Genomic DNA, 72,089 nt, shown 5'->3' with positions numbered 1-72,089 from the left:
GGAAGGCTTTAACTTTAACATAGTAAAATTACATATAACAAAACAGTTATCAGGCAAGAATCACAGTTACAATATTTATATCTATTTTATCTTTTATCATAACAATGGAAAACTATAACTCGCTATCCATTCTTCAACTCCATCAAAGACTCCAGAAGGATATAATATTACCTAAGTAAACAAGAACTAAGAAACTTTAAATGGTAGAAATGACAAAGACATCTCGCTGCCTGGACAGTCACCCAAAGTTCTTTTGTACCGTTGGGGCATCCATCTTCAGCCTTCAGGCCCATAGTATCCAGCAGACATTTTCACCAAGCAGGAAATTCCAAATACAGTTTAATCACTTTATGCTGTATCCTGCAGAATGTCTCCCAGACTCTTTCATGAATCAGGAACCACAAAAGATCATCTCATCTTTAGGCAAGTTCATCAGTCCTCTCTGTGGGTTCTTTGTGTCCAGTTTATGCATCAGTCCAGGCAAGAGCAGTTTTTTGCCCAAATGGCGATCAAGCTCCATAACGAGCCTCTTCAATGTCCATCTTCCTCTTGAAGTAGATTGGTGCCACCAGGAGCAGACATGTCTCATTGTCATGAAAAGTCCTAAGTTATTAAAATATTTTAAATGCCATATTCTGTAGCCTCTGAGTGATATGAAGAATGCTTATCTGAAATATATCTCTATATATCTAGAAAATCTAACTAACATGACTACAAACTTGACTATTATTTATGACTATCCATCAACAACCTATATTTCCTAATTATACATTACATTTTAAAAATGAACTACACAATCACAACACCTTATTCAAGATCAGAAATACATATACATATAACAAAATTGACCTTAAAATCCACACCAATGCAAATTCTTCATACCTATATCATTTCCCCCCTTTAAATGTAAAAGAACATTTATAAACAATATTTTGGGAACATGGGCGCAGTTTTTTCTCTCCAAACTGCTTCCTGCTGAATGGGGGCGTCGTTAATTAGGTCTTTCATGGTATAACCTGTGTGCTAGTTTCATCTCAGTTGGCAGTTGAGCGAAGCAATTTTCTGAAGATGTTCACAACAACCTTTCAGGAGGGCATGGTCTATCATACCAAATTGGAATAGAAGAAATCCACAGGGTCTGGTCCTCTGTGAAAACAAAAGAAGACCCTCTCCAAAACATCATATTCTTAGACCCAAATTTTGAAACCGTAATACCCTTATATCCATTCTGGTTCAGCTTGGCAGCCCATATAATGAAATGTCTCTCTGTACTTAGCTCCTTCACAGTCAAAAATTTTAAAGAAAACACAATGTACATAATCCAGACTCTCTGTGAATTTCCTGTTATTACGTGGCTTGTTTTTCTTTATTTCTTTTAATCTCTTAACTATCTGTAGTCTGTCTCTTTAAAGACTTTACCTTTTTTTTTAAAAAACTATTAACTTTATTCTCTATATTCTTTTTCTTCTCTCTCTCAAGTCTACGTACATTCATCCAACAGTGTGGTCTTTTATGTCTGAATCTGTTTTTTTTTTTTTTTTTTTTTTTTTTTTGATTTTTCGAGACAGGGTTTCTCTGTAGCTTTTGGTTCCTGTCCTGGAACTAGCTCTTGTAGACCAGGCTGGCCTCGAACTCCCAGAGATCCGCCTGCCTCTGCCTCCCGAGTGCTGGGATTAAAGGCGTGCGCCACCACCGCCCGGCCTGAGTCTGTTTTATTGTGAATCTGTAACATTTTTTTACTATCCAGGAGCATTTTTTAGAATGTTAAGCAGTTCTTAAAACTTAAGTTGCACCAAGTAGGGGTAATACAGTACTGCCTGTTTACTGCCAAGCCTAAACCTTAACTGCGCTATTATTATGGTAATTACGGCAGTTCCTGCCTGAGGTCAGCACAGTTCAGCTTGGAGCAGCCACTCCTGCCTCAGATCCATTTGGTGCCCCTGAGCTGAGCACAGTTCCAGGCACACAGCAAGTCCACATTGGCACCACAGTCAGCAGTTTAACTCTGAGACTGAGCGTGCAGCACAGAAACTCTTTTCATCCAAGTTACAGCCAAATCTGACATGCAGAACACTGTGCAGTCTGAAAACATCTCTCTATATGTTGGCAGGAATCCGCCATGTTCTCCCGCCTGCCTAAGCCTGATTCTGCCATCTGCCCTGGTGCAAGCGGGGAGTACTGAGAGCCATCGGCATGGTCTCAGAGCACTCTCATTCCGATCCCAAGAGGGAACAGAAACATCCAGTCCCATAAAATCCATTGAAATGCTTTAAAGCCAGAGTTCACGCTTGCAGCACAGCCCCAGGAAGCCGCTCTTTAAAATGATGCAGCGTTTTTTCTGCTGTTGATGCCAAATCAGGATATCTCTCTACAGCACGCCACCAACAAACAGCAAAAATCTGTGTTAAACTCTCTCTCCCTTATTTTTAAGCCTTCTCAGGTTTTACGTGGAGTTCATTAGCACGTTGGGTGCCACTCTGTTGAAATAGGAGCAGCAGGCTGTGTCCCCGGCACCTGGCTGCCCCCACTGCTAGCTTTACCCGAAATAATTACATGGAAACTGTATTCTTTTAAACACCTTGCTTGGCCCATTATATATCTGCCTGGAGTGGGAGAACCATGGCGACTCTCTGACTCAGCTTCTTTCTCCCAGCCTTCCTTTCTGCTTACTCCACCCACCTAAGGGTGGGCCTATCAAAGGGGCCTGGCAGTTTCTTTATTGCTTAACCAATGAAATCAACAGATTGATATATGACACTCCCACATCACCACTGTGTCTTATTGAATCACCAAGGACTAAAGTTAAAATTCAACAACAGTACTACTTCCAGAAAGCCTACAAACTCATGGAAATTGAACAATCAACTAATGAACCACCCTTGGGTCAAGGAAGAAATAAAGAAATTGTATTCTTCCTTGAATTCAATTAAAACGACAGCACAACATATCCAAACCTATGGAACACTATGAAAGCAGTGCTAAGAGGAAAGTTCATAGCACTAAGTGCCCATATAAAAAAATTGGAGCAGGTTCACATTAGCAACCTAACAGCACACCTGAAAGCTCTAGAAAAAAAGAATCAGACTCACCTAGGAGGCATAGAAGATAGGAAATAATCAAAGTGAGGGCTGAAATCAACAAAATAGAAACATAGAAAACCATACAAAGAATCAACGGAAGAAAGAGCTGGTTCTTTGAGAAAATCAATAAAATTGACAAACGCTTATCCAAAATAATCAAAAGGCAGAGAGAGAACATCCAAATTAACAAAATCAGAAATGAAAAGGGGAACATAACAACAGACACCGAGGAAATACAAAAAACCATTAGCTCTTACTACAAAAACCTTTACTCTACAAAATTGGAAAATGTAAAAGAAATGGACAATTTTTAAGATAGATACCATATACCAAAATTAAATCAAGAACAGGTGAGCAATTTAAATAGTCTTATAAACCACAAGGAGATAGAAGCTGTTATCAAAAACCTCCCAACCAAAAAAAGCCAGAGCCAGATGATTTTAGTGCTGGATTCTACCAGAACTTTCAAGAAGAGCTAATACCTATACTCCTCAAAGTGTTCCACATAATAGAAACAGAGGGTCATTACCAAACTCTTTTTATGAGGCTACAGTTACTCTGATACGAAACCTGCACAAAGACTCAACCAAGAAAGAGAATTACATATCAGTCTCACTCATGAACATCGAAGCAAAAATTCTCAATAAAATACTGGCAAATCGAATCCAAGAACACATCAATAAAAATCTTCTGTCATGATCAAGTAGGCTTTATTCCAGAGATGCAGGGCTGGTTCAACATATGAAAATCTATCAATGTAATCCATCATATAAACAAACTAAAAGAAAAAAAGACATATGATCATTTCTTTAGATGCTGAAAAAGGATTTGATAAAATTCAACACCCCTACATAATAAAGGTCTTGGAGAGATTAGGGATACAAGGATCATATCTAAATATAATAAAAGCAATATACAGCAAGCTGACAGCTAACATAAAATTAAATAGAGAGAAACTCAAAGGCATTCCACTAAAATCAGGAACAAGACAAGGCTATCCACTCTCTCCGTATCTCTTCAACATAATTCTTGAAGTTTCCGATAGCAATAAGATCACAGAAGGAGATCAAGGGGATTCAAATTGGAGAGGAAGAAGTCAAACTTTTGTTATTTGCAGATGATATGATAGTGTACATAAGTGACCTCAAAAACTCTACCAGCGAACTCCTACAGCTGATAAATACCTTCACTGATGTGGCAGGATACGTGATCAGCTTAAATAAATCAGTAGCCCTCCTATACACAAAGGATAAAGAATCAGAGAGGGAAATCAGAGCTTGAAGTATTGAAATACAGAGCCACAGTATTAAAAACAGCTTGGTATTGGCATAAAAACAGAGACATTGAACAATGGAATTGAATTGAAGTCCTGGATATTAATCCACACACATATGGAACACCTGATTTATGACAAAGATGCTAAAATTATACTATGAAAAAAAAGCATCTTTAACAAAAGGTTCTGGCATAACTGGATGTCAACATGTAGAAGAATGAAAATAGATCCATATCTATCACCATGTACAAAACTCAAGTCCAAATGAATTAAGGACCTCAATTTAAATATGACCACACTGAACCTGATAGAGGAGAAAGTGGGAAGTAGCCTTCATTGCATGGGCACAGGAGATCACTTCCTAAATATAACCGCAGTAGCACAGATAATAAGATCAACAATAAATAAATGGGACCTCCTGAAACTGAGAAGCCTCTGTAAAGGAAAATACACAGGCAATCAGACAAAAAGACAGCCTACTAAATGGGAAAAATATTCACCAACTCCACATCAGACAAAGGACTGGTCTCCAAAATATATAAAGAACTCAAGAAATTAGGCATTAAAATTCTAAATAACCCAATTAAAAATGGTGTATTGAACTAAACAGAGAATTCTCAACAGAAGAATTTCAAATAATCAGAAGATACTTAAAGACATGTTCAACTTCCTTAGCTATCAGGGAAATGCAAATCAAAACAACTCTGAGATACCATCTTATATCTGTCAGAATGGCTAAGATCAAAACCACTAATGATAGCTTATGCTGTAGAGGATGTGGAGCAAGGGGAACACTCATCCATTGCTGGTGGGAATGCAAACTTGTGCAACCATTTTGGAAAACAGTGTGCCGGTCTCTCAGAAAGCTGAAAATCAACCTACCTCAGGATCCAGCAATACCACTCTTGGGAATATACCCAAGAGATGCCCAATCACACTACAAATCATTTGTTCAACTATGTTCATAGCAGCATAATTTGTAATAGCCAGAACCTGGAAACAATCTAGATGCCCTTCAACTGAAAAATAGATAAAGAAAGTGTGGCACATCTACACATTAGGGTACTACTCAGCAGTAAAAAACAATGACATCTTGAATTTTCATGCAAATGGATGGAATTAGAAAACACTCTTCTGAGTGAGGTAACCTAGACCCCCCAAAATGAGTAAGGTATGTACTCACTCATAAGTGGCTCCTAGCCATAAACAAAGGATATTGAGCCTATAGTTCACGATTCTAGAGAAGCTAAGTAATAACGTGAACCCAAAGAAACACACACACACACACACACACACACACACACACACACACACACACACACACACACATATATCCCCCTGGAAATTGGAAAGAGACTAGATCATCTGACATAATTTGGGAGCATGGGGCAGAGGATAGAAGGAGGGGAGAATGGGAGGGTTGAGGAGAACTTGAGGGAATGGGATAGTCGAGATGGAGGAAGGACAGATATGAGAGCAAGGAAAGAGATATCTTTATTGAGGAAGCCCTTATGGCGTTAGCAATAAACCTGGATCTAGAAAAATACACATGAATCCACAAGGTTGACCCCAGCTAAGACCCTAAGCAATAGTGGAGAGGGTGACTGAACTGGCCTTGCCCTGTAGTCTGACTGATGATTATTTTAAATATCACCATAGAAACTTCGTTCAACAACAAATGGAAACAAGGAAAGACCCACATTGGAGCACTGGACTGAGCTCCTGAGATCCAGTTGAAGAGTGGAAAGGGTGAGAATATAAACAAGGAAGTCAAGACCATGAGGGGTTCATCCACTGAGACAGTTTGTCTGAGCTAAAGGGAGCTCACCAACTCCAATTGGACTAGGAGTGAACGGGCATGGGAAAAAACTAGTCCCTCTGAATGTGGTTGAAAGTTGGGGAAGACTGTGGGGTCACTGATAGTGACACTGGGATTTGTCTCTACTGAATGTACTGGCATTTTGGGATCCTATTCTCTTTGGATGTATACCTTGCTCAACCTAGATGTAGTAGGGAGGGCCTTGAAGTTTCCCCATTGTGGGGTGCATTGCCCTCTCTTTGGATTAGAGGAAGTGGGGTAGGATGGTGAGTGGAGAGACTGGGAGGAGGGGGGAGTGGGAATTTGGATTGGTATTTTTTAAAGTAATAAAATAAAATAATAAAAAAAATTGTTCCCACCATCAGTGCAGAAGTGTTCCCTTTCCCCCACAACCTCCTTCTGCATTGCTTGTGGGAATGAAAGCTGGTACAACCCCTTTGGATGTCAGTGTGGTGGTTTGTCATAAAATTAGGAAACATCCTTCCTCAAGACCCAGTAATACCACTTTTGAGTATCTATCCAAAGGATGCTCAATCATGCCACAAGGACATGTGCTCAACTATGTTCATAGCAGCTTTGTTTGCCATAGCCAGAACTTGGAAAAAAACAAAATGCCCCTGGACTGAAGAATGGATAAGGAAAATGTGGTACATTTACACAATGGAGTACTACACAGCAGAGAAAAATAATGACCTTGAATTTTGCAGGAAAATGGATGGAGCTAGAAAACACTATTTTGAGTGAGGTAACCCAGTCACAGAAAGACCATTATCATATGTACTCATTCATAGGTGGTTTTAAAACATAAAACAAAGAAAGCCAGCCTACAAACCACAATCTCAGATAACTTAGAAAAATGATGACTTAGACTAAGAGAGACTTACACATATCTAATCTACATGGGAAGTAGAAAACAGAAACAGACAAGATCTCCTGGGTAAATTGGGAGCTGGACCTTGGGGGAGGATTGAAGCAGGGAGGGGAAAGGGAGGGAAGGGAGGAGAGAAAAATGTAGAGCTCAATAAATATTAATAAAAAAGAAAACAAAGAATTGTTGGTTAGAAAAGTGAAATCCTTAATCATTACTGTTGAGGTGATAGGTGGAGCCACTATGGAAATCAGTGTGGAGGCATCTAAAATATACTGACTAATATTCATAGCACTGAACGGTACTATGAACATTACTGGAGGAGAAAAGTATTAATCAATTTCACCCAGCCACAAACCCTGTAAGTTACAATAGAAACATATCTGCATGATACATGCATTCGTGCAATAGTGACACAAATGCCATGGAACTAACAAACTGTTGTTTGATTGGATTCAAGACATATACAATGATATGAACGCCATATTTGAGACTGCTAATTATGTCAAGAACATGAGACTACATAGGCAAGAGACACTATATAAAATATACTACAATTATTCTGCTAACAAAATGACTCTAAATAACATTACTATACCCATAGATTAGGCAGTTACTCAGTTCTCATCAATGAAAATTCTTGCAGTAGAGGGTAGTTAACACAGAGGCCCACAACTTGTCACCAGGAATAGGATGAGAGACTTCAGACCACTTATCTTTAAATGTGATGACTGTATTACTGCTCCTCCCTCAAGGTTCAGAAATCTATATGGAAGAATAGATAGAAAGATCATAAGAGCCAAAGGTGGTGGATCTTAAACTTTAAGGAAACAACATGGATGTTGGGCAAATGAACTGTCAGAGACTATAATTGCATGCACAATATCCAGCAAGTCCAAAACAGAAAATACCCTATCATGAAGAAAGGGAAATAGGCATAAGTTTCTACTCCAAGAAGCTATTTACAATTGAATGATGTTGGCAAAGTGAAAGTCAGTTTCTTTCAGTGGAGTGACACTGGGTATATGACCCCAGAGAAAGCTATATGCTCAAGAAATACTTGATCAACACAAAACAGACTCTATGATTTTGTTTTTGTTTGTTTGGGTGTTTATTAAAGCTTTTATTTGTTTTTGTGGTTTTTTTTCAGAGAGGGTAAGAATATGAATTTGGAAGAGTAGGGATGTGTTGTGGGGAGGAGTTGAATTTAGGGGAAGGAATATAATCAAATTACATTGTATTAAATTTTTTTCTTTTTATTTTTTATTGAAAAAAAAATCCTGCCTCCTCCCAGCCTTCCATTTCCCTCCCCCTCCTCCCACTCCTCTTCCCCTCCCCCCATTTCTCTTTCCCCCCTCTCCAGTCCAAAGAGCAGTCAGGGTTCCCTGCCCTGTGGAAAGTCCAAGGTCCTCACCCCTCCATCCTGGTCTAGGAAGGTAAACATCCAAACTGGCTAGGCTCCCACAAATCCAGTACATGAAGTAGGATCAAAACCCAGTGCCATTGTCCTTGGCTTCTCATCAGCCCTCATTGTCCGCCATGTTCAGAGATTCCGGTTTTATCTCATGCTTTTTCAGTCCCAGTCCAGCTGGCCTTGGTGAGCTCCCAATAGATTAGCTCCACTGTCTCAGTGGGTGTGGGCACCCCTCACAGTCCTGCCTTCCTTGTATGAAAATATTCAAAAAATTAAGAGAAGAAAAATTTAAAATAGAACTATCATATTACCAGCTATACCAACCATGGTCACATAATAAAGGACCCTGTCTTACTTAATTTTCCATTTATATGAGATAAAACACCATGACCAAAGCAACTGCAAGAAGGAAGAGATTATTTAGATTTATAGTTACATAGACCTAAGCATCTATGATTTCAGAGCAGGAGCATGGTGACAGGAACCAAGAACTTATATACTTGTTATAAACACAAAACAGACTGCACTGGGAGTGCTGCGAGGCTTTGAACCCTCAGAGCCCATCACAGTCACCTACTTCTACCAGGTACTGTGTAGCTCCTAAACCTACCCAAACAGTGCCACCAGCTGGGGACCAAATATTCAAACATTTGAGCATATGGGATATATTCTTATTTGAATGACCACAGGAAATATTCTACTGCAAAGATATTTTTATATTCATGTTTTTGCTTTTCTATTTACAATAGCTAGAGAAAGGAATAAGTCACAGATAATACACACAAAGAAATTTTATTGAGCACAAAACAATGAGTTATGATGTTTAAAATTTTTATAATAAGTATTAGTTTTGTAAAGAAAGATTGTATGGAGTTTGAGTCATCTGTGAGGGGTCAGTTCTCTTCTTCCACATGTTAGCTCCAGAGATTGCACTCAGGTCCTCAAGCATGATAGTAAGTGCCTTTACTCATTGAGCCAACACATTGGTCCAGTATATTTGTAATCCTTTGATTATTTATGTTTAACATTGAGAAAATATTTACCTTGAAGAACGAAGTAATTGCAATAAATAATTAACAGTTATTGGATCTAGGTAGCTTAATGAGACCAAAACAATTCCACTTTCTCTCTATATCTGAGTTTCAGAGTTCTTTGGACACACTGACCAAAACAAATAATTCTCTGGAGAAAAGTTCTGTAACCATGAGCTCCTTCAAAGCTGTCATGCTTTTCCATTGTCCTTGGTCAGAGACTCACAAGGTGTATATAATTAGCTTCATATATTCCTAATGGAGGATTCTATGTGGCACTTTATCTGAGAGGACACAGGGAAACCTGGCTCTACAAGATGTTGTTATCATTCAGGTAAAATGGAGAGATGGAAATAAACTTATCAGTGTATAAGTGGATTATTCACAGATTTTAGTTTGTGATTAGTGTTGCTGTGGATCTGAGTTGCATCCTAAAGTACTTGAGGAAGTCTAGGGCAAAGTAGAGTACAGGGAAGAAAAGGAATTGAACAACACAGAAGGATGATTGTAACAGTATTCACTGTGTGAAAAGGCTTTAAATTTGATTGGAAAGAGATCAAGGAGGGGTAAATGAAGTGATTTGGAGGGAGAAAAGTGGAGGGAGAAATGATGTAATGAGATTACAGCATAATCACAAAAATAAGAGAAAAATGTCTAGAAAATGTTAGAAAAAGCAAAACAATTGACTGCATTTGAGCTAGAATCACATTATATATAGGGGAATATAAATAGGACTAGAAAATGCCAAAAACATTGTAATGTTTTGTGTGAAACTTCTGCATTAATCTGTTATTCTATGCTCAGAAATGATAAAATGATATAATCTCCTACTGAATGACAAATAGCTTGTTAACACATACAAATAAAATGGAAGGATTTGTTGCCTTTTCTTTCAGTTTTTTCCAAAAAGAGGAAAATAAGCATACCATTTTTTATAATATAGTAGCAAATTTTATTAGTAAGTTTGCAAGATGAAAGTGCCTCATGTATTCCTGAATAGGAAATAGTGCTTACCATGTAGAAAATAAGACCCAGTGCTGAAATCATACTATCCCATATAATTTTATTTTTTTCATCATGATAGGTGCAATTTCAGAACACAGTGATTCCTGAGGTGCCAGGAGCTATATTTATTTCTTGCTTCATTTTAAAGAACGTAAATTATACTGATAATTTTGTTTCTAAACTATAAGTATAGTGGAGAAGGTTTAAAAATTTTGCCAAACAGATTCAGTAGAATGTGAAAAAAAATCATTAATACAAAGGCATTGCAAAAGCTATTTAGACAAGTGTAATCATTGTAGTTTTGGACTTTCTGTTTATTATCATTTATTTATCCAGCATTCTCTATTCAGTTTTAATAATATCATTTTTCTTCAGTTTTCTCTGTTGCTTCAGAACTCTGCCTACACTATCTCAATAAACTATACACCTACATATAGAGTTGTTAATTGATAAATAACATCTTTTCGCATTCTACAGTAAAATATAATGACATTTTGAAATTTTCAGGCAAATGGATGGATCTAGAAAAACCATACTGAATTAGGTAACCCAGACTCAGAAAGACAAGTATAATACACTCACTCATAGTGACTTTCAAACATAAAGAAAAAAATCAGCCTACAGTTCACAATGTCATAGATGCTAGTCAACAAAGAAAATCCTACGAGAGCTTTACGAGGCTTTACTTAGGAGAAAAAATCAAGATCTCCTGAGTAAATTGGGAGCATGGGAGTCACAGAGAGGATAGAAAGGGAGAGAAGAGGAAGGAAGGGGAGTGAAGAATATGTGTATCTCAGTAAAAGGAATAAAAAAGAACATCTTTTAGCAAATATTTGCTTCTTTATTTTTACAGTTTTTCTGATTTTAAGGTTTGGGACGAGAAGACAGGTAAAAAGATGTAAGACTAAGCCTCATAGGCTGGTGTCTAATGGAGGAGGGTTTAATGAATTATATTTTTGATGAGTAGTAAATACAGACCAACTGTTCTTTGAGAGCAAGTGAACTAAGAATACATTCATTTATTTGCCAGACTATAAACACGAACATTAAAGTATTGTTAAATAAGTGTGCTACTATGTTTTCAATCTGTATTTTTGGTGCTTACTGCTAATGAACATTCACTTTTTAAATTGGTTTATCTGACGTGTTGGGTCCTATTATTGACAAGTGATAGTAACAAAATGATAACATTTATTGAAGACTCACATTTGTATACTTACTTATGGAGTATATGGTTAGGATATTCATTTTAGGCTGGAAGTTAAATATAAATCAATATTTTTATTTGTTCAGTAGATAAGTAAAACCAATTCACAGATTTTTATACAATTAGCATGGTATTAAACTACCAGTAAAGTATGGCATTAATCTTGGTTTTTGAACCAAACCCTTATCTTAACTAGTATCTATGTTAATTCTTTAAATAGAACAAAACCCTAAATTATAATGTGACAACCCATTTTACAGAGATATGAACATATAGTTACTATTACATTATGTCATCTTGCCAAGGATTCAGTTCATTTGGAATTACTTCAGGGCAGTGACTTCTGTTATTCCCAGTACTTCAAAAACTGATTGTCTCCATGAATGTAGTTTGGATGCTTATCTTGTCACAATGTCAATTGCTAGAAAAATTTCTTGTTTCAAAGAATAAAATTATGTATCAATCTAACTCTGTTTGGTGAGTTAGTCTCATGTCCAGTTAGCTCAATTAAAGTATAGTATTTTAATGTTAATTTGTAAGCAAGACATGGCAAAGGGACACATTTCATAATCTTGATGTTAACTATTTTGCAGTGAAGTTAGAAGTTAGGGAATATATGTCAGAATAAGGTCTGTAGCCTTTGCTATAGATATCAATATGGGTAGTTAAAAATGATGAGTAGCTTTTTATTCTGTAATTGAACTGATAACATATTAGTCTTCAAATGAAAGTGTAAAGACCTTGGGGATGAATTTTGATTTTAGTATTTACTAATCTTCCACCTCACGTGGAATAGCTGTGAACTCACTCTAGTTTGCAAGTAGAGGGATATTGAATTTATAAATAGCTCAACATAACCGCATGACTGGCAGCAGCTTCTCTGCATGACTACAAATTCATATTATATGAGCATAATAGGAAACCTTTCTTCCTCTAGTTTTATGAAGGCACAATTAACAAATAGATTTTGTAATATTTATATTGAATAGCGAGATGTTTTATATATGTGAATATATAAAATACAAAAATATATAAAAACCTTAAAATACATGTGCATGTTGTGAGCTAACCAGCTTAGTTGCCACCCATACTGATTAGAAAATGAATGGCGAAGTTCTGCACTTACCAATTTTCATGTAAGTACTACTGTTAGTGACAGTCACCTCACTGTGCCATGAATCTCCAGAAGCTACCCATCCTGTCTAATTATGCATTTCCCTTTTTACAAATATCTCCATTTTCCCCTTTCTATCCCATCCCATTTGCTCATGATCTGTTGTTATATTTTCTGCTTCTATGAGTTTAGAGTCCCTAGAGTCCATGCCGTCTGATACATTTCAGCATTAGACTCTCCATGTTTCTTTAATTCAGTTAGCCCATTGGCCTCTAGTCTTATTGTGGTAAAAGAAAAATAGGATTTCTTTGTTTGAAGGAGAACAAAGAATAGTCCATGTGTGTTAGAGTGTCTTTTCATGTGTGTGTTATCCACTCGTCTATTATTTATCACATCTTATTTACACATATTGCTTCTAATTTGTGAATGTTACATTTTCTGGATGTATATTCTTCACATTAGAATTGTTATATCATATAATATATCTATATTTATTTTAAAAATTAAATTTACTATTATTATTATTACTATTATATTGTATTGTGATTTTATATATATGAGTATGGTCAGTGTATACTGGATGTGTGTGTGTGTACATGTACGTGCATATAAAATAATACAGACTCGTGTACATTGGAGGTCAGAAGACAATGTTCTGGGTCCTGCTTTCTCATTCTCTACCTGATTCCTTTGAAACGGTGTCTCATGCTGAGCCTGGATCTAGTCTGGCAGTCCCCAAGCTCAAGTGATCATTTATTTCCAGCTTTCACAACACTGTAGGTACAGACACACACAGTCACAATTAGCTTCTTGTTTGGATGCTGGGATCTGAACACAGGTTATCACAATTACACAGTGAATGCCCTTACCAGTCAAGGTATCTCTCTAGCTTAATATTTCCAGTTTTTAGTCTTCTCCATTGCTCTTCAACTGTTTTATTCTGGGCCTACACCTCTTTATCATTTACGGTGTTGAGAAGCTAATATAGGTCCTTATTCATCTGTAATTTTATTTCATTGGGCTACAAACGCAGTCTATATTTTTAATTTTTTGAAGGACCTCCACAAATTATTTTTCTTCCTAAATAAATAGACTAATTCATATTCACATCAAATTTTTAAAAAACAACCAATATTTGTTTTCTTTAAAAAATTAAAGCTTTTGAAATATAAATACAATTACCTCATTTCCATTTCCTTTCCTCCCCCAGCACTTCCCAAGCACCTTCTTTTGTTATCTTTGAAAACTGTGAGATGATATTTTATTATGGTTTGAAGTCATGATCTCCTGATGACTAATGATGCCCAGCACTGGTTTATATATAAATGCAGGATTTTACCTTAATACAATTATAATTTATCATTTCTCCTGTTTCTTCTCTCAGGTAGCGCTGACAAAAAGGTCAGTGGAAGGAGTGAATCAGTCCGTGGTATCAGAGTTTGTGTTTCTGGGACTCACCAATTCTTGGAGTATTCAACTATTGCTCTTTGTGTTCTCCTCCATGTTTTATGTAGCAAGCATGACAGGAAACTCCCTCATCGTGTTCGTTGTGGCTTCTGACCCTCACCTACACTCTCCCATGTACTTCCTGTTGGCTAACCTCTCCTTCATCGACTTGGGTGTTTCTTCTGTTGTGTCCCCCAAGATGATTTATGACTTATTCAGAAAACACAGAGTCATCTCCTTTAGAGGCTGTGTCACTCAAATCTTCTTCATTCATGTCATTGGTGGTGTGGAGATGGTGCTGCTCATAGCCATGGCTTTTGACAGATATGTGGCCATATGTAAGCCTCTCCATTACTTGACCATTATGAGCCCGAGGATGTGCATCTTGTTTTTAGTGGCTGCCTGGGTGGTTGGCCTTATTCACTCTCTGGTTCAACTAGCTTTTGTAGTAGACTTACCTTTCTGTGGGCCAAATGTGTTGGACAGCTTCTACTGTGACCTTCCTCGATTTATCAAACTTGCCTGCATAGACACTTACCAACTGGAATTCATGGTCACAGCCAACAGTGGATTCATCTCTGTGGGCTCCTTCATCATACTGATCATTTCCTATATTGTCATCATAATCACTGTACAAAAACACTCGTCAAGGTCTTCCTCTAAGGCTCTGTCCACACTTTCAGCTCATATCTCTGTGGTTGTCTTATTCTTTGGTCCTTTGATATTCTTCTATAACTGGCCTTCTCCTTCAATACACCTGAACAAATTTCTGGCAATTTTTGATGCAGTTGTTACTCCTTTTCTGAATCCTGTGATATACACATTCAGAAATCAGGAAATGAAGGTAGCAATGAGGAGAGTACGCAGACAGCTACTTAGTTATAGGAAAACTTCTTAAATTGATGAGCTGAGGACTTTCTTCAATGAATGTAGAAGGTTAAGGTCCATCAACCTCAGAAAAATATTTGCACACACAAACACACACACACACACACACACACATATATATATATATTACACATACACAAATTATGTATATAACTTTGTCTTTCTCTATATGTTTACATATTCTTCTGATTAGTCTGGATTAATAATCTCTACTGAAAACAGAGAATCACATTTATTTACAAAGCAAAGATTATAATAATCTTGAACTTACATTCCTAAGGAATAGTGTTTACTTCGACGTAACTGATACTGAAGGCCTTTAGAAAAAGGAAAATTTCTCTCTTACTTCTTTTACACTTGTTTTATTCTTGAGTATTTCATGTAAGAATATTGGCTTCAAAAATTTCCATTCTTCTTTCTCCCCCCCCTTTTATTTCTGGCGCCTCTTATTTCTTAACTCATTATGACTTCGTTAATTTAAAATATATTCAAATATATATGTTAAGACAATAAGATATAAATAAGATACTGAATCCATTGTGTTGCCCATGTGCATATGTGCTTACTATACATTGTCTCCAATGCAGGGATTTCTAGACAGTTTTCTTATAAAAGCTTATTCTACTGAGCCATTTGTCTGTCTCCTGTAGTTAGTTATGTTACTCATTTGGATTTTTTCTGCTGTGGAAGAAAATTCAAATCAGGAGAACACACACAGGGGTGCAATAGATGCTTGTTTTGTGTAGAAGAGTTGAAAACAATTTTGGAATACCAGCAAGGAACTAAGTAAACATGGTTTTTCTGTCAGATTAGCATTACCCTTTTCACATACATCATATTTCTATTCCTTTATATTTATTACTTTTTTCTTAGTATATTTCTATGTTACAGTAAAACTCAAGAATAAATTGTATAATATTTGAAAGGAGCAATTGAAGCAACATATATGTTTACTTTGTGAGTTCGTAAACAGGTACTAAGATACTGCATGTGTTGCTAGAAGAACTCTGTGATATGGAAGTAAAACCATCTTTGAAGATATTCTGCACTTTTATAGATCTCAAAGTTCAGTTCCTCCAGGTCCCAGTCATTTGCACGTCATTGCCAATGTAATGACAGTCACCCGGCACATACACACACCTGCATCATCAAATTTGGTGCACTCAGACAGACACAGCAGAGTTAATCCTTGCTCTTCACTACATGACATTTTCATTTCCATTGTTCTCATCCACTGGCTTGAGGTACAGCATGAGGTTAATTGGGATCAGACTTAACTGCAGTACTGAATGACTTCCATGTTCATAAAGTCTTGTTCACATAAGTAGCCACTGTACGTTCTTATGTTCTTTGTCCTTTACTGAGAAACCTGTGAGTGGTTGGTGTCAACCCTATGATTTGTTAATCAAAAAACATTTTCTAAATTTCCATGTTATTCAAATGATATTTCATCAAGCACAGGACACTTTCATAGCAGATGAAATGTGATAATGAGCTCACAACACATGAAACTCACTAGTCTACCCACATGCTTCATTCCTTATAAGCCAGTGATGAAAAACTTGGGCTAGGAATTGAGCTAATGGTTGTGGCTCCTATGTGGTAGGCACAGAAGTAGCTGTGCCAATCTTGCTAACAGTTCCCAGTTGTTCACTCTGTTCTGTAGTCGTACATTTTACTTGTGATTTTTCAAGCCTCTATTTTTTTCTTAGCTCCATTGCCCTTTTATGGTAAGAACTCACTATTCTAGACATCTCTGATTCTTTTATTATCTTTTATTTGTTCTTATAACCCTGCTCAAACTCTGAATATCTTTGCTTACATAAATTCTCTTCCATTATCAGAGTTTGTTATATTTTGTTTCTTGGATCTTGATTCATTCCCTGTTACATCTGTGAAACAATAAACAGTAAATTGAATTGCATTTATTTGTAAATGCATATATATATATATATATATATATATAATTGCAATATACAAGAAAGATCTGAAAGAACACAAACGACACAATGGTTATCCCAAAAGGAATAGGTAGGGATTTGTTTTGCCTGAGTTGTGAGATGCCCCCAGCATGCCCACCAAGAATCAATGAAATTAAGAGCCTGCATAATACTTATACAAATATTATAGGACAGACCATTTGTATTGGATAGCAAATTAATGTGTTCTTCCTTGGCGAAGATCATTTCTCCTAAAGTCAGCTTTCCTAAGCTGTGTGTAGTTCTCTGTGCAGGAATGAGCCTCTTGGGCTTTCCCTCATCCATTTTACCATGGATGTTGGCCCTGTTCACATCATGTTTAGACAATCATGCTGAGACTTTATGATTACAACTTCTGACATAACTAGAGGTCACAATCTCCTAGCAAACTCCCTGCCCGCTGACTCTTACATTCTTTGTGACCTCTTCTACAATTACTCCTGAACCTGAAGCATGGGAGTTGTTTTGTTTCAATAATGGTCTTCATCCATTCCAAAGAGGTGCTTCTTTGATGAGGAGTAAGGACATCACCTATCTGTGTGTATAAGGATAAATATTTAGAATGCAGTTAGAAATAACGCTGGCTTAATAAAGAGGCAGTTGTTGGTTTTTCCTCAAGATACATGAATTTCCTTCCCTGAGTAGCAGGCAAGGTTTCCAATTTCACACATAATTATCATTTTGTTGTACAATTCTTTTATTTGTTTGTTATTTGTTTATTTCTTTAGGTTTTTTAAGACAGGGATTCTTAGTGTAACTTTGGCTGTCCTGGAACTCACTCTGTAGACCAGGCTGGCTTGGTGCTCCCAGAGATCTGCCTGCCTCTGCTTTCTGTGTGCTGAGATTAAAGATGTGTGTTGCAACCATCTGGCTTGAGCAAGTTTTAAGAAGTTATGCATTTTTCCTTCTTTAATTTTTTAATTTCATTTTTTATTCCATCCATAGTTCTCACCCCAAATATCCCTGTCAGATCAAACCCCATCCACTCCTCCCAATGTGTAAGGGTTCCCATGGAAAGTTAACAAAGTCTGGCACATTAAGTTGGGGCAGGGCTAAGCCCCTCCCCCACACCCTGCATTAAGGCTGAGCATAGCATCCCACCATAGGGAATGTGCTCTAATAAGCTTGCTCATGCACCAGGGATAGATCCTGATCCTACTGCCAGGTGCCTCACGTATAGTCCAATTTTCACCCCTGTCTCTGACATAAGGAGGGCCTAGTTTGGTCCCATGTCAATTACACAGCTTTTGGTACAGGGTTCATGAATTTCCATGGGCATGGTCGAGATGTCTGTAGATTTCTCTATCATGATCTTGACCTCTCTTGCCTATATATTCCCTCATCCCTCTCTTCAATTGGATTCTCAGAGTTTGGCCTGGTGCGTGGCTGTGGATCTCTCCATCTGGTTCCATCAGTTGCTGGATTGTTGGCTCTTGTTTTTCCTGGCTACCCAGAACTGAAATAATCACACAGAAACTGTCTCATTTAAATCACTGATTGATCCATTAATTCTAGCTTCTTATTGGCTAAGTCTTACAACTTAATATAACCCATTGTGTATTTCCACATGGCTGTCTATTACTCAAATGATTCTGGCATGTCTGTTTTTTGTGGGGCTACATAGCATCTTTGAGATGCCTCCTTCTTTCTCTCAGCATTCAGTTTAGTTCTCCCTGATATCTTCTTAAATTTCTTTCTTAGAGACTTAAAGTTCTTATCATACAGGCCTTTCACATATTTACCTAGAGTTAAGCAAAGATATTTTATGTTATTTGTGGGTATTTTAAAGGCTGATGTTTCTCTGATTTCTTTCCTGGCCCATTTATCATTTGTATGTAGTATGGATTCTGGTTTTTTTAGAGGTAATCTTGTAACCTTCCACATTACTGAAGGTGTTTATCAACTATAGGAGTTTCCAGATAGATTTTTTTGGGTCACTTACATAAACTTATCCTGTCTTATCATAGTGAAAGTTTGACTTCTTCCTTTTTAATTTTTATCCTCTTGAATCTCCTTTTGCTGTTTTTGCTCTAGCTAGAACTTCAAGTACTATATTGCCTAGATATGGAGAGCCTTGTCATGTTCTTGATTGTAATAGAATCACTTTGAGTTTCTTTCTATTTTATTTTTCTGTTAATTTTTTGGGTTTTAAATATTGCTTTCATAATGTTTAGATATATTTCTTGTATTCCTGATCTCTCCAAGATCTTTATTATAAGGGTGGTTGAATTTTGTCAAAGGCATTTTTGGCGTCTAATGAGATGATCTTGTGTTTTTTTTTCTTTCAGTTTCTTGATATGGTGGATTATATTGATAGATTTTTCAGATATTGAGCCAATCCTGTATATTTGTGATGAAGTCTACTTGGTCATGGTTGATTTTTTTTTGATGTGGTTTTGGATTCTGTTTGTATGTTTACTGAGTATTTTTGCATCAATGTTTGTAAGTGAGATTGGGCTTTACTTCTATATTTGTGTGGTTTGGTTATCAGAGTAACAGTAGTAGAGTTTGGGGATGCTTCTTCTGTTCCTAGTCCATGGAACAATTTGAAGACTTTTGGAATTAGTCCTTACTCAAAATTTTGGTATAATTCTGTGTTGAAGTCATCTGGTCCTGGGCTTTTTGTGGATGGGAGACTTTTAATGGCTATTTCAATTTCCTTTGGGTTACAGGTTTATTTAAATTGTTTTTCTTTTCTCAATTTAATTTGGTATACGGAATTTGTCATTTTTTTAACTCTTTCTTTTAAATTTTCCAATTTTGTGGAGTACAGATTTTTTGAAGTGTGATCTGATGAGTCTCTTAATTTCCTCAGTATCTGTTGGTATTCCACTATTCATTTCTGATTTTGTTAATATGTATATTCTTTTTCTGACTTTTCATTAGTTTAGATGAGAGTTTGTCTATTTTACTGACTTTAAAGTGTTTCTTTATTTTTTTGAAACAAGGATCCAACTCTTTGTTTCATTGAATCTTTATATTGTTCTCTTTGCTTCTATTTTATTGATTTTTGCCTTCAATTTGACTCATAACATCTCACAGTTCCCTTGTTTTTTTTGTTAATTTTCAGTCTGGCAGACATATGTATTAGTAAGATAGGGGTGTTGAAATCTCCCATTATTAGCTTGTATGGGTTAATGTGCAAATTAAGCTTTTGTAATACTTCTTTTACAAATGTGGGTGCCCTTGTTTCGGTGGCATAAATATTCAGGATTGAGACTCCATCTTAATGGATTTTTCCTGTAATAAATATTAAATGTCCTTCTTCATTGCTTTTGATTGATCTTAATTTGAAGTCTATCTTGTGAGACATTAGCGTAGCTATACCAGCTTGCTTCTTAGGGTCTTTTGCTTGGAAAGTCTTTTTCTAATGCTTTACTCATAGGGAATATGTGTTGTTTCAGTTGAGATGTGTTTCTTGTAAATAGCGGAGGTTGGGTTCTGTTTTCATATCCATTCTGTTAGTCTGTATCTTTTCATAAACAAGTTGAGTCCATTCATATTAAGGAATATTAATCACCAGTGATTGTTAATTCCTGTTACCTTTGGCAGCGGAATGTGTGTGTTTCTCTTCTTTAGGATTTGCTCTTGTGAGATTATCTATTGCCTGTGCTTTTATGGGTAAAGCTAACTTACTTGGGTTGGAATTTTTCCCTCTAGTACGTTATGTAGGACTGGAAATGTGGATATGTATTGTTTAAATCTTGTTTTGTCATGGACTATCTTGTTTTCTCCATCTATGGTGATTGAAAGTTTTGCTGGGTATAGTAGTCTGGTTTGGCATCCATGGTTTTTAGTGTCTGTATAATACCTGTCAGGACCTTCTAGCTTTCAGAGTCTACATTGATAAGTCAGGTGTTATTTTGATGGGTCTGCCTTTATTTATTACTTAGCCTTTCCTTTACAGTTCTTTCTTTATTTTATATATTTTATATTTTGATTTTTTTGTGATGAATGAATTTTTTGGATCCATTCTATTTAGTGTTCTATATGTTTCTTGTATTTTAATAGGTATTTCCTTCTTCTTGTTGGTACAGTTTTCTTCTATGATTTTGTTTAATATATTTTCTGTGACTTTGAGCTGCTATTCTTCTCCTTCTATACCTATTATTCTTGTGTTTGGTCTTTTAATGGTGTCCCAAATTTCCTGGATTTTTGTGTTATGACATTGTTTCCTTTAATGGTTTTTTTTTTGACTGATAATTGTATTTCTTTTGCTTTTTCTGGCTTTGGATGTCTAGGTTTTTCTGTTGTAGGACTACAAGTTTCTGGTGGTACCAGATTGCTCTTTAGGTTGTTGAATATATTCTTGCATTGGTGTTTACCCTTCTGTTAGTCCAATTTGTACAGGTAGTGTCTTTGCCTCTTAGTTCAATTTTTGCAGTTGGTGTCTGTGTCTCAGTTATCCTGTCTTTTACCAATCTGTGCAGTTACTGTTTGTTTTAGGGAGTGGCTCTTGGTTCACTCTGTGTAGTTGCAGTCTGTTTTCTGCTGGTCACTCACTTCTGTTCAGTTCTGTGCAATCACAGTCTGTATCTCAGGGGGCTTCTGAGGTCACAGGAGATGAATAGGCTTGTGATTGAAATGGAACATGTAGATTGCAGGACCTGATCGGTGGTGCTTGGGTACCCTGCCTATAGGAGGTTTGCCCTTGTAGCTGAGGTGTGTGTATGGGAAGTGCCCATGTTTTGCCTAGGGCATAGATACTGGGCTGACCAGCTGAAATGCTGGTCACTCATCTCTTGGTTTGTTCTATGCAGTTGTAGTCCATGTCTCATGGAGCTGCTGAAGTTGCCTGGGATTTGTGGGTTTGGAGATGAAGTATTACTTGTCAATGCTATGCATTTTATGGTTGCTCTGGAGCAGGAAAATAATATGTAAATTTTGTAGAATAAAAGATTAAATTGCAGTATAGAGTGTCACAATTTCCTTATTCTGAACACACACACCTACACAGAAACACACACATACACACGAACAATTTTAGATGGCTTTTCTAAGTAAAAAAACAAGATGACCTCTATATCTATAAGACATCAGGACAATTTTTCAGGAGGATCTTCTCCCTACTTAGGTGATTTTAATTTTAGGCAAAATGAGATTAAAACCAATCATAATGTACATATTCTCTCTCTCTCTCTCTCTCTCTCTCTCTCTCTCTCTCTCTCTCTCTGTGTGTGTGTGTGTGTGTGTGTGCACATACAACTTGCAGTATTTTCTCCATTATGGAGAAGAAAACATAAAATGTATTGTGAAGGTATTCACATACATTGCTGGAATAACTTGAAAGAGAATATCCACTGAAAAATATCTAATACAGAAATCTTCCAATTATGTGGGTGCAATTTGGATTCTAATTTACAATGGGGACTGGAAACATGCGATTTAGAATTTAGGGATTGTTTTGCTGTACTTTTAACAATCTCTGATAAGTGGTTTTCATTCATTGTAAATAAATAATGATACATATAAAATGTATCATGTCAAGATAGACGGTTATTTAAATGAAATTTTTCCAGTTTTTAAATAGATAATACTATGTAATACAAATACTGATGAAGGATAAGATGATCTGACGGAAACTGTGTTATTAAAACAAATTTCATGAAAACATCTGGCAATGACATAATTACTCATTATATGGCCCAATTCTTTCCTAATTTGATATTATTTTCCCAACTCTGTTCATCTCTCAGATTTAAGCAGACAAAAGGTATAAATATTTCACCGCTCCAGTTACACCCATTTTCCATTTCTCTCCTATTTGTGGATATCTTAAGCAGCAGTCCACACCCTTGACACGAGTATGCCATTCTTTGTTGCAGCCATTTCCTTACAAGTTGTAGAAAATCAAATCACAGTATAGTTCACTGTTCCTACACCCTTACTGTGCTGTGGTACTTACTGGAAATAAATCTATTTTTGTCTACATTCATGTTTATTTACTTGTACAACAGTTTATTAGATGATGTTCTATCGTCTGTTCTTTGTATAAACTGTGAAACTCTTCTTATATAGTAGCAACATTCTTTCAGGGGGTTGTAGGAATTAACATGTGTGGAGCATTGTTTCTCTGTTATTCTTAGTTGATAGATATTTTGACATTGTAGTTATAGGTCACAGTTTTACTGAAAATGAGGTCTTTACACAAATTCTTCTTCTTAAACTACACTATAATTAAATATTAGTTTGATTTAACCCTGTGATGATAGGTATACTTTGAGAGAATATTTATCTATTATTAAAGAATAATAGCAGTGAGAATTTTCTGCACTGAGCAGGATCTCACTATGTACCTCTAAATGTTTTGAAAGTCACTATTTAAGGCTGGCTTCAAACTCACTGAGTTCTATGTGCCTCTGCCTTCTGATTTCGGAGATTAAAGTTGTTTGCCACCATGTTAACTTTTAAACTTTCAAATTCACATAGTTTAATGATATCATAATAACCCTGGTTTCTTTTGTTCTTCTCATTAATATCATACTGTGAGCTACAGAAATTCTTTGGTCAAATAGACGAAAACTAATACTCTAGAGAAAAGAATTCTATAACCACAGGATGCTTTTAAATTGCTATGTTTTTAGAGTATACCTTGTCGGTGGCCTCTTGAGGTACATATAATTAGCTTCTTATCTCCCTAATGGAAGATTCTATGTGGCATTTTATGTGAGGGCACACAGAGAAGCTTGACTCTCCTAAGATGATGTTGTTATCATTCAGGTAAAATGCATGGCTGGAATTAAACTTAGCAATGCTTGGGTGGCTAATTCCTAGATGCTAGTTTGTGCTTGGAATTACTGTGAACAAGAGTCACATCCTAAGGGCTTGAGGAAGACCAGCAAAGTAGAGAGCAGTCAGGAAAAGGAATTGAATGCACAGGAGGATAGCTGATAAACAGTAACTGAAGTATTGGCAAAAGCTAAGTTACCGACTGCCTATGAGCTAAAACCACGTTGTAAATGGCCTTGAGAAGTCAAACAACCTTGTAACAATTTCTACTAAGTTTATGTAGAAATATAATTAATCATTCTTTGTTCACTTATAACTGATTGAATGAATGATATAATACCTACAAACTGGTAACTAATGAAATACCAATGATACTTATAATCATTTGCAGTTTTCTCCTTTCTTAGTTTTAAAAATAGGTTGAGTGTGAACAACTCACCTTCTACAAAATGTTTGATATATGTTCGGTAAAACGATGCAAATTTGTGAGAGATTTTCATGCTTTTCAGATCGGAAGAGTGTTATGAAAACCTGACCAGAAGTAAATTTTAACACGACAACAAAAGCCTCAATGTTGAAAATATATGTTGTGACAAAATGTCATTTTAATTTCAGAACAAAATGGTATTTAAAATATAAAAGGTTTAATTATTTTCTTGCTTTCATCTGTGGTATAAAATATAAAGTTTGAATGTTTGAATTAATTTGATTCTGATCAGTGTTCTTATTAGGAAGACTAAAGATGTATGAGGTGACTTTTACCTAATTATGTATTTGAATAAGATACAGAGCTATTTATATCTCCCAAACTATTAAATAAATGTAGTCATGTCTTAAATTAGGCCAACTATATTTGGTTAGGTTTCTTTGGATTTAAGAAATGCTTTGAAAGTATAAGCATAGTCAAAATACAGACAGATTCAACTGAGGGGAATAAGTTCATAATTTAAATATTTTTTGCCTATTTTACAGTAAGCTTTCTCAATTTTCTATCCCTATTATACACCAACTTTTCAAATTTCATAGTCTTCCTATGAACATTCTACATGACCTAAATTTAGATTTTTTTCTTTATTCTTATTTATCCCTTTATTACTGCTTTTTGAAGACTGAGAATAATTTTGTGTTTGGAAGGAAATTACCCCAGGGAAGACAATTTTTAAATCTCAGCAGTACTTTAGGGGAGGAAGGAGAGAGAGTGGCAGAAGAAAGATAGAGACTGAGAAAGAAGGTAAGAATGTGAACGAGAGACAAAGAGAGAGAGAATTAGTTAAGGTGACATGGAAATCAAGTACATGAAGGGAAAAGAACTTTAAAGAAAGAGTAAGGAAGCCCTGAGAACCAGAGGAAGTATGCTTAAGACAGGCTTAGGGCAGAGTTAGAATGCTTAAAGAAAGGATTACAGTTTATTTTCTCTATCATTTCATAATTCTATCCAATCTTTAATATTATATAATCATGTATATTTTGTAGTTTTAAAAAACATAGAGAATTTTCAAATTTCATCAAATATGTATTTATTTTTCCCTCATTTCCTAGGTTTTCAGAGTCTAAATTTGGTATGCACTAATGAGAAGACAGATGTAAATTGAGCTGTATAGAGGTTGCTGTTTGAGAAATAAACCAATGAATTCAATTTTTATTGAGTACTAAACATATATATGATGTTCTATGAGAGCAAATGCACCAATTTCACATTTGATGTGTTGTATTCTTGTTGAAATGATGTGAATAATGTAATATATTCGTTAATGGGAGACTGGTAGTACATTTTGAAACATATTTGGTCATGGTAGTGTGATGCCCTCTGCTTATTCATATTCATTAATGTTTTTGAGTAATCTCATGAATTGGTCACTGCTATGAGCAAGAGGAAAAAATGCATTGTTATGTTTGCATTAATTAAACATCCACAAATGTAGCTCTTACCTATTGTTAACATGATTGTGTTTATGGCTGCCTCACTCTGTCCTGCCCACTCCTTACTGAATGCCTGAATGTGATCTGTGTTTCATTCCTATAACTTCACTGAAGTAACCATTTTAATTTGTTTAACAAAAAACCCCTCAAGTTTGAGTGCTCAGCATCTTTTCTAATGGTAGACAGCACATAGCTGATTAATCAAGGTTCCTGAATCTAAAGAAAAGATGATGTCTGCTATGCTGTTCCTTCTCTAAATAAAATAATACTACCAAATAATATAAATCTTTTCATAATATTATGATAAAAGGATTCTTACGTTTTTATGTGCCTTTATAAATCATGTGTCTCTAAATGTTAAATGAACAGAGGTTGTTCATCATAATATTAATTTTTAAGAGTAATAGTCCAACAAAATAGGAAACATATTCATATAATGTATTCTTCTGTTTATATACCCTTAAGGTGAGAATTTTTATATTATATGGTATTTCTCTTTTAATCATTTGCATCTTTACTCTTGTCTTCTTTTTTTATACTTTATACCCCAGCCCACTTCTCTTTTTGTATTAAGGATAAAGCCAATATAAAGAAATAAATTGTTAGAAATAAATTCCTTTTTGTGTTCTCTTCCATGTTTTATGTCGCAAGCATGACAGGAAACTCCCCCATCGTGTTCACTGTGGCTTCTGACACTCACTTACACTCTCCTATGTACTTTCTGTTGGCTAACCTCTCCTTCATTGACTTGGGTGTTTCTTCTGTTATTTCCCCCAAGATGATTTATGATCTGTTGAGAAAGCATAAATTCATCACTTTTAGAGGGTGCATCACCCAAATATTCTTCATTCACTTCGTTAATGGTGTGGAGGTTATTTTACTCATAGCCATGGCCTTTGACAGATATGTTGCCATATGTAAACCTCTCCATTATCTGACCATTATGAGCCCAAAGATGTGCATCTTGTTTTCAGTGGCCTCCTGGGTGGCTGGCTTTATCCATTCTCTCATTCAATTGGATTTTGTAGTAAACTTACCATTTTGTGGACCAAATGTTTTGGACAGCTTCTATTGTGACTTTCCTGGGTTCATCAAACTTGCCTGTGTAGATACATTCAGTACATACAGACTGAACTTACTGGTCTCTGTCAACACTGGATTCATGGCTGTAGGTTCCTTCTTCATACTGATCATTTCCTATATTGTCATCATATTTACTGTTCAGAAACATTCTTCAAGTGGCTCCTCTAAGGCCCTGTCTACACTTTCAGCTCATGTGACTGTGGTGGTCTTATTCTTTGGCCCTGTGATGTTCATCTACACACGGCCTTCTTCTTTCACACACTTGGATAAATTTCTGTCCATATTTGATGCAGTTGTCACTCCCATTCTGAACCCTGTGATCTACACATTCAGGAATCAAGAAATGAAAAAGGCAATGATGAGAGTATTTAAACATATAGTGGGGTGTAGAAAATAATTAAACACTTGCACTCTGATCATTCTTAATTGCATATAAATGTTCATTGTTCACCAGTATTAAAGAAAAATATTTCCTTGAAAATTTTGGTATGTTTAGTCACATTTATATATATTCTACTTTGTCTTATACTTAGTAATCATGGCACTATATCATTTACTTAAATAGTGAAAATGTAACAAATCTAAATTCATATGAAATAATATTTTCTTGAAGAAAGCTCTTAGACACAGCAGAGGGGATGTTGTTTTGAAGTCTGCAGGTAAAGGAATATTTTCGCTCTACTTTTCCAAGAATTATTCTCTTTAATTATGTTTCTTTGTATTCTATATGTGCAAGTGCCTCAAATACTTGTAAGCAGAATTCAAGAAATACCAAATATTATTTGTTAGGACTCATTTAGCTTCATTCATATTTACAAGGGTGGTCTAACATGCTTAAAGTCAATAAATGTGTTTTATCACATGAATAGTCTCAAAGTCAGAGACTGCATGATCACATCTGAAAATGTAGAAAAACAACCTTTAATCCAGTTTGTGATTTCATGATTACAGTCATGAATGAGCTATCATTAGAAGGGAGCTATCTCAAGACAATAAAAGCTATACTCTATAAATCAACAACTAACAACATGGCAAATGAAGAAAAAGTTTTGTGACACTTTATTTAAAATCAGAAGATAGATATCCTGCTGTTATTCAATAATAGGATTTGATTCTTAACTAGAGCAGTAAGACAACAGAAAGTATTAAAATGGTATTGAAACTCTGAAACTGTCAGTGGAGAAAGTACATATGTTTATTAGGTACTTTTGTTGCTGTGACAAATACCATGAACAAAAGCATCTAATGGAAGGGTTTATATTGACTTATGTTTTCAAAGGGGAAGCCCACAATGAAAAGGAAAGCATTGCAGCAGGTGTTGTAGGAGGAAGCATGCTAATCTAGCTACCAATCACACACTGATAATAGAGAATGAACTAGAAGTGAAGTTATAATCTTTCATGACCCCTTGGAAATGCAGCTCCCCAGCAAAATTTGTGTTCTATGAGTTCCATAACCCTCCAAAACAACATTGCCAATACACCAAGTGCTCAAATACATGAGCCTATGAGAGGCACTTCTATTCAAACCCCTATAGTAGTCCACAATAAGAGACAGACTTCCTAAATCGTACCCTGGTTGCTCGAGAAATAAAGCCAACAGTCGGCAAATGAACTTTTTGGAATTTAAAAGCTTCTGTTCAGCAGATAAAATTTTTAATTGAGTGAAGAGGTAGTCTACTACATGGGAGAAAATCTTCCCAACATATATGTCTGACAGAATATTTCTATCTAGACTACATGCAGAACTAAAATCTGTATGAATAAACAAGTTAATAAAAATGGGCTACGGAGCTAAACAAAGTTCTCAGAAGAAAAGTTTCAAAAGTTTATGAATATTTTGGATGATATAAGCCTGACTGTCCTTCTTCTATCACCAGGCTTGGCTCCTAGTGGTGATACTGGGATACTAACCCAGCCACAAAACCTTAGACCCACAACCTGTCCTGCCTGGCACAATGGTGGATCAGAGCTAGTGGTAGTGGCCATCCAATTCTGAGGCCTAAGTCACAAGAGAAAGCACTTCATGACACTGCCTGGATGGCCATGAATTGGAACCTGGATGGCTCCAAAATCTGGAAAGAATCAAACTTAACTGGGAAAAAGTCAGTAAAATGATTTTTAATAATATTCTGCTATAAGCAAAGGTTGGTGTCTAACCCATTTGTCACCAGGGAGGCTTTCTCCAGCAGATGATGGGAGCAAATGCAGAGACCAAGAGCCTGGTACAGATTGCTAAACTTGCAGAAGAAGAGGATGAAGGACTGTAGGAGTCAGAGGACACCAGGAGCACAAGACCCATAGAATCAACACAGCAGGGCTCACACAGGCTCACAGAGAATAAGTCAACAACCATGGATCCCGGAAATGTTTGCACCAGCCCTGTGCATACAAGCTGTGGTTGTTTAACTTGAGGTTTTTATGGGACACATAAAAGTCGGGTTGGGGGTATCTCTTTCTCTTTTGCCTCTTTGGGGGATCCTTTTAACCCCTCCTTTTTTGTCTCCAGCCATGCTATGAGGGTTTATGCCTAGTTTTATTGTTTCTTGTTATTCCGCATTATGATATCTTGTTATGATATCCCTGGGAAGCAAGCTCATTGTTGAATAGAAACAGAGTAGTGGATCTGGGGGAAGGCAGGGGAGGTAGGAGCATTTGGAGATTGTTGTGTGATATTTTGATTGTGTTCTCACAAATGAACCTTCCTTCAATTCAGAGGGTGGTGCTCACCAATAGCAGATCTAAATTAACCCTAGGGGTTTGGAGGACTACTGACAGATAGGAGACAGGAAGTAGTAAGGTCCAGCAGGGAGAGGATCTCCTTTTGAATGGAGGAATGGTAGAGATATAAAGCGACTGGTGGCTGCTCCCTGCTTCTCTGGTCTTTCAGGTTCTAACGCCAATACCTACTCCTGGGATTGAAAGAGACAAATTAGATTAATGTTTTGGAGTAGGGCAGGCTGCAAATGGGATTTATTGCATGAGAAAAGAATAAATAAATGGAAGAAACATTTATTTATTTATTTATTTATTTATTACTTTATAAATAATAGGAATGAACATTTCCACTTCCTCCTCTCCTCCACTTCCCTCCCACTTCCCTACTTACCCTTCTCCCCTTGCCCTCCAGTCCTAAGAGAGAGCAGGGTACCTTGTCCTGTGGGAAGTCCAAGTCCCTCCCTCCTCTATCCAGGTTTAGATAGGTATGCATCCAAATAGACTAGGATCCCAAACAGCCAGTACATGCAGTAGAGACAAATCCCAGTGCCATTATCATTGGTTTCTCAGTCATCCCCAATTGTCAGCTACATTTAGAGGGTCCAGTTTGATCCCATGCTCATTCAGTTCATGTCCAGCTGGCTTTGGTGAGCTCCCCTTAGCTCAGGCACACGGTCTCAGTGGGTGGTCCTGACTTGCTTGCTCATCTTCTCCCTCCGGTCTTCAACTGGACCTTGGGTGCTCAGTCCAGTGCTCCCATGTGGGCCTCTGTCTCTATCTCCATCTGTCACCAGATGAAGTTTCTTGGGTGATATTCAAGATATTTATATGGAACTGGCCATATGCACAAGGCCAGATCAGGCACCCTCTCCTCCACTACTCAGGGTCCTAGCTGGGGACATCCCTATGGGATTTGGGACCGCCTCTATAGTCAAACTTCTGGCCAACCCCACAATGCCTCCCTTAATTAAGATATCTTCTTCCCTGCTCCCATATCTGTCCTTCCTCCATCTCAACCATCCCATTCTCCCAAGCTCTGCCTAAATCCCTCCTTCTCCCTTCTCTCATCTATCTCTCCTTCTTCCATCCCCCAGCCCCATACTCCCAACTTTTGTGTGGCTATTTTGTCTGCTTCCAATTTCCAAGAGGATCTCTATATTTTTTTGGGGTGGGGAAAGTTCATCTTATTTTTTATGTTCTCTAGGATCGTGAATGATAGGCTCAATGTCCTTTGTTTATGGCTAGAATCCACTAATGAGCGAGTAAATACCATAATCATATTTTTGGGTCTGGGTTATCTCACTCAGAAGAGTGTTTTCTACTTCAATCCATTTGCATGCAAAATTCAAGATGTCGTTGTTTTTTACTGCTGAGTAGTACTCTAATGAGTAGATTTGCCATACTTTATCCATTCTTCCATTGAAGGGCATCTAAGTTGCTTCCAGGTTCTGGCTATTACAAATAATGCTGTTATGAACATTATTGAACAAAGGCTTTTGTATTATGATTGGGTATCTCTTGTGTATATTCACAATAATGGTATTGCTGGATCCTGAGGTACGTTGATTCCAAATTTTCTGAGAAACCACCATGCTGATATAAAAAGTAATTGCAATTTCACCCTGCCACAAACCCTTTAAATTATAATAGCAACATATCTGCATGATATACCCATTGGCGCAATAGTGACACGAATGCCGTGGAACTAAGAAACATAGTGTGATTGGATTCAAGACCTATTCAATGATATGAACCCCATATTTGAGACTGCTGATTATGTCAAGACCCATAGACTACAGAGGCCAGAGACGCTATAGAAAATATACTACAATTATTCTACTAACAAAACGACTTTAAATAATGTATTACTATACCCATATATTAGTGAATCACTCAACTCTCATCAAGAAAATTCTTGCAGTAGTGGGTAGTTAACACAGAGACTCACAGCTGGACAGGTGAGAGACTTCAGACCACCTATCATTAAATGAGATGACTGTAGTACTGCTCTCCCCTCATGCTAGAGATCTATATGGAAGAGGAGATAGAAAGACTCTAAGAGCCAAAGGTGTTGAATGACTTTAAGGAAACAGCATGGATGCTGGGCATATGAACTGTCAGAGACTGTAATTGCAAGCCCAATATCCACCAGGCTATTCAAACCAGAAAATAGCCTCTCAAGAAGAAGGTAAAATGGGCGTAAGTTTCTATCCTGAAGAAACTATTTGCAATTAATGTTGGGACAGGGAAAATCAGTTTCACTGATTGACACTGGGTATATGACCCCAGGGAAGACTAAATGCTCAAGAAATACTTGTTCAACATAAAACAGAAAAAAAATTTGTTGTTTGTTTTGGTGTTTATGAAAACTTTTATTTTTTTTGATTTTGTTAGTTTTTTTTAAAGATAGGGTAAGAATATAAATTTAGAAGAGTAGGGCTGGAGTGTGTGGAGAAGTTGAATTTATGGGAAAGAATGTGATTAAAATATATCGTATTAAAAGTTTAAAACATAAAGTAAGAGAAGAAAACAAAATAAAGTTATCATATTACCAGCTATACCAGTCATGGCTACATACATAAAGAACCCTGTCTTACTTGCTTTGCCATTTATATGAGATAAAACACCATGACCAAAGCAACTTCTAGAAGAAATAGTTTATTTAGATTTATAGTTACAGAGAGCTATAGAATAGGATCCCAGAAAGCCAGTACATGCAGTAGAGACAAATCCCAGTGCCATTATCATTGGTTTCTCAGTCATCCCCAATTGTCAGCTACATTTAGAGGGTCCAGTTTGATCCAATGCTCATTCAGTCCAAGTCCAGTTGGCTTTGGTGAGCTCCCAGTAAATCAGCCCCACTGTCTCAGTGGGTGGGTGCACCCCTCATGGTCCTGACTTCCTTGCTCATCTTCTCCCTCCTTCTGCTCCTCATTGGGACCTTGGGAGCTCAGTCCAGTGCTCCAGTGTGGGTCTCTGTCTCTATCTCCATCCATCACCAGATGAAGGTTCTATAGTGATATGCAAGATATTCGTCGGTATTGCTATAGGATAGGGTCGTTTCAGGTTCCCTATCCTCATCTGACCAAGGAACTAACTGGAGACATGCCTTGGGCTCCTGGGAGCCACTCTAGGTTCAAGTCTCTTGTCAGCCCTAAGGTGGCTCCCTTAACTAAGAATTGTGCTTCCGTGCTCCCCTATCCAGCCTTCCTTTATCCCAGTCATCCTGTTTCTCCAAGTTCCCCCCATCCTCCCCTTCTTACTTTTCTCTCCCCATCTCCCCTTACCCCCACCCCACCCCACCCCCAAGATCCCACTTTCCTCCCCGACAATTTTGTCTACTTCTCATAGGCAAGAGGATAACTATATGTTTTTCCTTGGGTTCACCTTCTTATTTAGCTTCTTTAGGTTCACCAATTGTAGGCTCCGTATCCCTTATTTATGGCTAGAAACCAATAATGAGTGAGTACATCCCATGTTCATCTTTTTGGGTCTGGGTTACCTCACTCAGGATAGTGTTTTCTATTTCCATCCATTTGCATGCAAAATTCGAGAAGTCATTGTTTTTTACCGCAGCGTAGTACTCTACTGTGTATATATTCCACACTTTCTTCATCCATTCTTCCATTGAAGGACATCTAGGTTTTTTCCAGGTTCTGGCTATTACAAATAATACTGCAATGAACATAGTTGAACAAATGCTTTTGTCATATGATCGGGCATCTCTTGGGTATATACCCAAGAGATTATGAAAACTTTTATTTGTTTTTGATTTTGTTAGTTTTTTTTTTAAAGAGAGTACGAGAATATAAATTTAGAAGAGTAGGGCTGGGGTGTGTGGAGAAGTTGAATTTATGGGAAAGAATGTGATTAAAATATATCGTATTAAAAGTTTAAAACATAAATTAAGAGAAGAAAACATTAAAATAAAGTTATCATATTACCAGCTATACCAGTCATGGCTACATACATAAAGGACCCTGTCTTACTTGCTTTGCCATTTAAATGAGATAAAACACCATGACCAAAGCAACTTCTAGAAGAAATAGTTTATTTAGATTTATAGTTACAAAGAGCTAAGCATCCATGATGACGGAGGAGAAGCATGATGACAGGAACTAATAACTTACATCCTTGTTGTAAACACAAAACGGACCGCACTGGGAGTGCTGCGAGGCTTTGAACCCTCAGAGCCCATCACAGTCACCTACTTCTACCAGGTACTGTGTAGCTCCTAAACCTACCCAAACAGTGCCACCAACTGGGGACCAAATATTCGAACATTTGAGCATATGGGAAATACTTTATTCGAATGACCACAGACAATATTTTGCTACAAAGATATTTGTATATTCATGTTTTTGCTATTCTATTTACAGTAGCTAGAGAAAGGAATATGTCACAGATCACCTAATGAATAAATAATACACACAAAGAAATTTTATTCAGCCCAAAACAGTTATGCTGTTTAAATTTTTTTATAATTAGTATTAGTTTTGTAAAGAAAGCTTGTGTGGAGATAGAGTCAACTGTTACTAGTCCATTCTCTTCTTCCACATGTTAGTTCCAGAGATTGAACTCAGATCCTCAAGCATGATAGTAAGTGCCGTTTTCAATGAGCCAACTCATTTGGCCAGGATATTTCTAATACTTTGATTATTTCTGTTTAATATTGAGAAGATACTTACCTCGAAGAAAGAAGTAATTGCAATGAGTAATTATCAATTATTGTATCCAAATATCTTAATGAGACCAAAACTCCACTTTCTCCATAGTATCTGAGTTTCAGAGTTCTTTGGACACACTGACCAAAACAAATAATTCTCTTGAGAAAAATTCTGTAACCATGAGCTCCTTCAAGCTGTCATGCTTTTCCACTATTCCTTGCTCAGATACTCTCAAGGTGTATATAATTAGCTTCATATATTCCTAATGGAGGATTCTATGTGGCACTTTATCTGAGAGGACACAGGGAAACCTGGCTCTACAAGATGTTGTTATCATTCAGGTAAAATGGAGAGATGGAAATAAACTCAACAGTGTATAAGTTGATTGTGAAGTTTGTGGTTAGTATTGCTGTGGACCTGAGTTGTATCCTAAAGTACTTGAGGAAATCTAGGGCAAAGTAGAGCACAGACAAGAAAAAAACTTGAACAACACAAAAGAATGATTGTAACAGTATTCACTGTGTGAAAAGAATGATTGTGACAGTATTCACTGTGTGAAAAGGCTTTGAATTCGATTGGAAAGTGATCAAGGAGGGGTATGTGGAGTGATTCAAAGGGAAGAAAGTGAAGGGAGAAATTATGTAATGAGATTACATCATAATCACAAAAATAAGGGGAAAATGTCTATAAAAATATTAGAAAAAGCAAAACTACTGACTGCCTTTGAGCTAGAACCACATTATACATAGGGGAATATAAGTAGTACTAGAAAATGACAAAAACGTTGTAATGTTTTGTGTGAAACTTCTGCATTAATCAGTTATTCTATGCTCAGATTATGATATAATGTCCTACTAAATTACAAATAAATAATAACTTGTTAACACGTATAAATAAAATGGCAGTTGTTGCCATTTCTTTAATTTTATCAAGTAAAGGATATAAATTTACCATTTTGTGTAACATAGTAGCAATTTTATTAGTGAGTTTGCAAGATGACAGTGCCTCATGTATTCCTGAGTAGGAAATAGTGCTTAACATGGAGAATACAAGACCCAGTGCTGAAAGCATACTATCCCATTTAATTTTATTTTTTCATCATGATGGGGCAATTTCAGAACACAGTGATTTCTGAGGTGCCAGGAGTTATATTTCTTTCTTTCTTCATTCTAAAGAATGCAAATTGTACTGATAATTTTGTTTCTAAACTATAAGTATAGAGGAGAAGGTTTAAAAATTTTGTCAAGCAGATATAGTAGAATGTGAGAAAGAGAATCATTAATACAAAGCCATTGCAAAAGCTATTTAGACAAGTGTAATCATTGTAGTTTTGGGCTTTCTGTTTATTATCATTTATTTATTCTCCACCCCCTATTCAGTTTTAATAATATAACTTTTCTTCGGTTTTCTCTGTTGCTTCAGAACTCTGCCTAGACTATCTCAATAAACTATACAGCTACATATAAAGTTTTTAATCGATAAATAACATCTTTTTGCATTCTACAGTAAAATATAATGACATTTTGAAACTTTCAGGCAAATGGATGGATCTAGAAAAACCATAGTGAATTAGGCAACTCAGACCCAGAAAGACAAGTATAATACCCACTCACTCATCGTGACTTTTAAACATAAAGAAAAAAAAATCAGCTTACAGTTCACAACATCATAGAAGCTAGACAACAAAAGAATTCTACGAGAGCTCTGCATGGCTCTAAATAGATAGGAAAAAAAGACAAGATCTCATGACAAAATTGGGAACATGAGAGTCACAAAAGAGGATAGAAAGGGAGGTGGGAGGAAAGAAGGGGAGTGGAGAAAATGTATAGCTCAGTAAAATGAATTCTAATAATATTCTGCTATAAGCAAAGGTTGGTGTCTAGCCCAATTGCCACCAGAGAGGCTTTCTCTAGCAGATGATGGGAGCAAATGCAGAGACCAACAGCCTGGTGGAGATTGCGAAACTTGCAGAAGAAGGGGATGAAGGATTGTAGGAGTCAGAGGAAATCAGAAGAACAAGACCCATAGAATCAACAAAGCAGGGCTCACACAGGCTCACAGAGAATAAGTCAACAACCATGGATCCTGGAAGGGTTTGCACCATCCCTGTGCATACAAGCTGTGGTTGTTTAACTGGAGGTGTTTATGGGACATATAAATGTGGGATAGGGGGTATTTCTGACTCTTTTCCCTTTCGGAGGATCCTTTATTTCGTACTTTTTTTTTTGTCTCCAGCCATGCTATGAGGGTTTGTGCCTAGTCTTATTGTTTCTTGTTATTCCGCATTATTATATCTTGTTAGGATATCCCTGGGAAGCAAGCTCATTGTTGAATAGAAACAGAGTAGTGGATCTGGGGGAAGGCAGGGGAGGAAGGAGCATTGGGAGATTGTTGTGTGATATTTTGATTGTGTTCCCACAAATGAACCTTCCTTCAATTCAGAGGGTGGTGCTCACCAATAGCAGATCTAAATTAACCCTAGGGGTTTGGAGGACTACTGACAGAGAAGAGACAGGAAGTAGTAAGGTCCAGCAGGGAGAGGATCTCCTTTTGAATGGAGGAACGGTAGAGATATAAAGCGACTGGTGGCTGCTCCCTGCTTCTCTGGCTTTCAGTTCTAACCCCAATATTATATCTATACCCATATATTAGTGAATCATTCAACTCTCATCAAGAAAATTATTGCAATTGTGGGTAGTTTACACAGAGACTCACAACTGGACTAGTGTTTTATTCTTAATTGAACTGATAACATATTAGTCTTCAAATGAAAGTGTAAAGATCTTGGGGATGAATTGTTGTCTTTAGTATTGACTAATCTTCCACCTTAATAGGAACAGCTGTGAACTCACTCTAGTTTGAAAGTAGAGGGATATTGAATTTATAAATAGCTCAACATGACCGCATGACTGGCAGCAGCTTCATTGCATGACTACAAATTCATATTATATGAGCATAATAGGAAACCTTTCTTCCTCTAGTTTTATGAAGGCACAATTAACAAATAAATTCTGTATATATTTATAGTGTACAGTGAGAAGTTTTATGTATGTAAATATATAAAATACAGAAATTCAAATCGTAAAATACATGTGCATGTTTTGAGCTAACTAGCATAGTTGCCACCCATACTGATTAGAAAATGAATGGCGAAGTTCTGCACTTACCAATTTTCATGTAGGCCCTACTGTTAGTAACAGTCACCTCACTCTGCCATGCATTTCCAGAAAGTACACAACCTGTCTAATTATGTATTTTTTCTTTTAACAAATATTCTCAATTTCACTTTTCTATCCCATCCCATTTACTCGTGATACTTTATTATACTTTCTGCTTCTATCACTGTAGAATCTCTAGAATCCATGTCAACTGAGATATTTCAGCATTTGACTTTCTATGTTTCCTTAATTTAGTAAGCAAATGACTTCTAGTCTTATTCATGGTAAAAGAAAAATAGGGTTCCTTTTCTTGGAAGGGGATGAAAGAATAGTCCATGTGTGTCCGAGTGTCTGTGTGTGCGTGCGTGTGTGTTTTCCACTCATCTATTATTTAACACATCTTATTTTTACATATTAATCTTTATTTGTGAATATTAATTCTTCTGGATACATATTCTTTAAATTAGAATTGCAAATAATACAGTATTTTTAGATTTAAATTTAAAAAATTAATTTTATTATTATTATTTTGTATGTGTGATTTTATATATATAAGTAGGGTGAATATATACTTAATGTGTGTGTGTGTGTGTGTGTGTATGTGTGTGTGCATATACGTGCACAACAGTAACACAGACCTGTGTCCATTGGAGATGAGAAGACAATGTTCTGAGTTCTGCTCTCTCAATTTACACTTTATTCCTTTTGAATGTGTCTCATGCTGAGATTGGTTCTAGTATGGCAGTCCCCAAGATCAAGTGATCATTTATTTTCACTTTTCACCAAGCGTAGAGACATATACAATTAGCTTCTTGCATGAATGCTGGGATCTGAGCACAGGTCTTCACGATTGCACAATGAATGCCCTTACAAATCAAGCTATATCTCTAGCATGACATTTCCAGTTTTTAGTCTTTTCCATTGCTCTTCAATCTTTATTTCTCTGCCTACATCCTCTACAGCCTCTTTAACATTTGTGGTGTAGAGCCTCACTCATCTGTAGTTTATTTCATTGTGCTACAAACTGAGTCTTTATCTCTTAATTTTTTGAAGTACCTCCATTATTTTTGTCTTCCTGAATAAGTATATTAATATATATTCACATCCAGTCTTTTTGAAATCCACCAAAGGTTATTATCTTAAAAAATTTAAACTTTTTGAAATAAAAATACAACTACCTCATTTCCTTTTCCTTTTCTCCCCCAACACTTCCCATGGACCTTCTACTGTTATCTTTGGAAACTGTGAGGTGATTATTTTACTATGGTTTGAAGTTATGGTCCCATGATGACTAGTGATTCTCAGCGCCTGGATGTATGTATGTGTATATGCACACACACACATATGCAGGTCTTTACCTAAACCCAATTATAAATGATCATTTCTCTTGTTACTTCTTACAGGTAGAACTGTCAAAAATGTCAATGGAAGGAGTGAATCAGTCCGTGGTGTCAGAGTTTGTGTTCCTGGGACTCACCAACTCTTGGGACATCCAATTATTCCTTTTCGTGTTCTCCTCTACATTTTATGTAGCAAGCATGACAGGAAACTCCCTCATCGTGTTCGCTGTGGCTTCTGACCCTCACCTACACTCTCTCATGTACTTTCTGTTGGCTAACCTCTCCTTCATCGACTTGGGTGTTTCTTCTGTTTCTTCTCCCAAGATGATTTATGACTTATTCAGAAAACACAAAGTCATCTCCTTTAGAGGCTGTGCCATTCAAATCTTCTTCATTCATGTCATTAGTGGTGTGGAAATGGTACTGCTTATACCCATGGCTTTTGACAGATATGTGGCCATATGTAAGCCTCTCCATTACTTGACTATTATGAGCCCGAGGATGTGCATCTTGTTTTTAGTGGCTGCCTGGGTGGTTGGCCTTATTCACTCACTGGTTCAACTGGCTTTTGTAGTAGATTTACCTTTCTGTGGACCTAATGTGTTGGACAGCTTCTACTGTGACCTTCCTCGATTTATCAAACTTGCCTGCACAGACACCCATAACCTAGAATTCATGGTCACAGCCAACAGTGGATTCATCTCTGTGGGCTCCTTCATCATACTGATCATTTCCTATATTGTCATCATAATCACTGTACAAAAACACTCATCAAGTTCTTCCTCTAAGGCTCTGTCCACTCTCTCAGCTCATATCTCTGTGGTTGTCTTATTCTTTGGTCCTTTGATATTCTTTTATGTCTGGCCTTCTCCTTCTATACACCTGGATAAATTTCTGGCAATTTTTGATGCATTTGTTACTCCTTTTCTGAATCCTGTGATATACACACTCAGAAATCAGGAAATGAAGGTATCAATGAAGAGAGTATGCAAACAGCTAGTTAGTTATAGGAAAAATTCTTAAATCTATGTGCTGTGGACTGTCTTCAATGAATACAGAAGTTTACTTTCCATCAACATGAGAAAAATCTTTTCATGTATGCATATATATATATATATATTTCACACACATATAAATTATGTATATATCTTTGTCCTTCCCTTATATCTCTATATATTCTCATGCTTAGTCTGCATTAACAATCTCTCCTGAAAACAGAGAATCACATGTATTTATAAAGCAATGATTATAATAATCTTGAACTTACATTCCTAAGGAATAATGTTTATTTTGAAGTAGCTGATACTTAAGCCTTTAGAACAAGGGAACTTTCTCTCTCTCTCCTTTTACACTTGTTCTATATGTTGAGATTTTATGCATGATATTGAATTAAAAATCTTGATTCTTCTGTATCCCCCCATTCATTTCTGTCCCCTTCTTACTTTTCTAATTTATGACTTTTTAATTTTAAATATATATATAAATATATATGTTAAGAAAATAATATATAAAGAAAATACTAAATTCATACAATGTTGCCCACATGTATATGTGTTTACTATACATTGTGTCAAATGCAGGAATTATTGGACGCCTTTACTTGTTTCCTTACAAAGGCTTAGTCTACTGAGCTATTTGTCTGTCTCCTGTAGTTTGTATGTGTTACCCATTTGGAGTTTTTCTGCTGTGGAAGGAGATTCACATCAAGAGAACACACACAAGGGTTTAATGGATGTTTGTTTTGTGTACAAGACTTGAGAGTCATTTTGAAATATCAACAAAAACTCAGTAAAGATGATTTTTTGTCAGATTAGCAATATTCTATTTACATACATCAAATTTCTACTCATTTATATTTATTTTTTTCTTAGTATATTTCAATGTTACAGAGATACCCAAAAAATTGTGTGATATTTGAAAAGAGGAATAGATACAACATGTATGTTCACTTTGTGAGTTGGTAGATAGATACTAAGAACTGCATGAGTTGCTACCAATACTCTGTGATATGGGACTAGTACCATCTTTGCAGATTTTCTGCATTTTTTCTTAAAATGATTTTTATTGACATCTACATTTTTCTCTGCTCCTCTCCCTGCCTCTTCCCTCCCCTTCAATGGCCCTTTTATAGACCTCACAGTTTCGTTCCTCCAGGTCCCAGTCATTTGCAGGTCATTGCCACTGTGATGACAGTCACAAGGCACACACTCACCTGCATCTGCCAGTTTGGTGTACCGAGACAGGCACAACACAGTTAATCCTTGCTCTTCACTACATGACATTTTCATTTCCATTGTTACAGTTCACTGGCTTGAGGTGCAGCATGAGATTAACCAGACTTAACTGCAGTACTGAATGACTTTCATGTTCATAAATTCTTGTTTACATAAGTAGCCACTGTACATCCTTATGTTCTTTGTCCTTTACTGAGAAACCTGTGAGTGGTTAGTGTCAACCCTATGATTTGTTAATCAAAAATTTTTTTATAAATTTCCATGTTATTGAAATGATATTTCATCAAGCACAGGACACTTATAGCAGATGAAATGTGATAATGAGCCCACAACATATGGGACTAACTAGTCTACTAACAAGCTTCATTCCTTGTAAGCCAGTGATGGAAAACTTGGGCTAGGAATTGGGCTAATGGTTGTCCCTCCAATGTGGTAGTAGCAGAAGTAGCTGTGCCAATCTTGCTAAGAGATCCCAGTTGTTCACTCCATTCTGTAGCTATACATTTTACTTGGGGTTGTTCTGGCCTCCATTTTTTTCTTAAATCTGATGCCATTGGTATGGTAAGAACTCATCATTGTAGACATCTCTGATTCTTTTTCATCTTTTATTTGTTCTCATAACCCTGATCAAACTCTGAATATCTTTGCTTACATAAGTTCTCTTCCATTACCAGTTTGTTATATCTTGTTTCCTGGACCTTGATTTATTCCCTGTTACATCTTGTAAAACGATAAACAGATAATAGAATCACATTAAATTACAAAAGTAAATATATGTAAATGCAAAACACAACAAACATCTGAAAGAACACAAACTACACAATGGTTATCCCAAGAGGATCAGGTAGGAGTCTTTTTTGCCTGAGTGGCGAGATCCCCTCCTCCCCGGCATGACCTACAAGAAGCCGAATTTCCAATGCAATTACACAGGGTTTCTTTATTGTTCTACAGGCTTGCAAGCAGGAGCTGCTTTGTTCCACACACCAGTGCAGTGGGTGAAGAAAAAGAACCCTGAGCTTACAGTGCAGGGGTTTTTTAAAGGGAAAAACCACAAGGAGGGAGTTATATGCCTTGGTATTACTGGATTGAGTATGGGGTTAGTTGACTCTAAAATCAAGGAGGGATTTTTGTTACTTTCCACAGAACTACCCAGTAACTATGAAAAACAAGTAAGAATGATAAAGACAGTCATTCATATTCATTAAAGGAAAAATCCAACAAGAAGCTATTCCAATTCTAAACATATAAATACTAAGCACTGGACAACCCGATTTCATAAAAGAAATACTATTTTTCCTAAATCCACAAGTTAACCAAAAAAGTGATAATGGGTGACTTAAATAGCCCACTAATACTAAACAACACATCTACCTCTAAGCAGGCCATAAAACTTTCCACAAACATGATGATGTATTAGGATGTAAAACATGTCTCAACAAATGTAGAAAAACTTAAATGACATTCTGTATTTTATATTACCCTAATTGGATAAGGTTGGATATCAACACCAGTAGACTATAAAGAAAGCATACTAGATCATGGAGAGCAAACGATACACTACTGAATGATAATTGATTCAAGGAAGAAATCGAGAAGGAAATTTAAAAACTTCTATAATTGAATATAATGAAAACACGGTATCTAAAAATTTATGGAGCATAATTAAGGTAGTCCAAATCGGCAAATTTAGAGCACCATGTCCCTACTCTAAAATTTATTGAGATGTCAAATGAATAACTTAACTATGTGCTTGAAGGCCTTTGAAAATCGACAACAATAACTCGCCCAAACAGTAGATGGGAAGAGATAATCAACACTTGCTGAAATGAACCAAATAGAAAGCAAAAAAGTTTACAAAATCAATGGAATTAGGAGCCTTATAATACTTATACAGATATTATAGAACTGACCATTTTTATTGGAGAGCCAATTAGTGTGCTCTTCCTTGGGGAAGATTATTTCTCCCAAAGTCAGCATTCCTGAGCTGTCTGTAGTTCTCTGTGTAGGAATGAGCCTTTTGGGCTTTCCCTCATCCATTTTACCATGGATGTTGGCCCTGTTCACCTCATGTTTAGGCAATCATGCTGAGACTTTATGATTACAACTTCTGACATTACTAGAGGTCACAATCTCCTAGCAAACTCCCTGCCCTCTGACTCTTACAATCTTTCTGATCTCTTCTACCTGAGGTGTGGGAGTTGTTTTGTTTCAATAATGGTCTCCATCCATTCCCAAGAGGAGCTTCCTTGATGAGGGGTGAGGACATAACTTATCTGTGTGTATAAGGACAAATATTTAGAATGCAGTTAGAGATAACGCTGGTTATAAAAGTAGCAATTGTTGATTTTCCTCCAAGATCCATGAATCTCCTAGCCCTGAGTAGCTGGTAAGGTTTCCAATTCCATGTATAATTACTCTCTTGTTGAACAGTTCTTTTATTTATTTAGGTTTTCTTGAGACAAAGTTTCTCAGTGTAGCCATGGCTGTGCTGGAACTTACTTTGTAGACCAGGCTGGCCTCAAACACACAGAGATACGCCTGCCTCTGCTTTCTGTGTGCTGACATTAAAGGCGTGTGACACTATCGCCCAGCTTGAGTGTGTTTTAAGATGTTACACATTTTTTCCTTTTATAATTTATATTTTTAAATTTCATTTTACATTCCACCCACAGTTATCACCCCCAACCTCCCTGTCAGACTAAACCCCATCCACTCCTCCCAATGTGTAAGGGTTCCCATGGGAAGTCAAGTCTGGCATATTACACTGGGGTAGGACCAACCCCCCCCCTCTGCTGCATTAAGGCTGAGCATAGCATCCCATCATAGAGAATGGGCTCTAATAAGCTATCTCATGCACCAGGGATAGATCCTGGTTCTACTGCCAGGTGCCTCACATATAGCCCACGTTTCACCACTGTCTCTTACACAGGGAAGACCTAGTTTGGTCCCATGGTGGTTCCTAGCTTTTGGTCTAGAGCTCATGAGTTTCCACGAGCTTGGTTCAGCTGTCTCCGTAGATTTCTCTATCATGATCTTGACCTCCCTTGCTCATATATTCCCTCATCCCTCTCTTCAATTGGATTCCCAAAGTTAGGCCTGGTGTTTTGGTGTGGATCTCTGCATCTGGTTTTTATCAGTTGCTGGATTGTTTACAGAAGCCACTTGTTTGTTCCCAGCTGCCCATAAATGAAATAATCAAAAGAAACTGTATTATTTAAATAACTGCTTGATCTATTAGCTCTAGCTTCTTTTTTTTTTCAGACTGGGTAAGTTTTATTTATACAATTAGGAACACATGCACATATATGTAACAAGAAAAGAAAAGGAGGTTATGGATTTGTGAAAGAGTAAGGAGAATACAAAGGGGTCAGGGTAGAAAGGAAAGAGAGAAAATAGCATAATTATATTTTAATTTCAAAATATATTTTTAAAGACAAAATCTTAATTTTTGTCATGCTACAATTTCCCTTATGTATGATCATCTTTTTTTATTTTTTATTTTATATATTTTTTGGACTGGAGAGGGAGGGGGAGGGGAGTGAGGGGAGAGGGAAGGAAATGGGAGGCAGGGAGGAGGCTGTAATTTGCAATAAAAAATAAAATAAAAAATAGCTCTAGCTTCTTATTGGCTAACTCTCACATCTTAATTTAACCCATTTTTATTAATCTGTCTATCACCATATGGCTATGGATTACAGGCAAGGTTCTGGTATGTCTGTTTCTGGTGGGGATACATGGTGTCTCTTTGACTCCTCCTTCTTTCTCCCAGCATTCAGTTTAGTGTTCCCTGCCTACCTTCGTTCTGACCTATTATAGGCTCAAGCAAGCTTTCTTTATTTGTTAATGTTAATCACAGCATACAGAGGGGAATCCCACATCACTGGTTGAAGGCTCAATGATGATAGTTGGAGTATTCACCAATCTGATTACAGGGGTAGACCAGTTCGGGCTCCCTCTCCACTATTGCAAGAATCTTAGCTGGGGTCATCCTTGGGGATTCTTGGGAATTCCTGGCACTAGGTTTCTCCCCAACCCCACAGTGGCTCTCTCTGTCAAGACCTCTCCATTGCTCTCCCACTCCATCCCTCCTTTCCCTCAATCATTCTGTTTCCTCAAGTTCTAATCTCCCATGCCCTCCCTTCCCCTTTACCCACCGATTTCCTCCAGTTTACCCAGGGTAATCTCATGTAATTCTTCCCTGCGTGATCCATGTGTCACTCTTAGGGTCTTCCTTGTCACCTGGCTTCTCTGGGTCAGTGGATTATAGTTTGATTATCCTTTGCTTTACATCTAATATCCATTTATGGTTGAGTACATACCATGTTTATCTTTCTCAGTCTATCTATCTCACTCAGCATGTTTTTTCCCATCGATTTGCCTGTAAATTTCAAGATGTCATTGTTTTGTACAGCTGAGTAATAATCCAACATTTTCTTTATCCACTCTTCAGTTGATGGGCTTGGAAAGTCTTTTTCTTAATCCTTTACTCAGAGGAAATATATGTCTCTGAAGTTGAGGTGTGTTTCTTGTAAACAGCAGAAGGGTGGATTCTGTTTTCATGTCCCCTCTGTTAGTCTGTGTCTTTTTATAGGCAAGTTGAGTTCATTCATATTAAAGAATATTACTTCGAGACCAGCCTGGTCTACAAGAGCTAGTTCCGGGACAGGCACAAAAGCTACAGAGAAACCCTGTCTTGAAAAAACAAAACAAACAAACAAAAAAGGAATATTACTGACCAGTGATTGTTAATTCCTGATACCTTTTGGTGGCAGTATGTGTGTTTCTCTTCTTTAGGATTTGCTGTTGTGGGATTATCTATTGCCTGTGCTTTTGTGGATAAAGCTAATTTCCTTGGGTTGGAATTTTTCCTTCTAGTACCTTATGTAGGGATGGATTTGTGGATAGGTATTGTTTAAATCTTGTTTTGTGATGGACTATCTTCTTCTTCTATGGTGATTGAAAGTTTTGCTGGTTATAGTAGTCTGGTTTGGCATCCATGGTCTTTTAGTGTCTGCATAATACCTGTCTAGGACCTTCTAGCTTTCAGAGTCTACACTGAGAAGTCTAGTGTTATTCTGATGGTTCTATCTTTATATATTACTTAGCCTTTTTCCCTTGAGCTCTTCATATTCTTTCTTTATTCTATATATTTTATTTTTTGATTTTTATGTGATGAAGGATCTTTTTTAGGTCCAGTCTGTTTAGTGTTCTATAAGTTTCTTGTATTTTTATTGCTATTTCCATCTTTAGGTGGTAAAATTTTCTACTATGGTTTTGTTGAATATATTATTCGTGCCTTTGCGCTGCTATTCTTCTCCTTCTATCCCTATTGTTCTTGTGTTTGGTCTTCTAATGGTATCTCAGATATCCTGGACTTTTTGTGTTATGACCTTGTTGCCTTTAATGTTTTCTTTGAATGATAAATCTATTTCTTCTGCTTTTTCTGGGCTGGGATGTTCAGGTCTTTCTGCAGTAGGACTACAAGGTTCTGGTGGTGCCATATTGATCCTTAGGTTTTTGAATATATTCTTGCATTGGTGTTTGCCCATCTGTTAATTCAATTGGTGCAGTCAATGTCTTTACCTTTTAGTTTGATTTTTGCAGCAGTTGATGCCTGTGTCTCAGGTATCCTGTCTTGGACCAATTTGTGGAGTTACTGTCTGTTTTAGGGAGTGGCTCTTGGTTCACTCTGTGTACTCACAGTCTGTTTCTCAGGGAGATGCTGGTCAGTTACCTCTGGTCAGTTCTGTGCAGTCACAGTCTGTATGGCAGGGGCCTGCTAAGGTCACAGAGGATGAGAGTGAAGTGGGACATATAGATTGCAGGTCTTGATGGGTGGTGCTTGGGCCCCCTGCCTTTAGGAGGCTTGCCCTTGTAGCTGAGATGTGTGTGTGTGGGGAGGGGAAGGGCCTGGGTTTTGCCTTGGGCCTAGATACTGTGCTGTCCAGCTGAAAGGCTGGTCACTCACATCTTGGTTTGTTCTACGCAGCTGTAGTCTGTGTCTCAGCGAGCTTCTGAAGTCACCTGGGATTTGTGGGTTGGAGATGAAGTGGTACTTCATATACATTTTTTGTAGTAAAAAAGATAAAATTGCAATGTAGAGTGTCATAGTTTCCTTATCTCAAATACACACACACACACACACACACACACACACACACACACACACTAACAATTTTAAACCGGTTCTCTAAGTGAAAGAAACAGGGAGATAACATCTATACCTACAAGACAATCAGGACAATTTTTCAGGAGAGTCTCCTCTCAGGTGATTCTATTTTGTGGCAAGTTGATGTTAAAGCCAATCTTAATGTACATATTCTCCCCCCTCTCTCTCTGTATATATATATCTTGCAGTATTTTCTCCATAACACATGAGAAAACATGAGCCTGTATTGTGAATGGATTCACATACATTGCTGGACTAACTTGGAAGTGACTATCCACTGAAAAAAATCTAATACAGAAATCTGTCAATTATATGGGTACAATTTGAACTCTACAATGGGGACTGGAAACATGATATTTATAATTTAGGGATATTATTGGTGTTCTTTTAACAATCTCTGATAAGTGGTTTTCATACATTGTAAATAAATAATGATACATATAAAATGTATCTTGTCAAGATAGACAGTTATTTAAAGTGAAACTTCTCTTTTTATGTGGGAATACAATATAATACAAATCCTGATAGAGGATAAGATGATCGGAGGGAAACTGTGCTATTAGAACACATCTCATGATAACATGCAAACAGTTATCTGGCAATGACATAATTACTCATTATATGGCCCAATGCTTTCCTAATTTGATATTATTTTCCATACTCTGTTCATCTCTCAGATTTAAGAAGACAAAAGGTACAAATATTTCATCGCTCCAGTTACACCCATTTTCCATTTCTCTCCTATTTGTGGATATATTAAGCAGCAGTCCACACCCTTGACACGAGTACGCCATTCTTTGTTGCACCATTTCCTTACAAGTTGTAGAAAATCAAATCACAGTATAGTTCACTGTTCCTACACCCTTACTGTGCTGTGGTACTTACTGGAAAATAAATCTATTTTTGTCCACATTCATGCTTATTTACTTGGACAACAGTTTATTTGCTGTTCTTCTGCTGTCTGTTCTTTGTATAAACTGTGTAACTTTTCTTATATAGTCTCAAAATTTTGGGGGAGTGTAGGAATGTATGTGTGTGGAGCCTTGCTTTTCTGTTGTTTTTATTTGACAGCTATTTTAGACATCTGTAATTATAGGTCACGGTTTTACTGAAAATGAAGACTTCACAAAAATTCTTCTTAAACTACACCATATTAGTTTGATTTAACTCTGTGATGATAGTTAAACTTTGAGAGAATATTTATCTATTATTAGGGAATAATAGCAGTGATATATTTTTGCATTGAGCAGGATCTCACTATATAGCTCTAAATGTTTTGAAAGTCACTATTTAAGGCTGGCTTCAAACTCACAGAGATCCACCTGCCTCTGCCTTCTGATTGCTGAGATTAAAGGTGTGTGCCACCATGCTAACTGTTAAACTTTCAGATTCACGTAGTTTAATGACACCATAACAAAGAAACATGGTTTTCTTTTATTCTTGTTCCTTAATATCATACTGTGTGCTACAGAAATTCTATGGTCACACAGACCAAACCAGATACTCTAGAGTTAAGAATTTTATAACCCCATGATGCTTCTAAATTGCCATGTTTTTGTTGTGTCTCTTGGTCAGTGACCTCTGGAGGCATATAATTAGTTTCTTATCTCCCTAATGGAAGATTCCATGTGGCATTTTATGTGAGGGCACACAGAGAAGCTTGACTCTCCTAAGGTGATGTTGTTATCATTCAGGTAAAATGCATGGCTGGAATTAAACTTAGCAATGGTTGGGTGGCTAATTCCCAGATGCTAGTTTGTGCTTGGAATTACTGTGAACAAGAGTCACATCCTAAGGGCTTGAGGAAGACCAGCAAAGTAGAGAGCAGTCAGGAAAAGGAACTGAACGCACAGGAGGATAGCTGATAAACAGCAACTGAAGTATTGGCAAAGGCTAAGTAACCGACTGCTTAAGACCTAGACCCTCATTGTAAATGGCCTTGAGAAGCCAAACCACCTTGTAACATTTTCTACTAAGTTTGTGTAGCAATATAATGAATCATTCTTTATTCACCAATAATTGATTGAATGAATGATATAACACCCTATGAACTGGTAACTAATGAAATTATCAATGATACTCATAAATAAAAAGGGAAGATTTGCAGTTTTATCCTTGCTGGCTTTTAAAAATAGGTTGAGTTCAAACAACTCAACTTCTATAAAACATTTGGTGACTGTTCTGTAAAACAGAAGCAAATTTATTAAGGATTTTCATGCTTTTCTGATAGGAAGAGTGTTATGAAAACCTGACCAGAAGTAAATTTTAACATGTGACCAAAATCCTCAATCTTGAAAACAGATGTTGTGATAAAATATCATTTTAATTTTAGAACAAAATGGTACATAAAATATAAAAAGATAAATTGATTTTTTTGTTTTTATCTGTGGTATAAAATATAAAGTTGGAATTTCTCTATTAGTTTGATTCTGATTTGTGATCTGATCAGGAACACGTTAAAGATGTATGAAGTGACTTTTACCTAATTATTTATTTGAAAAGGATACAGAACTATTTATATCTCCCAAACTGCTAAATAGATATAGTTATGTTTTTAAATTAGGGGCAACCAAATTTGGTTAGGTTTTTTTTGAATTTAAGAAACGCTTTGAAATAATAAGCATAGTGAAAATACAGACAGATTCAACTGAGGGAGATAAGTTCATAATTTAAATATTTTTACCTAATTTACAGTAAGCTTTCTCATTTTTCTCTTCCCAATTTTATACCAACTTTTCAAATTTTATAGTCTTTCTATGTTCATTCTACACGATCTAGGTCTAGATTTTTCTTTTAATCTTATTTATCTCTTTATTGCCAATTTTGAAGCCTGAGAATAATTTTATTAGTCTTTAGGAGAAAATTACCCAGGTAGGACAGTTTTTAAAATCTCAGCAGTACTATAGGGGAGGAAGGAGAGAGAACCAGAGGAAAGATAGAGACTGAGAAAGAAAGTAAAAGAGAAGAGAAGTGGAGAGAGAGAGAGAGAGAGAGAGAGAGAGAGAGAGAGAGAGAGAGAGAGAGAATGAATTAGAATTAGTTAAGTTGACTTGGAAATCTCGTACATGGAGGGGAGGGTAATTTTAAAGAAAGAGTAAGGAAGCCCTGAGAACCAGAGGAAGACTGTTTAAGACAGGCTTAGGGCAGAGATAGAATGATTTAAAGCAAAGATTACAGCTTATTTTCTTTATAATTTCATAATTTAACCCAATCTTTGATATTATATAACCACATAAATTTTTTGTGTGGTTTTAAAGAATATAAATGCAGAATTTTTCATTTTCACCAAATATGTATTTTTCCCTCATTTCTAGGTTTTCAGAGTGTACACTTTGTTATGCACAAATGAGAAGACACACATAAATTGAGCTGTATAGAGGTTGCTGTTTGAGAATAAACCAATGAATTTAATTTTTATTGAATACTAAACATATATATGATGTTCTATGAGGGTAATGCACCAATTTCACATTTGAAATGTGTTATATTGTTGTTGAAATGATGTGAATAATGTAATACGTTACTTAATGATAGATAGGTAGTACATTTGAAACATATTTGGGCATGGTAGTGTGATGCCCTTTGAGTATTAATATTCATTAATGTTTTTGAGAAATCTCATGTGTTTGTCACTGTTATGAGCAAGTGGAAGAAATGCATTGTTATTGTTAGCATTAATTGAATATCCACTTATCTATTGGGGACAAGATTCTGTTTATGGCCTTCTAAACCTTTCTGCCCAATCCTTACTTAAGACATGATTGTGATCTTTGTTTCATTCCTATAACTTCACTGAAGTAACCATTTAAATTTGTTTAACAAAAAGAAAACTCCAGGTTTGGGGCTCAACCTTTTTTTTGATGGCGGAAAGCACATTGATCATAGATCCTGGATCAAAAGTTTAGATGTTGTCTGCTATGCTGTTTCTTTTCTGAATGAAACTACTATTCATATGAAAAATCTTTTCCTAGAGTTATGAAAAAAGAAACTTGCACGATACTTTTGTGTATATATGTGCATTTGTAATCCATGTGTCTATAAAAGTTCAATGAACAGAGGTTGTTCATCATAATACTAATTTTTAGGAATAATTGTACAATAAAATGGGAAAGCATATTGACATAATGTTTTCTTCTGGATATATATCCTTAAGGTGAGAATTTCTATATTATATGGTACTTCTCTTTTAATCATTTCCATCTTTTTTTCATGTCTTCTTTTTTCTTCCTTATACCCCAACTCACTTCTCTTTTTTATTATATTATTAACTATAAAACCAATATAAGGATAAAATTTGTTAGACCACCACAATGATACTGTGCTGCAAATAATTCTGTATTTTAGTTTTTGAAAACTTTCCATACTTTTTCTCTTTAATGAATGTGTTAATTTAAGTTGTCATCAACAGTTGGTAAAAATATTCTCTTTATAAAGGTTCATTTAAAAATTATGTGTCTTAAAAAAATTATGTGTCTTTTCACTAAGTTTATGCTTCATGTTTGTGGAGCTCTCAGGAAAAACAAGAGTTATCATTAGGATAATGATATCTTTGGAGCTAGAACTATAGACCATTGTAATCTACTTGATATGGATGTTAAGTATAAAACTAGGGTCTTTCCACAGTAAAGCAAGTATTCTTAACTGATGAGGCATCTCTCCAGGCGGTAAAATCCTCTTTTAAAGCCCACCAAACCTTATTGTCTTTGAGTTTTTGTTCAAAACATTTGTTACAGGTATTAAGTCCTATTTCAAACTAATTTATAAATTTCAGATTATTGGTTGTGTATAGTACTTACTTCTCTTACTTTACTTTACTTACTTTAAAGCTAGTTTCAATACTGTAGTAAAATAGATTTTCATAACTTGGATGTTCTCCTATTCTATTTATAAAATTATAATTCACAGTTTCTCACATTTTCTCTTTCAGGTAGCACTGCCAACAGAGCCAATGGAAGGAAAGAATCAATCTGTGGTGTCAGAGTTTGTGTTCCTGGGACTTACCAACTCTTCGGACATCCAATTATTCCTTTTTGTGTTCTCTTCCATGTTTTATGTAGCAAGCATGACAGGAAACTCCGTCATTGTGTTCACTGTGGCTTCTGACACTCACTTGCACTCTCCTATGTACTTTCTTTTGGCTAACCTCTCCTTCATCGACTTGGGTGTTTCTTCTGTTATTTCCCCCAAGATGATTTATGATCTGTTGAGAAAACATAAAGTCATCACTTTTAGAGCATGTGTCACTCAAATATTCTTCATTCACTTCATTGGTGGTGTGGAGATGATTTTACTCATAGCCATGGCCTTTGACAGATATGTGGCCATATGTAAGCCTCTCCATTATCTGACCATTATGAGCCCAAAGATGTGCATCTTGTTTTCAGTGGCCTCCTGGGTGGTTGGCTTTATCCATTCTCTCATCCAACTGGCTTTTGTAGTAAACTTACCATTTTGTGGACCAAATGTTTTGGACAGCTTCTACTGTGACTTTCCCCGGTTTATCAAACTTGCCTGTGTAGATACACACAAACTGAAATTACTGGTCTCAGTCAATAGTGGATTCATGTCTGTAGGTTCCTTCTTCATACTGATCATTTCTTATATTATCATCATATTTATTGTTCAGAAACATTCTTCAAGTGGCTCCTCCAAGGCTTTGTCTACACTTTCAGCTCATGTGACTGTGGTGGTCTTATTCTTTGGCCCTGTGATGTTCATCTACACACGGCCTTCTTCTTTCAAACACTTGGATAAGTTTCTGTCCATATTTGATGCAGTTGTCACTCCCTTTCTGAACTCTGTGATCTATACATTCAGGAATCAAGAAATGAAAATGGCAATGATGAGAGTATTTAAACAGATAATGGATTATAGACAAATAATTAAACACTTGCACACTGATCATTCTTAATTGAGCGTAAATGTTCAGTTAACTAATTTCTAAGAAAAATATTATCTAAATTTTGGTATGTTTAGTCATATTCATATAACTTCTATTTTGTCTTATACTTAGTAAAAATGACAATATATAATTTATTTGTATAGCAAAAATATAACAAATCTAAATATATGAAATAATATTTCCCTTGAAGAAAGCTCTTAGACATAGAAGGGGGAATGTCACTTTAGTGTCTTCAGGTAAAGGAAACTTTTTGGTCTTCTTTTACTTTTATTTTTTAAATAATACATGATACATGTGCAATTGCCTCAAATACTTGTAAGCAGAATTCAAGAAACACCAAAGATTATTTGTAGGACCCATTTGGCTTCATTCATATTTACAAGGATGATCTAACATGCTGAAAATCAATAAATATCATTCATCACATAAATAGTATCAAAGTCAGAAGCTTCATGATCATCTCTGAAAATGTAGAAAGACAACCTTTAATGCAATTCATGATTTCATGATCAAAGTAATCAATAAGCTAGCATTAGAAGGGAGATATCTCAACACAATATAAGGTATACTTTATAAATCTATAACCAACAATATGGCAAATGAAGAATATTTTTGAAACACTCTATTTAAAATCAGAAGAAAGATATACAATTCGTTCTGCTGTTATTCAATAAAAGGATTCAATTTTTAGCTAGAGCAATAAGACAACAAAAAAATACTAATATGGTATTGAATCTCTGAAACTGTTAGCTGACAAAGTAGATAGGTGTATTAGGTAATTTTATTGCTGTGACAAACGCCATAAGCATCTAATGGAAGCATTTATTTTGACTTATGTTTCCAAAGGGGAAGCCCACATTGGTGAGACAGGAATAGCAGCAGGTGTTGCATGAGGAAGCATGCTAATCTATTTGCCAAACACATACAGAAAATAGGGAATGAACTGGGTGTAGGGAGATATTATAATCTCTTAAGATCCCCTTCTGAAATGCAGTTCTCCAGCAAAATCTATAGCCTAGGAGTTCCATAACGCTTCAAAACAGCACTGTAAACAAAACAAGTGCTCAAACACATAGCCTGTGAGAGACACTTCTCATTCAAACTCCCATAGTAGTCTATGATAAGGTATAGGATTCTTAAATAGTACTCTTGTTGCTCAGGAAATAAAGCCAACAATTGACAAATGGGTCTTTATGGAATTTAAAAGTATCTATACAGCAGATAAAAATTTTAATTTAATTGATTTAATTCAATCGGTAGTCTACTGCATCGGAGGAAATCTTTTTTATCTTTATATTTGACAGAATATTACTATCTAGGCTATGTGAAGACCTAAAATCTCTATGAATAAACAACTCAATAAAAATGGGCTACAGAGCTAAACAAAGTTCTTAGAAGAAAAGTTTCAAAAGTTTATAAGTGTTTTGAATGATATGGAGCCTGACTGGCCATCTTCTATAAACAGGCTAGGTTCCCAGTAGTGACACTGGGACACTAACCCAGCCACAAAACCTTAGACCCACAACCTGTCCTGCCTGCAAGATGCTCTGGCACCTGGCACAATGGTGGATCAGAGCTTCTGGTAGTGGCCATCCATTTCAGAGGCCTAAGCCACCAGAGGGAGATACGGCTGGCACTGCCTGGATGGCCAGGACTTGGAAGCTACATGGCTCCAAAATCCGGAAAGAATCAAACATGACTGGGAAAAAGTTAGTAAAATGATTTCTAATAATATTTTGCTCTAAGCAAAGGTTGGTGTCTAGCCCAATTGTCACCAGGGAGGCTTTCTCCAGCAGATGATGGGAGCAAATGCAGAGACCAAGAGCCTGGTGGAGACTGGGAAGCTTGCGGAAGAAGAGGAGGAAGGACTGTAGGAGTTAGAGGACACCAGGAGCACAAGACCCATAGAATCAACACAGCAGGGCTCACACAGGCTCACAGAGAATAAAGCAGCATCCATGGAGCCTGGAAGGGTCTGTACCAGGCCCTCTGCATACATGCTGTGGTTGTTTAACTTGGGGTTTTTGTGGGACACATAGAAGTTGGAGTGAGGTTATCTCTGACATGTTTTTTTTTTTTTTACCTGTTTGGGGCACACTTTTCCTCCTACTTTTTGGTCTCCAACCATGATATGAGAGTTTCTGCCTAATCTTATTGTTTCTTATTATGCTGCATTATGATATCTTGTTATGATCTCCCTGGTAAGCAAGCTCTTTTTTGAAGGGAAACAGAGAAGTGGATCTGGAGGAGGGAAGACGAGGTAGGAGCATTGGGAGAAGTGTTGTGTGATATCTTGATTGTGTTCTGACAAATCAATCTTTTTTTGGAGTCAAAGAGTGGTACTAGCGAGTAGCTAATCTAAACTATCCATAGGGATTTGGAGGACTATAGACAGAGAGGAGACAGGAAGTAGTAAGGTCCAGCAGGGAGAGGATCTCTTTTTGGATGAAGGAATGGTAGGGGTATGAAGCCACTGGCGGCTGCTCCCTGCTTTTCTTGTCTTTCAGGTTCTAACCCTGTACCTGATTCCTGATTTTTTAATGGAAGAGATTTATTAGATTAGTGCTTTAGAGGAGGGCAGGGTACAATTGAGATTTATCGCATGGAAAGAATACACAAAAAGAAGAAACATGTTTTAAAATCATTAGCCACTAGGGAATTGCAAATTAGAACCACTATTGGTTCCATCTCACTCCAATCAGAATCCTTATCATCAAGAAAACAGTGACCTTGTCAGATGATCGGGCATCTCTTGGGTATATTCCCAAGAGTGGTATTGCTGGGTCCAGGGGTAGGTTGATCCCGAATTTCCTGAAAAACCGACACACTGCTTTCCAAAGTGGTTGCACAAGTTTGCATTCCCACCAGCAACAGACGAGGGATCCCCTTCCTCCACAACCTCTCCAGCAGAGGCTATCATTGGTGTTTTTTTGATTTTAGCCAATCTGACAGGTGTAAGATGATATCTCAAAGTTGTTTGGATTTGCATTTCCCTGATTGCTAAGGAGGTTGACCATGAACTTAAGTGTCTTTTGGCCATTTGAACTTCTTCTGTTGAGAATTCTCTGTTCAGATCAGTGCCCCATTTTTTAATTGGGTTAATTAGCATTTTAAAGTCTAGTTTCTTGAGTTCTTTATATATTTTGGAGATCAGACCTTTGTCTGTTGCGGGGTTGGTGAAGATCTTCTCCCAGTCAGTGGGTTGCCTTTTTGTCTTAGTGACAGTGTCCTTTGCTTTACAGAAGCTTCTCAGTTTCAGTAGGTCCCATTTATTCAATATGGCGGACAATGAGGGCTGCTGAGAAGCCAAGGACAATAGCACTGGGTTTTGATCCTACTTCATGTTCTGGCTGTGTGGGAGCCTAGCCAGTTTGGATGTTCACCTTCCTGGACCAGGATGGAGGGGGGAGGACTTTGGACTTTCCACAGGGCAGGGAACCCTGACTGCTCTTCAGACTTGAGAGGGAGGGGGAGAGGAGTAGGGGGGAGAGGAAGAGAAGTGGGGGGACGGTGAAAGGAATGGGGGGGAGGAGTGGGAGGCTGGGAGGAGGCGGAAATTGTTTTTTTCTCAATAAAACAAAAAGAAAGTTTAAAAAAAGAAAACAGTGACTACAATTGTTTTCAGAAAAATGTAATCCTTATTCACCTCTGTTGGGCGTATAGGTGTAGCCACTATAGAAATCAGTGTGGAGGCATCTAAAACATACTGACTAGTGTTCATAGCACTGAACGGTACTATGCACACTACTGGAGGAGAAAAGTAATCATCAAGTTCACCATGCCTCAAACCCTGTAAGTTACAATAGCGACATATCTACATGATATACCCATTGATGCAATAGTGACACAAAAGCCATGGACTAACAAACATGGTTTGATTGGATTCAAGACCTATTCAATGATATGAACCCATTTCTGAGACTTTTAATTATGTCAAGAACCTGAGACTACATAGGCCAGAGACGCTATAGAAAATATACAATTATTCTGCTAACAAAACGATTCTAAATAATATATTACTATACCCATAAATTAGTGAAACAATCAACTCACATCAAGAAAATTCATGCAGTAGTGGGTAGTTAACACAGAGACCCACAACTGGACAACATGGATAGGGTGAGAGACTTCAGACCTCCTGTCCTTAAATGAGATGACTATAGTACTTCTCTCCCCTCATGCTAGAGATTTGTATGGAAGAAGAGATAGAAAGATTCTAAGAGCTAACAGCGTTGAATGACTTTAAGGAAACAGCATGGATGTTGGGCAAATGAACTGTCAGATACTATATTTGCATGAACTATATCCACCAAGTTCAAACCAGAAAATAGCCCATCATGAAGAAGGGAAAATAGGCATAATTTCCTACCCCCAAGTAGCTATTAGCAATTGATTGATGTTGGGACAGGAAAAATCAGTTTCTTTCAGGGGAGTGACACTGGGTATATGACTACAGAGAGGGCTACATACTCAAGAAATACTTGCTCAACACAAAACAGACTTTATGATTTTGTTGTTGTTTGTTTAGGTGTTTATTTAAGCATTTATTTGTTTTCTTTAAGAGAAGGTAAGAATATGAATTAGGAAGAGTAATGATGGGGTGTGGGGAGGAGTTGGATTTAGGGAAAAGAATGTGATCAAAATACATTGTATGAAAAGTTAAAAAATAAAGAAAAAAAGAAAAGATTAAAATAGAAATATCACATTAGCAACTATACCAACAATGGCCTCATACATAAAAGACCCTGTCTCACGTACTTTTTCATTTATATGAGATAATACACAATGACCAAAGCAACTTCTAGAAGAAATAGTTATTAAGATTTATGGTTACAGAGAAATAAACATTCATGATGGCAGAGCAGAAGCATGGTGACAGGAGCTAATAACTTACATCCTTGTTGTAAACACAAAACAGACTGCACTGGGAGTGCTGCGAGGCTTTGAACCCTCAGAGCCCATCACAGTCACCTACTTCTACCAGGTAGTGTATAGCTCCTAAACCTACCTAAATAGTGCCACCAACTGGGGACCAAATATACAAACATTTGAGCATATGGGAGATATTTTCTTTGAATGACCACAGACAATATTCTACTGCAAAGTTATTTATATATTCATGTCTTTTTTGCTATTCTATTTACAATAGCTAGAGAATGGAATAAGTCACAGATCACTTAGTGAATAGATAATGAAATTGTGGTACATATGCACAAAGAAATTTTACTCAACACAAAACAATGAATTATGAAGTTTAAAATTCTATAATTAGTTTTTTTTTTGGAAAAGAAGGCTGGTGTAGAGATGGCGTCAACTCTTAGGAGTCTATTCTCTTCTTCCACATTCTAGCTCCAGAGATTGAATTCACATTCTCAAGCTTGCTTCTTTTCCTGATCCAACTCTTTGTCCAGTATATTTCTAGTCTTTTGATTATTTATGTTTAATTTTGATAAAATATTTACCTCAAAGCAAGAAGTAATTGCAATGAGTAAATATCAATGTGGATCAGTAGCTTAATGAGACCAAAACAATTCCACATTTATTTCCTTCTTTCTCTGTAGTATCTGAGTTTCAGAGTTCTTTGGACGCACTGACCAAAACAAATAATTCTCTTGAGAAAAATTCTGTAACCATGAGCTCCTTAAATGTCATGCTTTTGCATTGTCCCTTGGTCAGAGACTCACAAGGTGTATATAATTAGCTTCATATATTCCTAATGGAAGATTCTATGTGGCACTTTATCTGAGAGGACACAGGGAAACCTGGCTCTACAAGATGTTGTTATCATTCAGGTAAAATGGAGAGATGGAAATAAACTTAACAGTATGTATATTGATTATTCCCAGATGTTAGTTTGTGAAGTTTGTGATTAGTGTTGCTGTGGACCTGAGTTGCCTCCTAAAGTACTTGAGGATGTCTAGAGCAAAATAGAGCACAAAAAAGAAAAGGAATTGAGCAACACAGAAGAATAATTGTAACAACATTCACTGTATGAAGGGGTTTTGAATTTTATTGGAAATAGATCAAGGATGGGTATGTGGATTGATTTGAAGGGAGGAAAGAAAAGGGAGAAATGATGTCATGAGAATATATCATAATTTTAAAAATAAGAGAAAATGTCCTTAAAAATATTGGAAAAAGCATAATAACTGACTGACTTTGAACTAGTACCATATTACACATAGGGGAATATAAATAGTACTAGAAGAATGCCAAAAACGTAAAGTTTTGTGTGAAACTTATCCATTAATCAGTTATTCTATGATCAGTAATGATAAAACGATATAATCTCCTACTAAATGACGAATAAAAAATAGCTTGTTAACACATGAAAATAAAATGCCAGGAGTTGTTGCCTTTCTATCAAATTTTACAAAGAAAATATGTAAACTTACCATTTTCTCTAACATAGAAGCAACTTGTATTAGATACCTTTGTGATGTAAAATGGAAGTGCCTCATGTATTCCTGAGTAGAAAATGGTGCTTAACAAGGAAAACACATGACTCAATGTTGAAATAATGCCATCCCTTGTAATGTCATTTTTTTTCCAACATGATATGTGCAATTTCAGATTACAATGATGTCTGAAGTGCCAGGAGTTAGAGTTATTTTCTTGGTTCATTCTAAAGATTGTAAATAGTACTGATAATTTTGTTTCTAAGCTGTAAGTAACAGAGAAGGGTTAAAAAAATTTTTCAAGCAGGTATAGTAGAATGTGAAAAAAAGAATCATGAATACAAAGGCATTGCAAAAGCTATTTAGACAAGTGTAATCATTGTAGTTTTGGGCTTTCTGTTTATTATCATTTATTTATTCTCCATCCCTTATTCAGTTTTAATAATATCGTTTTTCTTCAGTTTGCTCCATTGCTTCAGAATTCTGCCTAGACTATCTAATTAAACTATACAGCTACATATAGAGTTTTTAATCAATAAATAACATCTTTTCCCATTCTGTCATAAAAATAATGACATCTTGAAATATGCAGGCAAATGGATGGATCTAGAAAAAACCATATTGAGTGAGGTAACCCAGACCCAGAAAGACAACTATAATATGTACTCACTCAGAGTGACTTTTAGACATAAACTAAAAAAAAAATCAGCCTACAGTCCACAACCTCAGAGAAGCTAGAGAACAAAAAGAATCCTAAGAGAGCTTTATATGGGTCCACCTGGTAGGAGAAAAAGGCAAGATCTCCTGAAATACATTGGGACAGGATAGAAAGGGGAGGAAGGAAAAGGAGTGGGGAAAATGTATAGCTCAGTAAAAGCAATAAAAGGAACATTTTTAGCAAATATTTGCTTCTTCCTATTTTAAAGTTTTTCTGATTGTAAGGTTTGGGACAAGAAGACAGGAAAATAGATTTCAGATTAAACCTCATAATCTGTTGTCTAATTGAGGAGGGTTTAATGAATTATATTTTTGATGAGTAGTAAGTATAGATCAACTGCTCTTTGAGAGCAAGTGAAGTAAATATACAGTCATTTATTAGCCAGACTATAAACATGGACATTCAAATATTATTAAATAAGTGAGTTACTATGTTTTCAATCTGTATTTTTGGTGCTTTCTGCTAACTGACATTCACTTTTTAAATTTGTTTATATGACGTGCTGGACCAATTACAGACAAGTGAAAGGAATAAAATAATAACATTTATTGAAGTTCTCACATTTATATACTTACTTATTGATTATATGGCTAGGATATTCGTTTTGGTTTGACAGTTAAATATGAATCAATATTTTTGTTTGTTCAATAAATAAGTAATGCCAATTATCAGATTGTTAAGCAATTAGTCTGGTATTAAACTATTAGTATTTAAAGTATGGTGTTAATATTGGTTTTTGAACCAAAAACCCTATTCTATCTTGTATCTGTTAATTAGAAAAAAACCCTACAGTATAATGTGACAACTCATTTTACAGAGATATTAACATACAGTTACTATTACATGATGTAATCTTACAGAGGATTCAGGTCAATTGGAATTACTTCAGGGCAGTGATTTCTATTATTTCCAGTACTTCAAGAACTGATAGTCTCCAAGAATGTGAGTTGGGATACTTATCTTGTCACGATGTCAGTTGCTAGAAAAATTTCTTGATATAATTTGTGTGCACAACATGATGAAATTCATAAATGATTTTTTCAAAGAATAAAAATATGTATCAGCCTGCCTCTATTAGGGGAGTTAGTCTCATGTCCAGTTAGCCCTAATAAAAGAAAGTACATTAATGCTAATGTTGTAAGCATGACTTCATGGTGAGGGGTCACATTTCATAATCTTGATGTTAAATATTTTCCAGAGAAGTTAGAAGTAAGGGATTATATATCAGAGTAAGGTCTATAGCCTTTGCTATAGATATCAACATGGATAGTTAAAACAATGATGAGTAGTTTTGTATTCTGTATTTGAACTGGTAACATATTAGTCTTCAAAGGAAAGCGTAAAGAACTTGGGGGATGAATTGATGTATTGGTTAACCTTCTATCTCATGAGAAACATCTCTGAACTCACTCTGGTTTGAAAGTAGAGGCATATTGAATTCATAAATGTCTCAACATGATTGCATGACTGGCAGCAGCTTCTCTGCATGATTACAGATTCAAATTATATGAGTATAATAGGAAACCTTTCTTCCTCTAGTTCTATGAAGGCACAGTTTACAAATAGATTCTGTATATATTTATAGTGTGTAATGAGATGTTTTATATATGTGAATATATAAAATACAAAAGTATAAAAATGTAAAATATATGTGCATTCTGTAAGCTAACTAGCACAGTTGCCACCCATACTGATTTAGAAAATGAATGGTGAAGTGCGCCACTTACTAATTTTCATGTAGGCCCTACTATTAGTAACAGTCACTTCACTGTGCCATGAATCTCCAGAAATTATTCATTCTGTCTAATTATGCTTCTGCCCCTTTGACAAATATCTCCAATTTCACCTTTCCATCCCATCCCATTTATTTATGATCTGTTGTTATACTTCTGCTTCTATGAGTGTAGAGTCTCTAGATTCCATGCCGACTTATATATTTCAGCATTTGACTCTCCATGTTTCTTTAATTCAGTTAGCACAATGACTTCTAGTCTTATTCTTGGTAAAAGAAAAATAGGATTCCTGTTCTTTGAAGGGGAACAAAGAATAGTACATGTGTGTCACAGTGTCTGTCTGTCTCTCTCTCTGTGCATGTGTTTTATCCACTCATCCATTATTTAACACATCTTATTTACACATATTGCTCTTTATCTGTGAATGTTACTTTTTCTGGATAAATATTTTTTAAATTAGAATTGCTATATCATATAATATTTCTAGATTTAAATTTTAAAAATTAATTTTATTATTATTAATGTGATTATATATATATGAGTATGGCCAATGTATACTTGATATGTGTGTGCGTGTATGTTTACATGTATGCGCACATAAAGTAACACAGTCTTGTGTATATTGGAGGTCAGAAGACAATGTTCTGGGTCCTGCTCTCTCATTTTCTACTTTATTTTTTTGAAACAGGGTCTCGTGCTAAGCCTAAATCTAGTCTGAAAATCCCCAAGCTCAAGTGATCGTTTATTTCCACCTTTCACAACACTGTAGGTATAGACACACACAGATACAATTAGCTTCTTGTTTGAATGCTGGAATCTGAGCACAGATACTCACAATTGCACAGTGAATGCCTTTACTAGTCAAGCTATCTCTCTAGCCTGATATTTCCAGTTTTTAGTCTATTCCATTGCTCTTCATCCTTTTATTTCTCTGCCTACAACCTCTTTATCATTTGTGGTGATGAGAATCAAATATAGGGTCTCACTTATCTGTAGTTTGTCAGGGTCCAGTGTTAGCCTGCACCTAAATTATTTCTCTAGACCAGACCCCAAGATAAACGATCTCTCTGGACTGGAGTGGAAGGACAGGAATAAAGACACACCTCCCATGTCTTTATTGGGAGGGAGATTCTCAATGATCCCTCGTAAAATCTTGAGTTCACATCTTGAAAAATTTCTCTCGTTTATTCTCTAAACAGTCTTATATATCAAAGTCTAAATTGAGGGGGGAAATGCATTAACATTCTGTTTCCTAGGTAGCCATGTGAATGGCTTTTAGTAACGTACACAACTACCTCTGCTTGCTCTTTCATGTCTTTTTCGTCACTATGTTAGCTGTCACATAGGCTGAATTAGAACCTCTGTTTGGGCATCCTTGAAATTACAAAGAAAGGAGCAAAACAACATCCTGACCCTTTGTTAGGACAGCAACAGCCAGTCTGAAAGGTTATGTGACAACTTCAAGAGTGTCCTATGGCTTGGGATTCTGATTGCCATATCATGTAGAAATATGGGCCTACGATCTATTCTCTATTATTAATTTTAATAAAACCTGTGCTTCTGCAACAGGACAGATAATTATGCCTGGCTTGGGCAAAGACCTCTTCATATACCCAAATTTTCCTGTCTCTGGAACAGGCATTCATATATGCAAGCTCCTGTCTTAGGTATTTGGCTTCACACTTGTCATTGACTGCTAATCTCTATGAAGAAAAGAGATTAGTGGAGAGAGACACTCTTGGCCTCTGTGTTTTTGAGCCTACTTTTTTGTCAGGAAAAATTATAATGCTTTATGAATAATCATGCTCCTAAAGGATATAGTCTCCTATTTAAAGGAGAAAGGACTAGCTGAGTTGAAAACATTTTTTAGCTAGTTTAGAACACCTCTTAAATCTTTCATGTTGTATCAAAATCTAAAATTTTTAACATATGCATTAAGCCCAAACATTTAGAGTGTGTCAAACCTTTCTCAACCTCTTTTTTTAAATTTATTTATTTATTAAAGATTTCTGCCTCCTCCCCGCCACCGCCTCCCGTTTCCCTCCCCCTCCCCCGGTCAAGTCCCCCCTCCCTCATCAGCTCGAAGAGCAATCAGGGTTCCCTGACCTGTAGGAAGTCCAAGGACCGCCCACCTCCATCCAGGTATAGTAAGGTGAGCATCTAAACTGCCTAGGCTCCCCCAAAGCCAGTACGTGCAGTAGGATAAAAAACCCATTGCCATTGTTCTTGAGTTCTCAGTAGTCCTCATTGTCCCCTATGTTCAGCAAGTCCGGTTTTATCCCATGCTTTTTCAGATCCAGGCCAGCTGGCCTTGGTGGGTTCTTATAAGCATTTACAAACATTATCATGTCAGTATCATAATGTTTTAGCATTTTTGGTCAATACCAGCTTTTTTTAAATGTCTTATAAGCATTTACAAATATCATCAGTCAGTACCATAATTTTCAACATTATTGGTCAATACCAACTTTTACAACTATCATCAGATCAGTACCATAATTCTCAGCATTATTGGTCAGTATGAACTTTTTCAGATATTATTAGGTCGGTACCATAATTTATAGCATTATTGGTTAATACCAACTTTTCTCAACATCTTATATACAAATATTATTAGGTCAAATCCAGTAAGAGTACAATGGCATTGTTGTTATCAAATACCAGTTCCAGTCTCTTAGCAGTAGTTAAACCATTAGTCTGCCCACTTCTTAAGTGAAGAGGGGTTTTAGTCATTTTTTATTTTGAGTCTTTCTTTCCCTAAAGGGAAAGCTTAAGTCTTCATTCTCAGGTTCAATATTTTATTGAAAATGAGCTTTTTGTCTCAAAGATTAAAACAGTTAGATGGTCTGTCTGCATTTAGCTCCAAAGCAAACAGGATTCAAACTGCAAAAAAATTGTAGTCACTGTGGTCAGGCCAAGTCAGCAGATCTCTGTGTGTGTCCCAAATGTCTGGAAGCAGCTTAACATCTGTTCCTCAGTGCAGAATGGCACCTTGAAGGGTAGAGTGGCAGTAGCAGGTCTTGTGATCAGGCCCACCTCTCTGTGGGGGATGGGGAAGACTGGATCATGGACTCTTCTCCAACTTCTTCCTCCAACTCCTCTATGGGGTGTTTGCAGCTATTATGTCATCAGGTCTGCTCCTCCTTTACTGTATATACAGTCATCTCATTTAGCTTTATTTTCTTTCTGTGAACAAAAACACACACAAATCCTTGATCCCAAATTAATATAGGTTGGGTCATTTTATAATTCATTGCAAGGGCTTTTTTGGGAAAGGACAGCCATAAAAAACATTTTTTTAAAAATAAAACTGCTGTAGAGTAAGTTTTGTACTGAATACATATTTACCATAGCTGATTCACAATTAATATACTGTACTTGCTGATTATTGTGCACTCTATCTGTAGATCTATACTCCACTCAGTTGAGTACCTGTTTGGCAACTTCTATAAGCTCTCTGTTGGAAATTGGCTCATTGTTCCCTTTAATAATTTTACTTAGTGGATCAATATCTCCCATAAAAATATTATAAGTAAGGGTTTAACTATTGTATATTGAATTAAAAGTTTATAAGCTATCCTCCTCTTAAGTTGTAAGTCTCATTAGCTGATGGGAAAATAGAAAAAAAAAGCATACTTAACTAATGATGTTGGCCTAATTTGACATCAACATGTAACAGAATGAAAACAGATCCATATTTCTCTCTATGCCCAAAACTCAAGTTTAAATTAATCGAAGACCTCAACATAAAACCAACCACACTGAACCTCACAGAAGAAAAAGTTAGAAGTATATTTGAACGCATTGGTACATCTCAGACACAATTTCAGTGGTACAGACATTGTGAGAAACAATTAACAAATCAGATCTCCTGAACTGAGAAGCTTTTGTATAGCAAAGGACATAGTCAACAAGACATAATATCAGTTTATAGAATTGAAAAAATATCTTTACTAATCACTCTTCCACTCCAAAAACATATGAAAAACTCAGGAAATTAGTCATCAAAAGAACAATTAATCCAATAAATATATATGGAACAGATCTAAACTGAAATCTCTGAATAGATGAACTTAAAATTACCGAAAGACACTAAAAAATGATTAAACATAACATCCTTAAACATTAGAGAAATGCAAATCAAAACTACTCTGAGATTCCATCTTATCCCTGTAAGAATGACCAAGATTAAAAATACTGTTGACAACTTATGCTGAAGAGAATGTGGAATAAAGAAAAATAAAAACTCCTCCAGTGCTAGTGGAAGTGCAAACAGGCACAACCACTTTGGATCCAGTATGGCAATTTTTCAGAATATTAGACAATAATCTTCCTCAAAACTCAGCAATAATACTTCTGGGCTATACACAAAAGATGCTCAACCATACTATAAGGACATGTGTTCAACGATGTTCACAGTAGAATTATTTTGTCATAGACAGAATCTGCAAACACCCAAAATGTACCTTTTTTACACCAATGATAAATGAGAGACATCATTCTTTACAATAGCCATAAATACCATAAAATATTTGAGTAACTAGTCACATGAATGGAAAAACCTATATGATAAGAACTTTAAATCTTTGAAGAAAGAAATTTAAGACATCAGAAAATGGAAAGATCTCTTATTCTCTTGGGAAAGTAGAGCCAACATAGCAAAATAACAATCTTAGTGAAATCAATCTACAGACTCAATGCAAATGCCTATTAAAATTATAACAAAATTTATCACAGACCTCGAAAGAAGAATCCATAATTTTATAAGAAAAAATAAAAACTCAGGACAGCCTAAACAATTTTAAAATTCTCTACAATCAAGGAACTTTTGAATGTATCACAATCTCTGACTTTAAACTTCACTACAGAGCCACAGTACTGAAAACTGAAACAGATTTTTGACAAAGAAGCAAAACTGTGAAATGGAAAAGAAACATATTTAATCTGCTTATTTATTTTTAATTGTTCTGAAGCTGTAGTTCCCTGAGGCTAACTTACTCTGCAAACGTGTCTTTCTGCTTCTAGGGGAAGCTAGGCTGCACAGTAGGGAGTAGGAAGTCTCTCTCCAAACAGCTATATATATGAAAGCATAAACTGAGGGGGGAAATACATTAACATCTGTTTCCTAGGTAACAGGGTGGATGACTTTTAGTCACATCCACAACTACCTGTGCTTGTTAAGTCTCCTCTTTTTGGTCAGTATGCTAGTTGTCACATGACTGAATTAGCACATCTTTTCAGGCATGCTCCAAATTACAAAGAGAGGAGCAAAGCAATATCCTGACCCTTTGTTAGGGCAGGGACAGCCTGTCTGAAAGGTTATGTGACCACTTAAGATGTAGCCTATGGCTTGAGATCCTGGCTGCCATATCATGTAAAATATGGGCCTATAGTAGTTTTGTTTCATTGAGCTACAAACCATTCTATATTTGTTAATTTTTAAAGTACTTCCATGAATTTTTTTGTCTTCCTGAATAAGTATACCAATTCATATTCATATCAAGTCTTTTAAAATCCACCAAAACTTGGTATCTTTAAAAAAATTTAAAGTTTTTGAAGTAAAAGTATAATTACCACATTTCTTTTTCCTTTCCTCCCCCAACAGTTCCCAAGCACCTTCCCTTGTTATCTTTGAAAACTGTGAGGTGATATTTTACTATGGTTTGAAGTTATGATCCCCTGAATATTAGTGTTGCTTCGCACTTGCTTATTTATAAATGCAGGACTTTACGTTAATACAATTAACAATTTATCATTTCTCCTGTTTCTTCTCTCAGGTAGCACTGACAAAAAGGTCAATGGAAGGAGTGAATCAGTCCGTGGTGTCAGAGTTTGTGTTCCTGGGACCAACTCTTGGGACATCCAATTATTCCTTTTCGTGTTCTCCTCTACATTTTATGTAACAAGCATGACAGGAAACTCCCTCATCGTGTTCGCTGTGGCTTCTGACCCTCACTTACACTCTCTCATGTACTTTCTGTTGGCTAACCTCTCCTTCATCGACTTGGGTGTTTCTTCTGTTGTGTCCCCCAAGATGATTTATGACTTATTCAGAAAATACAAAGTTATCTCCTTTAGAGGCTGTGTCATTCAAATCTTCTTCATTCATGTCATTGGTGGTGTGGAGATGGTGCTACTCATAGCCATGGCTTTTGACAGATATGTGGCCATATGTAAGCCTCTCCATTACTTGACCATTATGAGCCCAAGGATGTGCATCTTGTTTTTAGTGGCTGCCTGGGTGGTAGACCTTATTCACTCTCTGGTTCAACTGGCTTTTGTAGTAAACTTACCTTTCTGTGGACCTAATGTGTTGGACAGCTTCTACTGTGACCTTCCTCGATTTATCAAACTTGCCTGCATAGACACTTACCAACTGGAATTCATGGTCACAGCCAACAGTGGATTTATCTCTGTGGGCTCCTTCATCATACTGATCATTTCCTATATTGTCATCATAATCACTGTACAAAAACACTCGTCAAGTGGTTCCTCTAAGGCTCCGACCACTCTCTCAGCTCATATCTCTGTGGTGGTCTTATTCTTTGGTCCATTGATATTCTTCTATACCTGGCTTTCTCCTTCAACACACCTGGACAAATTTCTAATGAATTTTGATGCAGTTATTACTCCTTTTCTGAATCCTGTGATATACACACTCAGAAATCAGGAAATGAAGGTATCAATGAAGAGAGTATGCAGACAGCTAGTTAGTTATAGGAAAACTTCTTAAACTGATGTGCTAAAGACTGTCTTCAATGAATGTAGAAAGTAGAAACCTATTGTTCATCAACCTCAGAAAGATCTTTATATTTATGTATATGTATATAGATATCACACATATATAAATTATGTATATATCTTTGTCTTTCTCTATATATCTATATATTCTCCTGCTTAGTCTGGATTAACAATCTCTCCTGAAAGCAGTGAATCACATGTATTTATAAAGCAAAGATTACAATAATCTTGAACTTACATTCCTAAGGAATAATGTTTACTTTGAAGTAACTGATACTTAAGGCCTTTAGAACAAGGAGACTTTCTCTCTCTCTTTTTTACACTTGTTTTATTTGTTGAGAATTTCATGCATGAACATTGAATTTTAAAAGTTCCATTCTTCTGTCTCCCCCCTCCATTCATTTCTGGCCCCTCTCATTTCTTTTCTTACTTATGACTTCTTTAATTTTAAATATATTCAAGTATATATTTTAAAACAATAAAATATAAAGAAAATATTAAACCCACTTAATGTTGCCCATATGTATATGTGTTTACTATACATTGTCTCAAATGCAGGAATTTCTTGATGCCTTTACTGCTTTTCTTATAAAGCTTTATTCTACTGAACCATTTGTCTGTCTCCTGTAGTTTGGATGTGTTACCTATTTGGAGTTTTTCTGCTTTGTAAGAGGATTCAACTCAAGAGAACACACACAGGGGTATAATGGATGCTTGTTTTGTGTAGAAAACTTGTAAGCCATTTTGGAAAACCAACAAGAAACTAAGTAAACATGACTTTTCTGTCAGATTAGCGTTATTCTATTCACACATCAAATTTCTATTTATTTGTATTTATTATTTCTTTTTTCTTAGTGTATTTCCATGGTACTGTGAAACTCAAGAAAAAATGTATGATATTTGAAAGGAGGAATTGAAACAACATATATGTTCACTTTGTGAGTTGGTAAATAGGTACTAAGATACTGCATGTGTTGCTACAAGTACTCTGTGATATGGAAGTAAAACCATCCCTGAAGATTTTCTGTGCTTTTATAGATCTCACAGTTCAGTTCCTCCAGGTCCCAGTCATTTGTAGGTCATCGCCACTGTGATGAGTGTCACAAGGCACACACTCACCTGCATCATCAAATTTGGTGCACTGAGACCGACAAAGCACAGTTAATCCTTGCTCTTCGCTACATGACATTTTCATTTCCATTTTTCTGGCTTGAAGTGTGCAGTATGAGGTTAATTGGGATCAGACTTAACTGCACTACTAAATGACTTTCGTATTCATAAAGTCTTGTTCACATAAGTAGCCACTGTACATTCTTATGTTCGTTGTTCTTTACTGAGAAACCTGTGAGTGGTTAGAGCCAGTTCTATCATTTGTTCATTAAATGAATAATTTTTAAATTTCCATGTTATTGAAATGATATTTCATCAAGCACGGGACACAACTCTTATCAATCAGTACATTGTTTTTTTTTAGAACTAATTAACTGAGGATTAAGTGACTTCACTTAATTAAGTACCTCACTTGATCTTCACTTCCCTCATTCCTAGCTAATAATGTCAAGTCTTCATTAGAATGATGGTTCCTGCAGAAAGCATGCCTAGAGCCGTAGAAGTAGACTTACGTGTTCTTTCTTTTCTATTCCTCTTTTCTGCACTGTTCATGCTTTAAAAACACTGTTATCTGGAACAAGTTAAAATGCTGTGTTTGCGTGTATTTCTTTGTTGGGCTTGGAGGTCTTTAAACTTGGAGAACAAGTAGTGTAAATAAACTTCGTGTGTAGGTTTTTACTGCCAAGGAACTTACAATCTAGTAGACTTTAGCAAGACAACTTCTGGTATGATTTTGGAGATTATATTGTAGACAACTTTGTAAAGCGAAAAGAAATTAAACTGTTTTTGAATTGTTCTGATTGATGTATATAGTGAGATTCACATGATTTTGATTATTTTTATCTTCAAATACTCTGCTTCACTTTAAGTCTTCAGTGATCAAATTTGAAGTGACAGATAAAATCACCAAATAGTCTTAGATTTTTGGTTTTGTTTCAGTTTTATTTCCTCTCCAGTGACTCATTAGATTTTCATTTGTTACTTACACCAAAACAATTGGATTCCAGTAGTAATTCCCTGGGTCACATGAGCAATGTTGGCACGTTTAGGCTCTTCAGCAGCATCTATCTGGTCATTAGTCTCCACTCTCTTAATTAATATCCCCTTTTATTTACTCAGTTATTGCTAGAATAGCAATGGTGTATGTCAAAACTCAGTTAGTTGGGAATTCTCTGACTGGAAATTCTGCCGTTTGGAAATAGGTAGGTGAAAGATGGAAAGGGGACATGATAATGGAGAAATTGGACATGGATTTTTTAATTCAATTTCAGAAAACTAGCCTAGTGGCAGAATCTCATCTCTCTGTCTCTCTGTCTGCTTGTTGGTCTATCTTTCTCTATACCTGTCAATCAGTTTTATATTATAATGTAGAGAAGATAGAACAGATCAAAATAGAAAGAAAATAACTGTAAATTGTGGAGAAAGGCAAATAACAGACATAGAATTTTACCTTGTAGTAAAAGAAATGTACCTTTGGTTTAAGAGCAATCTGAAGTGTTCAGCATATATTTTTGAGGGTAAAGTATGCCTAGTTAAGAATTTGGCTATTAATCACTTCAAGAATCAAAGTAGGATTTAATGTATAGAAACCAAAAGTCAGGACTACTTGTTTTAATTTGTTTCCATGCTGGTCACAGACAAGTTAACTAGAAATAAATTATAGATCGTAGTTCTCTGGTGCCTTTATTGAAACAAAAGTGAAATGATAGACACATAAATTAGGCATAAAATAACTGTACAGCCTTTTTGCAAAGTTTTTCCTGAATGTCTAATTTTGGTATTCTATAATTTATAAACATAAAATTGCTAAAATAGCATTCACTGGAAAAATAAAGAATTTGCTATAAATTATGTTTATTGAGCCTAGAGAAGCTAACTAACAAGGTGAGCCCTTAGAAAAAGATATATAGATCCACCTGGAAAGTGGAAATGGACAAGATCACCTGACAAAATTGGGAACAAAGTTTTGGGAGGAGAAGGGAGGATAAAAGGAGAAGAGAAGGGGAAAGGTGAGGAGAACTTGAGGGAATGGGATAGTCGAGATGGAGGAAGGACAGAAATGAAAGAGCTATCTTGATTAAGAGAGTCATTATGGGGTTAGCAAGAAATCTGGCTCTAGAGCATTTCCCAAGAATTCACAAGGATTATCCCAGCTAAGAACCTAAGCAATAGAGGAGAGGGTGTCTGAACTGGTTAATTGAGTTTTTAGTTGTTTTCTGTTTCATTCTAATTTGGGTTATCATACATAAAATGCATTTAGATATTACCCAGGGAAAAACACAGACCCAAATACAGGTGCATAGCGATTGACATTATGAAATATATGGGGAAATAGTTAACAAT

The 72,089-nt window shown here is 36.2% G+C and overlaps 4 protein-coding genes and 1 pseudogene across 4 annotated transcripts; all 5 read left to right on the top strand.

Annotated features, from left to right (window-relative positions):
- Nucleotides 1–12,154: 12,154 nt before the first annotated feature.
- On the top strand, nucleotides 12,155–15,158 carry LOC142844953 (olfactory receptor 4F3/4F16/4F29-like). Its single transcript, XM_075963729.1, has 2 exons — nucleotides 12,155–12,172; nucleotides 14,238–15,158. Exons 1-2 carry the CDS (start codon nucleotides 12,155–12,157, stop codon nucleotides 15,156–15,158), a joined length of 939 nt encoding a protein of 312 aa, XP_075819844.1.
- An 11,270-nt stretch (nucleotides 15,159–26,428) lies between these two features.
- On the top strand, nucleotides 26,429–29,128 carry LOC142844281 (olfactory receptor 4F3/4F16/4F29-like). Its single transcript, XM_075962616.1, has 2 exons — nucleotides 26,429–27,223; nucleotides 29,033–29,128. Exons 1-2 carry the CDS (start codon nucleotides 26,429–26,431, stop codon nucleotides 29,126–29,128), a joined length of 891 nt encoding a protein of 296 aa, XP_075818731.1.
- A 9,691-nt stretch (nucleotides 29,129–38,819) lies between these two features.
- LOC142844952 (olfactory receptor 4F3/4F16/4F29-like) lies at nucleotides 38,820–39,764 on the top strand. Its single transcript, XM_075963728.1, has one exon. The coding sequence runs from the start codon at nucleotides 38,820–38,822 to the stop codon at nucleotides 39,762–39,764; it is 945 nt and encodes a 314-aa protein (XP_075819843.1).
- A 12,328-nt stretch (nucleotides 39,765–52,092) lies between these two features.
- On the top strand, nucleotides 52,093–53,055 carry LOC142844951 (olfactory receptor 4F3/4F16/4F29-like). The gene has a single exon (XM_075963727.1). The coding sequence runs from the start codon at nucleotides 52,093–52,095 to the stop codon at nucleotides 53,053–53,055; it is 963 nt and encodes a 320-aa protein (XP_075819842.1).
- Nucleotides 53,056–67,693: 14,638 nt separating this feature from the next.
- LOC142844950 (olfactory receptor 4F3/4F16/4F29-like) lies at nucleotides 67,694–68,628 on the top strand (annotated as a pseudogene).
- Nucleotides 68,629–72,089: the final 3,461 nt, after the last annotated feature.

This window comes from Microtus pennsylvanicus, chromosome 2, assembly GCF_037038515.1.
Source record: "Microtus pennsylvanicus isolate mMicPen1 chromosome 2, mMicPen1.hap1, whole genome shotgun sequence".
Taxonomy (NCBI): domain Eukaryota; kingdom Metazoa; phylum Chordata; class Mammalia; order Rodentia; family Cricetidae; genus Microtus; species Microtus pennsylvanicus.
The sequence above is the reverse complement of the archived record's forward strand: the minus strand, read 5'-3'. Positions and strand labels throughout refer to the sequence as shown.

What these genes read in the sequence shown, in the direction of transcription:
- LOC142844281 (XM_075962616.1), top strand. Translation starts at nt 26,429, where the DNA reads ATGACAGGAAACTCCCCCATCGTGTTCACTGTGGCTTCTGACACTCAC. An exon ending in TGAAAAAGGCAATGATGAGA is followed by an intron (nt 27,224 to 29,032) that starts GTATTTAAACAT and finishes ATTTGTCACCAG; the next exon opens with GGAGGCTTTCTCCAGCAGAT.
- LOC142844952 (XM_075963728.1), top strand. Translation starts at nt 38,820, where the DNA reads ATGTCAATGGAAGGAGTGAATCAGTCCGTGGTGTCAGAGTTTGTGTTC.
- LOC142844951 (XM_075963727.1), top strand. Translation starts at nt 52,093, where the DNA reads ATGGAAGGAAAGAATCAATCTGTGGTGTCAGAGTTTGTGTTCCTGGGA.